The 72,089-nt window shown below is 33.4% G+C and overlaps 4 protein-coding genes across 4 annotated transcripts; 2 read left to right on the forward strand and 2 right to left on the reverse strand.

The window, feature by feature from the left end:
• Positions 1–7,026: 7,026 nt before the first annotated feature.
• LOC133194055 (matrilin-2-like) lies at positions 7,027–17,574 on the forward strand. The gene is made up of 11 exons (XM_061329990.1): positions 7,027–7,275; positions 7,397–7,676; positions 7,825–8,042; positions 9,145–9,236; positions 9,362–9,448; positions 11,557–11,717; positions 12,052–12,173; positions 14,233–14,464; positions 14,697–15,374; positions 16,563–16,658; positions 16,771–17,574. The coding sequence occupies exons 1-11, from the start codon at positions 7,027–7,029 to the stop codon at positions 17,385–17,387; spliced, it is 2,832 nt and encodes a 943-aa protein (XP_061185974.1). The 3' UTR covers positions 17,388–17,574.
• Positions 17,575–28,645: 11,071 nt separating this feature from the next.
• On the reverse strand, positions 28,646–35,136 carry LOC133193648 (ASNSD1 upstream open reading frame protein-like). Its single transcript, XM_061329602.1, has 4 exons — positions 34,881–35,136; positions 32,032–32,085; positions 30,333–30,408; positions 28,646–29,653 (listed from the first exon to the last, which is right to left on the reverse strand). Exons 1-4 carry the CDS (start codon positions 34,899–34,901, stop codon positions 29,529–29,531), a joined length of 276 nt encoding a protein of 91 aa, XP_061185586.1. The 5' UTR covers positions 34,902–35,136; the 3' UTR covers positions 28,646–29,528.
• Positions 35,137–35,435: 299 nt separating this feature from the next.
• On the forward strand, positions 35,436–41,114 carry LOC133194051 (ORM1-like protein 1). The gene is made up of 4 exons (XM_061329980.1): positions 35,436–35,496; positions 36,735–36,916; positions 39,884–40,035; positions 40,238–41,114. The coding sequence occupies exons 2-4, from the start codon at positions 36,743–36,745 to the stop codon at positions 40,371–40,373; spliced, it is 462 nt and encodes a 153-aa protein (XP_061185964.1). The 5' UTR covers positions 35,436–35,496; positions 36,735–36,742; the 3' UTR covers positions 40,374–41,114.
• A 5,434-nt stretch (positions 41,115–46,548) lies between these two features.
• Positions 46,549–55,214, reverse strand: LOC133194050 (ciliogenesis-associated TTC17-interacting protein-like). Its single transcript, XM_061329979.1, has 10 exons — positions 55,098–55,214; positions 54,072–54,184; positions 53,091–53,335; positions 52,799–52,885; positions 52,549–52,609; positions 52,301–52,404; positions 49,168–49,292; positions 48,655–48,731; positions 48,215–48,303; positions 46,549–47,684 (listed from the first exon to the last, which is right to left on the reverse strand). The coding sequence occupies exons 1-10, from the start codon at positions 55,121–55,123 to the stop codon at positions 47,433–47,435; spliced, it is 1,179 nt and encodes a 392-aa protein (XP_061185963.1). The 5' UTR covers positions 55,124–55,214; the 3' UTR covers positions 46,549–47,432.
• Positions 55,215–72,089: the final 16,875 nt, after the last annotated feature.

Raw genomic sequence — 72,089 nt, forward strand, 5'->3', positions numbered from 1 at the left:
ACAAGGGGATGCATAAAATCTCCGGCACGTGATTCCACAACTGAGTTTTAAGGGGTCCATGTTTGCCCTCTCTCTATTTGTATTGCTTGATTTGACTATTGATCATGATAACTGTTAATAATCTTTCACGTATAAGTGTTTAGTCGTTAAACATAATAGTGCACACGTTTAAGAATCCTCTCTACACTACACACTAAAGAGTTCTGATTCTGTGGTATTTTTCTGCAGTTAGAGTGATCTGCTCTTAGATCTGAATTCAAATAAATTGAAATCTTCTATGTATTACTCAATCTGTGATTAAATCAAGCATTCTGAACATTTTAAAAGGCTACGATAAATTAACTGGACACTTTATTTGCATGTATTTTATCCACTAAAGTAAACAACAGTGATTTCTGTTCATTGAAACTTTGCTGTCTTTGAACATTTTTCCTGCGGGTAAATGCCACGTACCATATATTGAAAATTCAATAGATAAGCTTAATATTTACACATGTACATGTATACAGTATAATTTTCCCTGTGTCCAAAAAACATTTTGCACTGGTGTAGAGAGGGTCCTTAAACCAAATAAGTTATTGAAGCGTTTATTTTCTAAACACAAATTGTAAATTGACAAAGTTTCTATATAAAGAAAATCGTCCAACTTTTAGATAAAATGGCCAATATAACTATGTTTTATTCACAATTTAATTTCAAAAAGAAATCTTAAGTTTGTCTCTGTCGTCATACATTAGGAATGATATTTGCTGAACGTTTCCTAATTAAATGTGTTCTAGATAAATAGCCCAGCATTCAAAGCGTACGACCAAATGCCAATTGTCTACCTGTCTACCAGACCTTCATGTAGACATTAACATAATCAAACACACAGATTCACTGATATAACAGAATCTGAATAGCATGTGTTGAATACTAACTTTAAATATCTCAGCTAAATCATCATATACATGTAAACTGTGGAAAGTAACACAATCGAATTTAATTCAGATGAAGGGATTCTTGTATAAAAGGTTATTTCCCTTTATCACAATTTCGTCCCGTTTTAAATTCATGTTAAAAGGGAAAAAAATCTGTTACTTTAATGCTCCCGTATAGAATTCGCCGACTAAATATGGTAGGAGAACGACAGGGTCGAAAATTAATGACAGAAAGGAAAAAAAAATATTTCTAGTAAATATCAATGTCTTTTTTAAAAACTTTTCCTTTGAATCGACATTTTTCATCTTCAATACATACAGTGGATGAAATGAAGAAAAAATATATTAATTGTTCTTAGCCTTTGCAAAAGCTCGGGACATTAAATCCCATTCGTCCGTCTGTCTTTCACAGAAACTTTAACCTTGGTCAAAACTTTTAAATAAGAGGAGATAGTGCTTTCATACTTACCAGGTCCATTACCTGTGTCAAGATCTTTCAAAATGTATAATGATTTTTGACCTTTTGATTCTGACCTTGGAGTTTGGTCTACTTTTCAAAAAAGTTTAACTTTTTGAATAAGAGAAGACAGGTTTTTTTATATTTCACAACTTTCACTGTGCATTACTTGGGACAAGACTTTTCAAATATACTTTGGGTTTTGATCTACTGACCTTGAACTTTGGCTACTTTTCAAACCTTTTAACCTAGTAATGACTTCTGAATGAAAGAAGATAGGACTTTCACATATCAACATGTGTATTACCTATAAAAAGATTTTTGTGAATAAATTGTGATTTTTGGCCTCATGACCTTGAATTTAACATACATATATACGACTTTCTTTTCAAAGATTTAATCTTTAGTATTTTTTTGAACTTTTGAATGAAGAAAGATGTGGCTTTCATTTTTTCTTGTGTGCGATACCTGTGATAAGACCTATATACTAATTTTTTACCTAACCTAGAAGTTTGAACTACTTTTAAATACTTAAACCTTTGCCGTTGCTTATGTACCTGAAAAGACAGGGCTTTCATATTTTAGATACATATTTCTTGTGTCAATATCTTTTCAAATCTACTATGAATTTTTTCGTTTACTTCCTGACCTTGAAGTGTGACTTTCTTTTTAAAAAAAAGAATTTGACTGCAACTTCTGCACCAGAACATATTACTGCTGAATCGTCATTGTTCGAGGGGAACCAATGTTCGTGGATTTCGGGGTCACCCTTACCAACGAATATACATCCCCACGAAGGTTTATTTTGTTAACATTTTTGATTCATGAACCACCGTATAAAGGAGTGATCCACGAAATTACGTCCCCACGAACAAGTAAAATTTTGCTTGCCCACGAACACTGACCCCCGCGAATTAAAATGATTCCACAGTATTTCAAAATTATAAATTTCTTTTAAGAATGATGGACATATAAGATATGACAGACAAGATGTGTGACAAGATGTCAATGGGTTTATTGTACCCCAAGCAATATAACCCCAAAAGAGGGGGGCCATAATTCTTTGAATTTGCTTAACTTTTCTGTAAAATCATGCAGAACCAATTAGCTTGATACTTTCTTAAGTTGTATCGAGTTTTATTCAAAAACTATAGGAACACTATCAGAATTTCAATTGTAAAAGAGGTGACTGCACTTAATGACATACGAATTTTTTTGACAAAATCAACTTTCAAAAAGATCTCTTTTTTAAAACAAGAATGGTCATCATCTAACTGCAACTGTAATTACAATAAGTAACAATTGTATTACAAAGAGCGAATCCGTTTTAATAGGCAGAAGTCACAACGATAATGGGGACTCCCTCCTTTTTTACTGACTAAATGGCATAGACAGCGCATGTCTGTCTTTTGTTCTCCATTTGATGGTATTTGAATACTAGTATATCTAAATTTGTTTTAAAAAGAAATTCATATAAAAGAAAATAGAATGCACTCGGTTAAAAAAAAATGTTTCTTGTTTGGTTATTTCAAGCATTGTGACCTAAAACATATTATAATTAAACACATGATTTCTTACCTCAGGACACTTTATGAAAACTAAATTCTGTCACGTCGTGTAAGGTAGTGTACCCGGTTCTTCACTGAGCTACTCGGGAATATTGTTCGAACATAAAATTATCAGACATTGATTTACGATCATCTGTACCTATAGCTATTTGTAAGTCACAATACTTTCAATTTCATTTTGAAACCTTTGTGAATACCTGTGCCATATGGAAAGGCGGGAAAGAGAGAGATATCACTCATTGTTCTATACAGGCATGACATTTTTCACTCTTCCTGCAGAGAAGGAAAAATCTCGAGTTCTGCAGCACTTCTGATATTCTTTTACACTGTGACAAAATCCCAGGTTTTTCAATACACGAATTACAGTATTTCACTACTGTGAAATCTTTAATTTTCGTGTGTGTGTGTGTGTGTGTGGGAGGGGTGTGTGTTAATTTTTGTGTTTTTGTAGATGTTATAATACCCACGAATTTACGACCCCCTCGAAATGTAAAATTTCCTATGCATAACTATTCAACACTTCATCATCCACGAAATCAAATCTCCATGAATTGAAAATTTTCCCTCAATCCACAAAAATTTGAACCCACGAAAATATTTGAATTTGAAGTAAACATGCATCGTTTCATTTTCCTAAAATCTGAGTTCAACTGAAATCAAATCAAGGTTTTGGAGAATTATCTATTATTTAGAAAGTACTTAACTGATTATTAGTATTCTATTTTAAAAAAAAACAAAAAAACAAAAAAAAAAACATGATCCATGATGGTAACATCGTTTAACAAAATTGAAGACACTTATTGAGATCAAATATCTATACTCAGAAATTTGTACTTAGCCTACTTGTTTACATTACAAAGATTTTCTTAAAACCAAACCAAAACATAAGGAGAAGTAGCATTTTAAAAGAAGTTTAGAAAAATTCGATTAACATTTTTTAATGATCACGGGAATACTGTTTATCGAAATGGAGAAAAAAATAAACAAATGTGTTTCTTAGTATACTAGAAAAAGCATTTAAAAATTCTACATGCCGAGAGAGAGAGAGAGAGAGAGAGAGAGAGAGAGCGCTTTGCGGACGACGGGAACTTTGAAAGAGAATAAGTTTTTTTTCTTGAAAGTTGTTATGAGGCAAATGCGTGAATTGAATTTTTGTAGAAGGAAATCAAAAGCAGATATGAAACGATTTTATTGTAAAAATATCATGTCTGACAAATGCATAACATTTTACTGTAAACTACATTATTTGTATTTGACAAGATATGATCAGATCAAAGAGTGTTAAAAGTAGCAAATTGAGTCGATGCCTTCTTTTTAAATGCAAATTTTCAGTTTATTATTTGTTTAAGCTTACTTGAGAATATTACCCAAATTTTCTGGTCAAGATTTTTCGTCCTCGTTCGTTAACATTTTTTAGAATATCCACTTCTCTCAAGTACCACATTATCATTTACATGTAACTTAAAGATTGGCAAAAAGGGTTTTGTTGGAGGCATATTATTGGGTCAAAATCTCGCAAAGCAATGAAAGGATGTATTCTTACGATATTATTTTCAAAAGCAGTATTACAGACAATTTTATATACAAGCAATCCCTCAGAGTAAAGTTATAAAAATTATGTCTTCATGGCTGCTGTTCATGTATGTGATATATTCGATATTATTTAGAAAAACAAGAGGCCCATGGACCACATTGCTCACCTGAGCACATTGGCTAGGCAAAAGCACAAATCAGTTCAGTATTGAAACGATTACCCGGGGGGGGGGGGGGGGGCTTGAATTTTAAACTACCTGATGATGCTTCCATGTCAATATAACAAATGGCTTTGTTGTACTTGAGAAGATTTTTAAAAAAAATTCCCATATATTCCTTTGTAAAAATTTGATCCCCCATTGTGGCTCCTCCCTATCCAAGGGGTCATCATTTGAACAAACTTGAATCTACACTACCTGAGGATAATTCCATATCAATATGACTAAACATAGCTTTTCTGTTCTTGAGAAGAAATATTTTTTCTATATATTCTTATGTAAAACTTTTGATCCCCCATTGGGCCCCACCCCCACCCCCCAGGGGTCATGATTTGATCAAACTTGAATCTACACTATCTGAGGATGCTTCCATATATATGACTCATCATGGCTTTGCTGTTCTTGAGAAGAAGATTTTTAAAGGTTTTTCCTATATATTTCTATGTAAAACTTTGATCCTCCATTGTGGCCCCGCCCTACCCCTGAGGGTCATGATTGGAACAAAATTGAATCTACACTACCTGAGGATGCTTCCAAATAAATATGACTCATCATGGCTTTGCTGTTCTTGAGAAGAAGATTTTTAAAGGTTTTTCCTAGTATATATTTCTATGTAAAACTTTGATCCTCCATTGTGGCCCCGCCCTACCCCTGAGGGTCATGATTGGAACAAAATTGAATCTACACTACCTGAGGATGCTTCCAAATAAATATGACTCATCATGGCTTTGCTGTTCTTGAGAAGAAGATTTTTAAAGGTTTTTCCTAGTATATATTTCTATGTAAAACTTTGATCCTCCATTGTGGCCCCGCTCTACCCCCGGGGGTCATGATTTGAACAAACTTGAATCTAAACTACCTGAGGATGCTTCCATAAAAATATGACTCATCATGACTTTGCTGTTCTTGAGAAGAAGATTTTTAAAGGTTTTTCCTATATATTTCTATGTAAAACTTTGATCCTCCATTGTGGCGGCCCCGCCCTACCCCAGGGGGTCATGATTTGAACAAACTTGAATCTACACTACCTGAGGATGCTTCCATATAAATATGACTCATCATGGCTTTGCTGTTCTTGAGAAGAAGATTTTTAAAGGTTTTTCCTATATATTTCTATGTAAAACTTTGATCCTCCATTGTGGCCCCGCCCTATCCCCGGGGGTCATGATTTGAACAAACTTGAATTTACACTACCTGAGGATGCTTCCACATGAGTTTCATCTTTCCTGGCCCTGTGGTTCTTGAGAAGAAGATTTTTAAAAGATGCTATTAATTTTTCATCTAAAACGCGGCAAGACTTTAATTACAGGAGAGAGACATGTAAATATGTAGACTTTTTACAATGAATTGCAGTTAGGATTTAGGTAGGATATTTTTTATATAACATATGCTTAAGTATGGGCATTACTGATTTTTTCATTAGATAGAAGGGCAGCTTATAAGTCAAACAAGTTTAGTGGTATTACAACCACCATTTTACTTTTAAAAAAATGTTTGTTTCCTTCAAAAGTCATAGGTAGTTTTTGTAGTATTATTTCAAAACATTTATCAACACAAAACATTGAAAATGATGGAGTAAAATTTCAAAGTATATTCATTAAAATTTTTGGAAAACTAGCATATTTTCTTGGTTCATTAAAAGTAATGTGCTTTCTTTCTTGGCTCATTATAAAGTAATGCGCGTGCTTTTTCATAAGCAACATCAAAGATTTATAATCCATTATGAATTCAAATACATACCCTAGAATGCACTGTTTTGACTGACCGAATTTTTTCTCTCAACCATATGAGGGTTGGCATTTCTAGAATAATAGGGTACAAAACAAAGACCTTAATCTGATTCATTAGAATGGCCAGATTGACCTGTATGTCAAGTCAGTTTATCAGAATAGGTGTAATAAATTAAATTTACAATGTCCTGTATTACAGACCTGTGCGTAATTATAATAGTAAGCATATCGCAATTGACGCCTTTGAACGCCAACAATAAGAATATAATTCAAATATAGAACTTGACGAATACACACAAATGATGGACATCTATACCAGGAACTCGGTACCTTGTTAAAATGTCTTTAAATATTTAAACAAAAGGTAGAACTAAGCTGGGATTTACGTTGATGTGAGAGAAGATATGGACATCCTGCGCAACCCTCTTAGATTTAAATGGACAATTGTTTGATTATGTTAATTGTTTAAATCACAATACTGCATAACAAATTACGCTCGTATCTGTGAAAAATATTTATTCATCACCGTCATAAATACTTCGGTTATTTAAGACGGTTGCTCGTGTAAATGACTCCTGAAAGATTCTGATCCACAGCAGGATGGAACGTTATGGAGTATACTCCATCTTCTTAACACTGCTTCTTCTGTCTGTTGTATGTGCGGTAGACAAAACAAGAGAAGATGGCGCTCGAGGATCTGGTGTCGTGGAGGCGGTGGTTGATTTACTTAGAGAGCGATGTACCATCTCCGATGATAATTTCTACTTGAGAAGAATGGCGTATGCTGCCAGTAGAGACGGGGAGAAAAGCGACACCTATCGGCAGGGATTTCATGGTGGTATCTGGCAGGTAATATATTGAAAAATTAAATTACACATGTATTTAGTTGAGTTATTCTCGGGCCATTGTTTCCTGTGTGAAACAATTCATCCGAATAATTAATTGTTGCTAATTGTACCAAACTTTGTAGATCAATCAACAGAAGTTTCGTCTTACCCAAACTACTTACTATCTAAGAAAACATCGTATTGGAATACAAGGGAACTTCAGCATAAATTGGTCCCGTGTCACATGGTTCGACCTTCGGAAACCTTTGTACTCCGGCATTGCAGCCGCACTGTACGTGCAGTATGTTCAGGAAAGGTACCGAACTACCATACCCTCAACCGTTAATGCTCAAGCGCTCTTCTGGGCCAAACAATTTGGTGGACAAAGGAATGATTTTCTTGCAGTAAATAGCCTTCGTCAAGGTATGTTAATATATCGGTTTACTGTAATTATTGCAAATGCAAGATTTCTCATAAATTTATTCGTTTTAATGTAGGCATTTCAATAGAAAACAAAATGTTCTAAACTCAATGAACTACTTCAGCTATAGATTAGTTTGATCTGTTACAGTATCTTGTGACATGAAGCCAGTAGATCTCGTGTTTGTGGTAGATGAATCCGGAAGTATCGGTAGCTCAAATTTTAGAAAAATGAAAAACTTTCTGGTCAACCTTGTGGACCAAGTAACCATTTCGAACACTGCATTTCGTGTGGGGCTCGTCAAGTTCCACAAGTCTGCAACTACAGTGTTTGATCTAAACAGATACAGTCAGAAATCATCTATAAAGGTACGTAAGATTCTACTTTCCATAAAAACTGACTTGTGGATGAATTTATTTTCGTGTGCAACACTCTAAGTTTGAATTTGTGGAAACGATGAAGAACTTGGATATAAACTTCAAAACAAAGTATATTAGATGATTCTTGTTACTAAAGGGCGTATTCAGCCAGGCTGTTTTCAAAATTATGATTTATATCGAATATAACAAAGTTTAAAATTACAAAAGAAAAGCACCACTCTTTCCATGCATGCAAAATACAAAGGTTATATAGAACTCGCTGTCAATATCTACCTTGCTAGTCTGTCTTCCTACATGATAATATATGTAAAAATCATTGAAGATAACGAACATTGATCTAATAAAACAATACAAAATTGAGAGCAGAGCAAAGGATGGTCAGAAACACCAGAGGTTGGGACAGGTGCCAAAGATTAATAAGCATCCCTTGATAACCGATCACACCTGCAGAGAGTTCTGTCTTGCTTAGGTAAAAACAGAGCAATCTGTACACAGAATCAGTATGAAAACAATGACCTTACAATCTGTATGAAAACGTCGGGAGGAAAAAAACCGACAGGTTGGTTTTGCAAACAATGTCAAATATTCACTTTAAAGGAGATCGCTGATAAATTTGAAGAATATATGCACTGAGGTCAAATTTGAGTCAACATAGATCTTAATTCTATGGTCAGCCAATACTATACAGTATGACAATATTCTTTGGCAATTACATAAACGGTCCATTTCTTGCTGTAACCATCGTAGTGTTTTACTAGTAGCTATGTATTGAGCAGTTCCGTTGCATACTTAAAATCTCTTTTATGATTTAAATATTATGAACATAGACTAAGAACAAAGACAACGCAAGACAATTAATGTAATACTGTATTCCTGGTAAATTTGATATTCATTATCATCTAAATGTGAAGATATTCGTCAATATCAATGAATTGAAAATATATACAAATATGTTTTATGAATAAGTAGATTTGCAGTACTATTTGAAAAGAGCAGAAATAAAACACAGAATAAAAAAAAATGTTTAAAATGTCACATAAAGCAAATTGTTAAAATCAGAAATATAGTAATTACATTCAACTGTTTACAGAGGGCGATTCAGTATATGAGCTATGCAAGAGGAAGTACGCGTATCGGGAAAGGAATAAACGGGGCTCGTTCTGTATTCAACCGATCATCCAGGTAAGTAATAAGGATAGATAAAAATATACTTTTTTTATGCCACAACAAGAATTAAAGAATCCGCAACAGTAGTGAATTAGAGTTTTAATTCGTACAATGAATCCGTTTCTTTCCAATATTCTTAGGAAAGATGCCACAAAAGTAATGATCCTTCTCACAGATGGGAAATCCTCAGATAAAACTGTGACAGCCCAGGAAGCCAGCAGAGCAAAGTAAGGATCGACTAGTTAATTCGAAAAATAACAGCTAAACATACTGTTAATCAACTTTTATTCGCATGTGAGAAATACCCGCGAGTTTCGCGACATACTTTAACTCGCGAATATTTATTGCCACGAACCATTTATTTTGCTTTGTATTTGTAGAGAATGTTTCCTTAGTCTCGAAAAATAATCGTTGCAGATTGATTTAAAACTGACGAATCGTAAATAAAAGATGACGCGAATAATAGTTGGTTTACAGTATTGAACTAAAGGACCAAATTGTTTTTGATTCCTTGGTGGACAATGCATATTAGAAACTTTAGGAAGAGAAACTGCACAGCTATCCCATCCCTTTTTCATTTGTAAATTCTTATTTTATAAGACCTTGTCTGGAATAAATTAAAATTTTTAGCACCTGGAGAAACTGTCCTTTTATATTAATGAAACAAGACAGTAAATTTTGAATGCTCTAAAAAACAACAATTGTTATAATAATGAATTATTGTTAACTATTTAGTATATTCTTGGATTGGAAACTTTTAAAAGCTAACAAGATTTAAGTTTGTTTTGTTTGTTGTCTTTTGAAAATCTTATGTATTTGATATATTTTAAAACTTTAGTTCATAATTATTAATTTCATTTACTTCAGAAAATTCGTAAAGCCTTTGATTGTTTAAGAATACTAACTAAATTCCTTATTCTTTAGTAATTTTGTGAAGCAGAAAAGGGGGTATTTTCATATAAAGCCTTTCCGCGAAAAATATAGTACCTGCTAGATTTCAAACTCAGTTTACCATTTCACTTTAAATTTTACAGTAAAAAAGAGAAAAGAAAAATATGATCTTTTAAATCCCTAACATATAGATATAAAAGACTATAGGCAAATAAACTTTCAATATTTCAATTATTTAGAAACCAGACAAGAATTACTCCATAACTCAAAAGCGCTTTACATGTATGTACACGAAAAATATGCATTTGTTAGTTCAACTCCACATACAGATATCGACAATGTTTTATCAATTGACAATAGTCACTTTCCTTCATTTGTCGACTCCATACATCCCAGAGAACTCGATATAAAAGACATCACAGGGTCTGTCACATCTGTCATATTTGGATGTTTAACTGACTATCGACAAAAAGGGCCAACTAACAACTAAATTGTATGACAAACGAGATGATTTCAGCTTTTCCATCGTCAACTTTCCTTGTTTGTGTAGTAATAATCCGCTATCCCCTGCAAATGGGGTTTCTCCCAATTTATTCGATACACAAGCGCATGCTCTGAGTACGATCAATTTCTAAACCGAGGCAGGCCACTGACAGATAAGTTGATGTTACAGGGATTTCAGCAACCTCGTTTAAAGTCAGCGTTTCATAATTTCTACAGTCCTTATCATAGAGATTTTTCTCGTAAATAAGCCTGGAATATTTTAAAATGTTTGAAAATGTTGTTTATCAAAATAAAATTACTTGAATAAGCGTCACTGTCGTCATAATCGGATGAATTCTTGTATTCGATCTCATAGGTAGTAATTAATGAGATTATAAACTATAAAAGTATTTCAAAAGACACTTAAAGGAGAGTGTGCTCTTCAATAAATATTCAATATAAATTACAGTTTTATCAATGCAAGCAATAAGCGAAATACATCAATCATAATGGATATGAAGGTATTAGATAATTAAGGTGCATTTGATATTAAGTCTTTATTCCACTTTCTTTTAATTTCACATGATACAATCTATCACTAAGTCGAATGTTGAATCGTCTATGTATTTTTCCGTTTTCCCGATCATGACAAGGAGCATACTGCGGGTCTACAGGGGATGCTTATTCCTCCATGACACTTGATCCCACCTCTGATGTTTTAGAGGTCCGTGTTTGCTCTGCTCCCGATTGATTTTGTTTCAATGGACTTTTGAGCTTGATTACTGTTCGTTATCTTCATATTTCATTAAATAAGGCAATTTATGAGCTTATTAATTTTTTTTTTTGGAAAGACACGGTATCAGAAAACGTTGGGAAACAAAGATTCAATATTTACCGCTCATGTTTTCTTACAACAATTTTTTTTTAAACTTTACGAGAGTGTATACATACTTTCTTACAGGTCTGAGGGCGTGTCTATTTTTGTGATCGGGATTGGTAATGTAGATAGGGGAGAAATAACTTCTGCAGCCTCGGAGCCGACATGTGTTCACGTGTTTATGCTGCAGGGGTTTTCTGGAATTAACAATATTCTCTATGAAGTCAGGAGACGATCGTGTAAAGGTGAAATATGTCTACGTCGATTACATACAGCTTTGTGAAAATATAAATCAAACATATTGTAAAATATTCAATCAATATCCAGAAAATTAAAATGCACAGCTTATTCATTCAATACTTTGATATCATCAAAATATACTAAATGTGCACTTAAGTAAAAAAAGAAACAGTTTAAATGAAGTTTAAGAACCATTAGATACAAGATTTATCATGGTTTATTTAAAAGTTTTCAAATGAACACTTGAATTTCAAAGAAAGTCTGGTAATGTGTTTTGGAGGTCACTATTTGTGTAAAACCGAGTTCAGTTCTAGCAATATAAGCATATTCTCTTCATAGCACCAAAGAAAGTGGAAGTCATTGGTAAGAATGAAACAAAAGTGGAAGGAGGTCTTAAACCAGACCGAGTGGTGGAAGACACCGTGGAGATCGACACGAAGGCTCAAGTCACAGGAATTACCGTACGTCATCTCTCTCTCTCTCTCTCTCTCTCTCAAATAAAAATATCTTTAATTCCAGAGAAAATGAATATTTTCTTTCTTTTTTCAATGCCAAAGAATAGCAGAATGGACAACATAAAATGATTAAGATTTATCAAGAAATGGTTTTCTTTTCCTTGGGGGCGGAGGCATAATCTTACTATACAAACGGTTATGTTCAAAATTTTACGAGACCTAATAATTGATTTTAGACATCTGTTACATTCTAAGAGCAATCGTTATGTGATAAAATATTCCCATTTGGTAAACCACGTAAAAAAAGTTAGATTTTGAAAAAAAAAACATGCGAATTCAAACTATTTACCATAATCCAACTTTTACTCGCTTAAGAGAAATATCCATGAGTTTTGCGACCTTCTTTTCCTCGCGAATAAGATAAAGCCATGTATACTAATTTTTTGCCACCCTCTAACTTAAGCATTTCAAGCGATGCATGGCCTTACCAAAAATCAATGTTGTTAATACTTAAATCACAATTATTGTCCTAGAAAATGAATTGGGCTCGGGTTATCCCTAAAATCGCTAAGAATTAATTAAGTTAAAAATGAATATTATACACTTCAAGGATAAAATCACCACATTTGCCGATCGTTAAAATAACATACAGCAGTTGGTTGGAAGCCGAATGCGCCTCTTCAATCTCGGCTTCATGAAGTTAAAATTGTACATAAATTGACTTTTTGATATCAATAATCTACCAAAGGGTTAAAAAATATTTATTAATGATAACAAAGATGTATTTGTTAAAACACTGCTGCCCCCGTGTGGCAACTAATAGCGAAGGTTAAACTTTCTCAAATGCAAATCAAATATGTTGGTACCCAAGGTAAGGTCTTCATTCGAGGAATATACCTGTGAAATATTAAAGCCCTAAAAGCAACCATTGAAAAAATATGGAAAAGGTTAAAAAAAAAATCAAAATTAAGTCAAATGTCAAGGTCAAAAAGGACTCTAATTGGCGACTAAATTTAGTCGCCATGGCACCTAAAAATTTTGATTGACGCCTAAAATTTCTTTTTAAGTCGCTAAATTAGCGAGCATTTTAAGCTGAATTTGCAATCGTCAAATTACTGAACAATAAACATTTTAACATCTTTTTCATGAAGAGCAGAAAAGAAATTTAAAAGTTAGCAATGGACATGCCTCCGTATATTGACTAAAATATAAGTTTTTAAGTTGGTGCATAAAAATTGCCTGGCGACTACAATTTACATTGACGACTAAATTTTTTTAATTAGGATTCAGCTGGCGCCTAAATTTTAGAGGTCACTTAGAGGCTTGTCAAATGGTTAAAATTAATTGTGCCCAAGGAAAGGGCTTCTCACAAGAAATACACAATGAAATATGAAAGCCCTAGCACCAACTCTTCGAAAGTTATGGCCAAGGTTAATGTCTTCCAAAAGTAGGTCAAACTCCAAGGTCAAAGGGTGAAAGCTCTTGGTATCCAAAAGAAGGTCTTGCCACAAGGATTACATATGTGAAGTATGAAAGTCCTAGCATCAACCCTAAAAAGTTATTGCCAAGGTTAATGTTTTTTCAAAAGTTCAAGGTCAAAGGGTCAAAGTTGTTGGTATTCAAAGGAGGGTCTTGTCACAAGAATTACACATGTGAAGTATGAAAGCCCTAGCATCAACTGTTCAAAAGTTATGGCCAAAGTTAAGGTTGGGTAAAATTTTTGAAATCTGGGTTAAACTCCAAGGTCAAATATGATGGTACCCAAAGAAAGGTCTTATCACAAGAAATACACATGTGAAATATGAAATCCGCACCAACTGTTCAAAAGTTATGGCCAAGGTTAAAGTGTTTGCGGACAAACAAACAGCTAGACAGACAGCTAGACAGATGGACAGCTAGACAGACGGACGGACAGGGCAAAAACTATATGCCCCCTAAATCTTCGATTACGGGGGCATAAAAACTTATTAGATCTTGGTCCGAAGATGACTTCATAATACGACATGTTAGGATGTTATTCTTAATAGGATTATAGGATAAGCCGTGTATTGGAATTGTTTTCTAGACGAATGTGACCTGTGGAGAGGTCGAACTGTTTGCCTCAGCTCAAACATCCACCCCAAACGAGGCTTTCTATGACGTGAAAGGATTAGCAAGAGACAACCAACCATCTGCATTTTCAATTAAAAACCGTGGTCGAACTGTATTTGTTCATTACAAAGGAAAGGTCATTACAACGATGGAATATTGTAAAACAATGAACAAGACGTTCAGTATTACATTCAACCAAGCAATAGGTGGGCAAATGATGAAGATCTGCTTACTTATTTGAAAGATGAAATGATAAATACATAATTTATTTCATTTGTACGATAATAAAGTTTGTAGTTTTTAGTTTGAGTTTGCAGATTCACTCTTCACTGAAGAGTTTGGTATGGTTTGTTAATTTTATATAAGATTTCTATATGCAAATCTATGTAGAAATCAATATTTATTTCCATTTATAGTAAAATTCAATTTGAATTTCAGATGAATGTGAAAATAATCCATGTAAAAATGGTGCCACATGTGTAGACCTTCCAAATGGCTTTACTTGTCAATGTGCTGCTGGCTACTCGGGGGAAACGTGTCGGCAGAACATTGACGAATGCGCAAATAATCCATGTGTAAATGGTGGACAATGTATAGATATTGTTAATGGCTATAAATGCGCTTGCCTTGATGGTTATACCGGGACTTCATGTGAAAAAGTAGTAAATAAGTGCGAAAGCTCACCATGTCTAAACGGGGGAACCTGTTCCAGGAATGGTAGTGATTTTCACTGTGTTTGTGCATCTGGTTTCACTGGAAAGACTTGTAGTATAGATATAAACGAATGTCAGTCATCACCATGCAAAAATGGTGGAGTCTGTACAAACCAAAGGAACGATTACAGTTGTCAATGCTCGTCTGGTTTTACGGGAAAGAATTGTGACGTAAATATTGATGATTGCACACCAAATCCATGCAGTAATGGTGGATCATGCTCGGATCTTGTGAACGATTTCCGTTGTTCGTGCTCGAATGGTTATACAGGAAAAGCATGCGATGTCGTAGTAAACCACTGTCAATCTACATCTTGTGAAAATGGAGGTAGCTGCATAAACTCTCCCAGTGGCTTTTCCTGCAATTGTCAAACTGGATACACTGGCTCGACCTGTGAGAATGGTAATCAGATATAAAATACTTACAATGCCCCCAATCCATTTCAAACAAGTAGGTCCTATTGTTCTGCACGACGTTATCGGATAGATAACTATTTAATAACCACTTGCTTGACAATAATTCCACTTATTTCCTAAGATAAATAATTCAAAATAAAACAGAGTTTTTGGTCCACCCAATACAAAAGTCATGGTTTATCTATATATATATATATTATTTATATAGGGATTAGCTATAACAAGTAGATAATATTTCTTTAAAAGATGGGAAGGGATTAAGGGCTCTCTGTTCTGAAAATATTTCTTGTTATTTTCTATGCTGAAATTTGGAATCCGTATAGTTGTTTTTGTTTTTTTTTTATGCCAAAGTTATTCAACTGGGAACACCAATTTTTTTGTTTGAAAGCCTTTTTTCTGTATTTCTTAAGTGTAAGGACGGGTTGTAACAAAGCATACTAGTATATGGAAGTATTTTTCTTTAAAGGGGCTGGGACACAGACTTGAAGCTCATATTTACTAAAATTTTCTAAATAATATCATGACTTGTGTTGCTAGAGCATTTCACACCGAAATGTATTAAAGAGTGTTAAGAAAATTCTTTTATCTAGAAATTATTAAAACTACGATTTTCGGGACGTGTTTGATTAACACATATCCTTTCCTGTCACAAAGTAAACTTTATTCTTAATACTTAGGCAAAGTAGAAATTTTGTTGTGTATTAATGAAAACTATTATCCAGAAAGTTCAGAGAAGAAACATGCTCAGTGATGTGTGCAGACTAAACAAAATTGAACCCACCCAGTAAAACGTAAGCACTAACATTAACAGAGCTCGTGCACTGTTTACAAACACAGGTGTTTGACGTGATGTTGTGAAGAATGTCTTTGTCAATGAATTCTTAGAATATACATGTTAGTTCAAGTCATGAAACTGAAATTATTTCTTGAATGAAAATAGACATTTCAAACTGTAAACAATGCATCTGTGCCCAGACCCCTCTAAAGTAAAAACTGTTTTGTAGAACTTTAAAATGAATATTTATATGTATTTAAAATACGTTCCTTAGTCGATTAATTCGATGTATTACCATTTTGACAAGCGATAAAAATTGGCTTACAATTGTCTACTATAGCTTTTTCCATCCATGAATATATAAAGAAAAAAAATGTGATTATTTTTTCTACAATGCAGAAGCTGTTGTCGTTACTTGTCAGATTGGATCGAAAATAAAGGAGTGTTCGATAGAGGACTTGAAAAAGTCAAGCCTTGCTGACAAAATCTGTACCGGTAATATTATATTCGTCTTGACAATCAATGTCTACATCTATTGCAAATACCTAATTACTGTTACAACTATAACGGTTCTAATTAAGATACATACTAGTATTCTTTTATATAGGTACAACTCAACAGAATTCTGGCGAAGCACTCTTCTCAACTCCAACACCCCAGACACAGAGTAGCGAGTCGAACTCCACATCCAAGTGTATACCTAAGGGTTACATTTATCACATACCATATCCAAAGGACAAGACAAAGTTCATTCAATGTGATGCATTTGGGGGATCTACTGTTATGCCTTGTGGTCCTGGAACTCAGTTCAACAAAGATCAACAAATATGCACGGCCACAACCACCGTGGTTTGCCCGAGTACAGGATTTGATAAATTAGCCGACCCAAATGACCCTGGTAAATATTATGACTGTGTTTATGGTGTACCACATCTAAGATCATGTCCTGCTGGCCTCGTTTTCATCGAGAATCAAAAGTTTTGTAGCTGGTCCACTAGCAGACGACAGCTAACAGAGGACGGCGACCTCACTGATAGCGATAACGAAGGAGATGATGTCGAAGACGACGAGGATGATAACGATGATGATAATGATGACGTAATGGAATCTGAGCTCAATGAAGTGGAAGAAAGAAAAATAACCGACACTGATGACAAGCAAAGTGGGGGCAATCTAGAAAAATTGAAAGAGGTTCTTAGAAACCTTCTTGATGACAAAGAATAAATTCCTTTACGTTTTAGAGTGAGGTTTCGAAGAAATGTATCAGTTCTAAGATTAATCTTCTGGATAAATATATATGTATACATGTGTACGTTTGAGTATAAATGGAAGACGGTGAAAGTGAAAATATACTAATAAAGTTCTTTTTTTAATTTTTCATGCTTACCCATATGTGAAAACACGCAATCCATGTTTTAGTTGAAGAAAATAATATGAAAGTGTTTTTCTGTAATTTTTTAAATAAAAGAAATTGATTCTCTTTAGTTTGATATATTTTCTTGTATATTTGATTTAAAAAAAATAAAATTATAACACTGATAAAAACCAGAAATTCAATAAAGAATACGACTCATAAACAGGCAAAAAACTCGGATCCCATGAAAATTCCATAGGTTGAATCAGGAAGCTACGATTCCCCTATCAACTGGTCACACCCTCTGGTAGCCCACTGTATTGATTAGGTAAACGGAGTACTGGGTAATCCTTAGTCAAAATGGTATAAAAACAATGACCTACCAAGTGATGGGAAACATGTCAGTCAAAATACAACCCAACGGTATGTTGTTTTTGCAAACAAGGTCAGTAAACGACAATAGATTTTCAGAAATGCTGACGTTAAACGAGATATTTGAAAACCCTGTAACATCAACGTAATTGTCAGTTGCCTGTCTTGGTTTTAAAAATTGATCGTACTCAGAACATGCACTTGAGTATCGATTCAGTTTGGAGACATAAACACCAATTGCATATGATTGTGGGATACAAGGGGTGTTCAAATTGCAATTGATATTGCAAAAGGTCATTAAAAAAAATAAGAGAAGAGCAGCTTCTTTATATCTTGAATCCCTCAAACTATTCCCTGTTAGCTTTAACACATGTCTTAAGTTTCTGTACCCATGACCAGAACAGATCACCATACTCTTCTTTGAGTGACTCAAAAGACAGCACTGAGGGATAGCACTCCCAAGGACAGATCCAAAATTGAAGCGTCTTCCTTTAGTGGTTTCTTAAGTTTTTGGAATAAAGATATCTCACAATGACTGAGATCTAGAGAATCAAGATTTGGTTAAGCTCTGCAAACGTTCTTTTTTTCAAAATTCCTTTTACATCTCAGAGTCTATGAGTATTGACCTGCTTAACTTTCATGAAGAGTAAGGAGTTGATCCTTACGTCGCGGGTTCAAATCCCTCTGTGGGACGTGGTGACCAGTCCTTCGGATGAGACCGTATAAACCGAGGTCCCGTGTTGCAGTAGGTGCTGGCTCGAAAAAGATCCCTCACTGCTCAATGGCCCTGAGTGCCGAGCCTAGGTCAAAATTTGCAGCTCTCCACCGCCAAGTTGTTGCGTCTCCATATGAGTGAAAAATTCTCGAGAGGGACGTTAAACAACAAACAACAACAATTTTCATGAATACAATTTTTTACATCAAAACTACCATTGACCTTCCTTTTTGTGTTGGTACATGTATTAGTGTATAAAACTGTATATTAAAGACCTGTATGGAGCTCTATCTTCTCTTTGTAGGAATAGGACGATAGCTTCCTCTCCGATTCTACATTTTATTATTGATCTTCCTTCTGGGCTCTTGAACATGCAACCATGTTTTGTCATCCATGACCCAAGTTTATGATATATTTTTTGTTTTATTTTTTAATAGTTCCTTGGCAATTTTAACGCTTTTTCCCCTATGCATCTGTTAGGCAGTATTCACAGTATCCAAATTGTTGATGTTACTACAAATTTAAATCGACTAGTTTGACCTGCAATATTTTACTTTTCCACTTTTGAATTTCTTAATCCATCTGAATACCGTACTGCCTGAAAGACTAGTCTTTCCATTCATCAAAACCATAATTATCTTCAAATGTGTTCTTCACCGATTTTTGTAATGAAGCGCAGTTTCCACAGAATGGCCTTATTTTCATATTGTCAAAGACCATCTTTAAATATTACACTTTCATGTAAATTAGCTGAATCTGATTCGTCGAGAACCATTTGTAAAAAAAAAAAAAAACAAGATGTGTTTGTGAAATACTGATGCCCCCGTATGGCAGCTTATGACGAAGGTTAAAGTTTCTCAAATGCAAGTCAAAATCCAGGCCAAAAGATAAAAAATGTTGATACCCAAAGAAAGATCTTGTCTCGAGGAATACACCTGTGAAATTTGAAAGAGCTAGATACAACTGTTCAAAAGTTATGGCGAAGGTTAAAGTTTTTTAAATAAAAGTCAAACGTCAAGGTCAAAGTGGTTGGTATCCAAAGGAAGATCTTGTCACAAGGATTACATATGTAAAGTATGAAAGCCCTAGCACCAACCATTCAAAAGTTATAGCCAAGGTTAAAGTTTTTCAAAAGTAGGTCAAATTCCTAGGTCAAGGTCAAAGGGTCAAAGTGGTTGGTATCCAAAGGAAGATCTTGTCACAAGGATTACATATGTGAAGTATGAAAGCCCTAGCATCAACCATTCAAAAGTTATAGCTAAGGTTAAAGTTTTTCCAAAGTAGGTCAAACTCCTAGGTCAAGGTCAAAGGGTCAAAGCGGTTGATATCCAGAGAAAGGTCTTGTCACAAGGAATACACATGTGAAGTTTGAAACCCTAAGCACCAACTGTTCAAAAATTATGGCCAAGGTTAAAGTTTTTCAAAAGTAGGTCAAAGTCCAAGGTCAAGGCCAAAAGGTCAAAGTTGTTGGTATCCAAAGGAAGGCCTTGTCACAAAGAATACACATGTGAAGTTTGAATCCCCAAGCACCAACTGTTCAGAAGTTATGGCCAAGGTTAAAGTCTAATAAAATTTTGCAAAAGTGGGTCAAACTCCAAGGTCAAGGTCAAAAGGTCAAATATGATGGTACCCAAAGAAAGGTCTTGTCACACGGAATACACATGTGAAATATGAAAGTCATAGCTCCAACCAATCAAAAGTTATGGGCAAGGATAAAGTTGACAACAGACAGACAGACAAACAGACAAACGGACAAACAGACAAACAGATAAACAGACAAACAGACAGACAGGACAAAAACAATATACCCCCGGGATCTTTCGATCAGGGGGCATTAAAAAAAAAAAAAAAAAAAAAAAAAAAAAAAAAACACTATTTCCTGCTGAATGATGAAACCACGCACTCCAGCAGTCAACATTGCTTGACGACGGGTGATATTCCAAAAAATAGTGTTTGTTTAATTAAGATGAGAAATAACTGGACCTTTTTTATAGCAGTCTAAAGTTCAAATGAGGAATTTCATTGGACTCTCATGCATGTCTGAAAATGTATTTAACTGGTAAAACACATAATTGAAACATATTTGGTGTGCGTTGCAATGATTTCAAAGACTGAATAAGAAAAAAAAAATGTTTTCCTCAAACAATTACTGCTAATTCCTGCTTACGTGTCCTAGGCACGTAATCCCACCTCTGAAATTTCCGGGTTGTCCGTGTTTTATGTCCTGTTCACAGATTTGTATTGTTTGAAGGTTTTTTTTTTTTTTTTTTTTTTAGATCAATCACTGTTCGTTATATTCACCTTTTTTCATTGTTTCCCATTTCATGTTTGAAATTCAGTTAAAATGTAAATTTCAGTTTAATATTGGAAAAATGAATGTATAATACTAGATATTACATGAACAATAACTCAGAAGAGTGCCCAAGAATTTAGAAGTTATGAACAATACGAACAGTGATCAATCTTAAAATTGCAGTAAAAAAAAACAAATCTTTAACAGGGCAAAAACACGGATCGACCATTGGAAATACCAGAGATGGGATCAGGTGCCTAAGAAAAGTAAGCATCCTCTGTCGACCGGTCACACCCGCCGTGAGCTCTTTGTATGTCAAAAAAGTGCGTATTCATATTTTGTAATAATTTCAATTGAAAATGTAATAAACATAAAATGCAATGATCCCAATTTACCTCCCTTTGCGGTATAATTACATTTTGCATTCTAACATAGCTTCAAAGTTAAAATTTCCATCATTAAATTTTTCGTAACAAATTGATTACCTGTCATTTTTTATTCTTTGGCTTGCAATTTAGAACCAAACTTAAAAAAAAAAAACCCTTAAAGAAACAAACAACTCCAGATTGTCATTTTTTTTTATATTTGTTTGACAAAGTCAGCTTTAGAATGTAAATGCATGTTCTATTTAAATTGTTTGCATTTGTATCATTATTCTTTTTAACCATGAATAGTTTTCTGTAGTATGTTGTGACCTTCTGATACCGGTATAAGATGTTATTTGTCGCCTGTTGGCTCCACTCGGATGTGCTTTTCTTATTTTTGCATAGTAAGTTGCGTGACTTATTTAAAAAGCTGCATAATACTTCAGCTCCTCTACATAGAACTATTTATCCATGGCCAAGGAATCCGTTTTATCACTTGAAGTACATATGTGTTTTTATCTATTGACTAAGTCTTTATTGTTTCATAGGTCTTGGACCAAGAGTCATTTTGGTTTACCCATGTATTAAAGAAACTTCAACAGAGTAATAGATCTAAACAAGATAAATACCGTTTGTTGCTATTGAAAAATATCAATTTGACACAAACATGACAAATATACATGTTTAGAATGTTTTACAATATCCCATACCAATATAATTATGCAATTTTCCAAACTAGTTCCCATTTTGCTTGCTCTTGCTATAAATACTAGTACTACATAACAAATATAAGGTTATGGTGAACATTATGTTTTACAGTAAAAAATTGATACAGAGGCAGTGGGGTTGAGCGACAGACGTTCCATATCATCAGCGTACATGAATGTCAGCATGCTGAGAAAGCCATGCAATAACTTAGTGTGTCATTCACATCTTGAATTATTTTGATTGTGACGTTTTACTTATATCGAGATAAAATCATGGTATCTTAGGACTCATTTCAATAACCTGATTCTTTTCGCTCTTCATTGAATTAAACATTCCCATCAGCGTTAAGCAATGTTCTCGCTTAAAGGCCAACCTTTCCATAGCTGCTTGGTTGGTGGGCGGAGTCAACTCAAAGAAGCACAGAAACACACACACACACACACAAAAACCCCGTATAATTATAATAGATTTTAATTTGTACTATTTCTTAAAAAAAAAAACAACTTCTTATCTGCAGACATAAGGGACCTATATACCATTATAAACCTGAGGGTTTACATTAATAACTGAAATTAAAAGGCTTAATGTATACCTCTTTTTGGTTGAGGCGTGTAGTTTCAATAAAATCTATAATTGCTTTAGAGAGTTGCAATTCCTTGCAAGGGGTTATAGATAAACGGTGTGAAGTGCAGTTATTAGTTCCGCCTACTGTAATTTAATTGGATGGAGGTTTGTCAATCCTGCCGTAATACCTAGTTACCCGTTGTCATGTACATGTTGTTTGTTTTCAACCAACCAGCAGCCAAGAAGATGGCCAATGAACAAAAATAATAGAATAGAGCGGCGGATAGCTCAGAATCTTTTGCAGTTCGAAAAGAAACAAAGAAATTTAATTTCTTTTCGTTAGCATAAGTGAGCTATTTTATGTGTAGAGTGTTCGATATGTTTTCTCTTAAGCGTATGAATTAAATATGCTTTTTGATATATGAGTAAAATGGCTGAGGTATTTAAACAGTTGTTTGCTTGTTCTATTCATTCGAGTTCATACTCAGCTTCAAAATACAATGTTAGAAGAAAATCAGCACGTGCAAATTGAATTTTTTAACTGTTATTTTTATATCGTTATAGAGTGTTAAGTTTTTACGAAGATGATAAGTGCTGTCCTTGATCTACGGTTTATATTTTCAAAGGATGATTTTAATTTCAGCATTGTATATTATAAGTAAAAATGATGGATATCTAAGAATTGTACATTAAATCTTAAGTATAGATAAAGATTTCTCCTTCGGAATCTGCTCCGGAGTTTTTATACATGTGTATAAAATCTAAAATTGTACATTATAGAATGGAGAAAAACAGAGAGATATTTTGTGTAGAGCTGAGTATATAACTCATAACTAATAAGTGTTTTGTTTATTTTGAATTTAGTATTTTTCAATTATGATTCAGATAAGAAATGTTTTATTTTTGAAGAACAGAGTGAAGGAGAAAATAATGCATAATATCTTTCAGTTGTGCTCTGGACAGTTTACGTGCAAAGGTTATGTTGCTAAGCTTTGAAGAAATGCATTTCAAAAAGCTGCTTCTTTTCGCATCGCGTCAGGTTCTAAGCCATATTTCGCTCTAGTTTATCACTTCGTTGATTGACTGTCCCCGTGGCAGCTGATTAATGTTAAAAAAAAAAAAACAAGACCAAAAACATGACATCAAGCTTCTATTAATTAGTCAAATCTGACAAATCGCCATCCAATTAAATTGCAGAAGGCGGAGCTAATAATTGCACTTTATGCTCCTTTAATAACGCTTCCCTGATCTTCCCATCGTCTCTCTATATCAATTTACCAAAGATTTAAATATACGTTTCCAGCTCTTGTTAAAATATAACTGTTAATGCAGAGCAGTTGTAGAAGTGTGAATTATTCTCAAGCACTTATATTATATGCATGCAATAGGAGAGAAGGTCTCCTGTATCAAGTCCGCGTCCTTTAACTAGTCTCCTTTTAAACAAGAACAAAAACTTAAGATAAAATATCATATATGCACTGCATGGAAAACCCGAGATGCAAGGTGTACTTGGTTTAGGACACAGTAAAGTGCAGTAGTTCTTACAAATTACTGTTCATAATACATTTCTTTTGTTTGAACTTGCTTTTGGAGAAGTACACATACATTCTATACGTATAGAACATAAGTTGACCTTATGACCATTAAACACAAAAATGAACAAAAATAAAAATTTGAAGACAGGTGTAAGGTGGGGTTAGAACACTTAAAATAACTGGTAATATCAAAATGAGTCACCGATTCTAGTTTAGGTGCAATCTAGAAAAAATAAATGTCAGGCACATATATAGGATTGATTTTGAAAAGGAGCATTTTAAGGGGAAAAAATGGCAACTTACCTGAAAAAATCTTTGACTAGCTTCCCCCCCCCCTCCCAAAATGAAAAGAATTCTCCCGACTCAAAATTTTATTTGGTGGTATGTAAAGTCCATAAACGAGGGGAGGAGGGCTTTCATTGAAAATTTTTATCCTTAAAATTTACATTAAAACTTTACATTTCTCAAAAGGTTGGGAGAGAGGCAGACCTCCTGCAACCTCCATCCCACCTATCACCCAAACATTATGTGCGTTAATGATATGTTCACATGAATGGAAGTCAGGTGCGTGTGAAATAACTTTCCAAAACTATTTGCATCAATTTGGAATTTCCCAATCTATTTTAGTCTAATATGGAGAAAATAAATCCATATTTCACGTACAGGTGAATATAACGTATTATTTTTTTTTTTCTACATTGTTGGTTCCTGCCAATCAGAGAGAAAGGAATTATTCAATTATAAAATAATATTCATTATCTAATGAAAGAATTAAGTTCCGGCAAAGAGATATATTGTGGCGCAAGTAATGAAAGAGAGGAATATTAAACTATTGTGACTTTTTTCGTTGGATATAAATTTCTTTACATTTGTGCAAAGAACACCAATCAGGATATGATAATTGAACCTTTGAATGTGAAAGAAATAGTGTATTTTTAATGGCGCAACACATCAAGAATTTGTCACCATCTCCTGACGTATGTATGGTGTAAAGACAATTTCAAAAATAAGACAGGCTATTGACAAATAAGTTATTGATACAAGGATATCAACAATCTCGTTTAAAGTAAATATTTCGGAAATATTGACATCTGTCTTCCATACAAATTGTTAGACCATTATTTTCACACCAAATTGACTACGGATTTTTCGTTTACCCCACCATGACAAGGAGCACATGGCTGTGACTGGTTGGTAGGGGATCACCCCCTCCCCAACAAAGATTCTGAATTTTTTTAGGCATGATAACTTATCAAAAAAAACTAAATTCCTAGGAAATGCCTACATTCTGATACCAGAATGAAGTCATTTCCCATTTTTGTTATAAACAATAAAAAATACTATAAATACTTTTTATTTTGTGCTATATGGAGTTGAAGTCTCCCATTTGATTTGATACTCAAGAATCAAACGATTTCAAAATCAAGGCGGGCTATTGACAAATAAATTGATGATACAAGACAGGCTTGGGGTAATGCTAAATGTAATGGTAATGCATTGCAATGCATTACTTGAACTCAAAGTAATACTAGTAATGTGTAGTGCCAAAAAAAATGCATTACATGTAATGGTAATGTAATGCATTACTTTCTCAAATCCAGGGTAATGCTGGCATTACATAACATTACATAGCATTATTTTGTATATATCTATTTTTGAAAAATTGAAAATCGATATGGAAATCAATGTTTAGATTTTAAAATATTTTTTAAAAATAAATTTCTATTTAAATAATAGGAATGAATGAAAAGTTAACCTTTTTAAATAAACTCTCTGTATCTATTTAAATACATTTTTTTATTCTGTTGACAGTACAATTACCACACATATAAATTTTCATACTTATTTTAGATCAGATTTAATTTCAAAGAATATTTTAAAGAGTTTATTTAAAAAAATATCTTTTAAAAATAATTCCGGTATGAGGCACACTAGTTAATGTACACCTTTTGAATAGAGCGTCATCAAAACGTATAATGCCTCTCAGGTTATGTAACAATCAAAAACAATGTTTTGTTTTGTGAAGTACTCCAAAAACCAGCCCCTCTCTTCTGACTGTGTTTATGAAACAATAATTGAGCTTGTCCAGCTTGAGCTTACCATGACAAATCCATTGCACCAAAAGGAATAGAAGACTGGTATTCTACTTTTAGAAGAGCAAAATGTTCAAACTATCCAACCCCTTTTTACAAGTTTGAAGTAATGGTAATTTAATGTAATGCATTACTTTACAATGCAATTCACCCCAAGCCTGATACAAGGATATCAACCATTTCGGAAATTCTTTGGTCAATACAATGACCTTGTTTGCAAGTACAATCTATCATGAGGTCAAATGTTGACCTATGTCTTTCATACAAATTGTTAGGCCATTATTTTCACACCATACTGGCTACAGATTTTTCGTTTACCCAATCATGACAAGGAGCACATAGCGGTTGTGACTGGTTAGCAGGGGATGCTTTCTCCTCCATGAGACCTGATCCCACATCTGTTTTCAGGGGGCAGTTTTGGATCTTGCTCACAATTTGTATTGTTTAATTGACAATTTTGAGAATATTCACTGTTCATTATCTTCACATTTCAATTTTACATTTAAGATAATCATAATTTACATTTCTACCTCATTATATTTCATTTTGTTTTTTTTATCTTACTTATTTGTACTTTACATGCTAAAGTGCTCTGAGAAAAAGGTCATTTCAATTTCATTCAGACCACATGCATTTCCTACCATGAAAAATTCTCAACAAAGAATAAAATTTTCACAAGCTGCAGGATTGATACCTCAGTATATATTGACATACCTGCAATTTATCAACATTAATTAATTCAGAATAATTAATACTGAGTATTAAATATTAACTTCATATTTGGAGACCTTATAAATAGGTATCCACTGTGTTGTGGTTTGAGCAATAGGGACTGTGGATATTGTCCTGGGAATCTCAGTAGTTAGAATAATTGACTAGTAATGCTGAGGGTCCTGGTCCAGTCATGAATTTTCTTTCTTTCCTGTCATAACTGCAAATATACCCAGTAAGAGAGGCAAACTAATGTGTTGTATTCTAAATACATGTATTAAAATTTTATAGCCCTGTTACAATGCGAATGTAATAATAACGCAAAATGTAATAAACTGGGATTATTACATTTTGTGTCATTACATTTTGCATCGAAATCAATGCAGAATGTAATAACGCAAAATGTAATAACACAAGTTTTGGATTATTGCAATTTGCGTTGGTATTAACGCAAAATGTAATTATGCACTTTTTGGTCGTTACATTTTGCGTTACTTAATTTTTGCGTTGAGGACAACGCAAAATGTAATAAAACAAAATATAATTTTTTTTTGTATTGTGTTCAATGCCAAACATCACAAAATTGATTTAAACATATAACAATGGGGAAACTCGCTTTACTAAATAGGCAGACACACCTATGACTATGAGACATACGTTACGGCTTTTACAGACATTACTAAATCTAATTGTATAATTTTTTTAACTTTGTTTCTAACATTTTTATTGAATACTTATACAACATTAACTTAACTTTGATTGACATCTCTATTTATAAATACGTCTGTATTATATATCCATCACTGACATTCTTAATTACCAAAGATTGACCATAGGTCCATTAAAAGCTCTTGATATGCATGCACGACGTGCATGTGTGCATTGGTTAGCAAATTAGAAGTGCATGTGTGTGTGTCTGACGAGGAAAAGCGGGGGTAGGGTTACTTCGTATATGTAAGTTGATCATTGTATTTTTATGCGCATGCAGCAACTATCCATTTTTATTGAAGAGAGAGTGAGAGAGAGAGGGTGAGAGAGAATTTTGTTTCTGCTGGTCTGCAATGCACATGATATGTAAAACGGTATGGAATCTTTTAAAATTGTCACGAAACTCCCTTTCCGCTATATTTACACCTGCCAGTAAAAATAAATAGATTTCTTTTCTAAATTCCATGCATCTGCCTATCAAAAAGCAAAAGCAAACTGATACACTGATCACAAAATCCCCCCCCCCCCCCCTCACACACTCGTGCTCACGCACGTTTCTAATTTGCAACACCTATGATTTGAATATCAACGGACTTTAAATGGCTAATGAAATCATATGATGAAATCAGATTAAATGCAAGAATTAGCATAAGTTTATTTTACCTTTTGTTTTATTTTTTCCGTTTATTTTCTTCATCCACTACTCAATTGAAATTTAGTCTCAACATGACTGGCCTAAAAGTGTGTTATTACATTTTGCGTTGTTGCATTTTGCTTAATCTCGACGCAAAATGTAATAATCCAAAAATCTTATTATTACATTTTGCGTTGATCTCGACGCAAATGTAATAACGCAAAATGTAATAATCCTTAAAAGTCTGTTTTTTTACATTTTGCGTTATTAAATTCTGCGTTGATATCAACGCAAAATGTAATAACGCAAAATGCAATAATTCCGGTTTAATACATTTTGCGTTGTAACATAGCCCTGAACTAAAAAGGATGAGGTGTGGATTGTGCCAAAGTTGGCCCCTCATCTAACATAAAAAAAAACAAAAACACAGTTAAAAATGTCACAGCTTGTAATTTTCAAAATGATTCCTTGATAAAAATTAATATTGAAACTGATTTACAGAACGGAGATCAAGAGAGGATAATATTTTTATTTTTTTGACTTTCATGAAGTTGTACATATTTTTTTGCTGCAGTGGGTCTATCACACTTTTTCACAAAGATATATCTGACACTGAAACATAAAATACATGTACATTAATCTAGCAGATACATGTACATGCGTTCCTTGTGTTCTTTTTCTTTTTTTTTCCATTTTTTTTTTTACAACCAAGTGCACCTAAGAGAATTTAGACATTAAACAAAACTGTACAAGTACATGTAACTCTCACTTGACTTTATGCACATAAATTACATGTATAAATTAAAATAAATATCCATTTAAAAGCATCTATGATTTTGTTGTGCACTATTACAATATTTTGACAATTGTTCAACATGGGTCTAAACCTACCAGTACCTTGTTCTATCTACGACAAAAAAAAAACTGCATTTACAAAAATGTTCTTAATAATAAGAAGGAAGATAATAAATTGTCAACCATATTTAAAAGTTACTTATTATGGTTTCAAGGGTTAACTTGAAATTTGTACAAACTGCAATGCAACAAATTAGGATCTTTGATAATGTCAATTAAAAAACAACAACCAAATGTATATTTCTGAGAAAACCTCATAAAACGAGGCATTTCATCTACAAAATGATATAAATTTTAGGATTCATTCAATAAAACAATGCTTTATACACAGTTCAAAATATAATATAATTATTAATTTTAAAAATGTCAAAGTTTGAATCAATGTCCAAAATGACCATAAAGGCAAACTTTTCTGCTTCCTTGATGATAGTTTAATTTCCTACTTCCCTGATTGTAGATTAACTTCCTGTTTCCATCTTTGGTTCCATATCTGTTGTGTCATTTTCGGTGTCATTTTCAGTGTCATTTTCACACTCTGGCTTCTCTAAAGACTTGTATTCTTTAACAAGACCTTCTAAAGTTTCTGCATAAAATATATTTTTAATTATTCAGCTGAACTTTGGTGTCTCAAACATTAAAATCTGGTATACTATGTGTGTTGGAAGTTCCAACCACTTTTTATTTATGTAAATAACTTTGGTATCTTGAAATCTCAACTATCTCGTATAGTTTTCCCCATCGAGTTAGGGATAATGAGGTTTGAAAGCATTAAAATCTTAAAAATGCATTCTTTTAGGTAGTACTTACTTGCATTTTTCCATTATCTGTTATATTACAAACAAGATCTGAACTCTTCTCCATACATAACATTAAAATTGCTTTGTTCCTCATTGTAAGATTTTAATATAGTAAATACAACCTATCATTTGGTCATATTTTGACTGTCATATTCCATACCAATTGTTAGGCCTTTGTTTTTATACTGAATTTGATTATGCATTATTCTATCTATCTGATAAATACTTTGGGCTCATGGTGGGTGTAAATGGTCAACAGGGGATATTTACTCCTCCTGGGCACCTGATCCTACCTCTGGAATTTCTAGGGCTCAGTTTTTTATGCCCTATTCACAGATTTGTATTGTTTATAGGTTTTTTTGAGATTATCACTGTTCGTTATCTTCACCTATTTCACTGTTCTTAAAAATTTTTTTGTAGCATCTTTTTGATGTACATGTATTGGAAACAGAATGCTACACTTACGCTTGCATTCCTTCATAACATCTTCTGTCTTTGTTTGGAAGAAGATATTGCTATTTTGCTGCTGCTTGTACACTTTCTTGAAAGATAAAATGAAATCAATGCAATCACATATACAAAATAATATGTACTGGTACAACATAGTTATTCAACACACCAAGTTTATTATCATCATTGCTACCACCTACATGTACATGAATAATTCAGATATATATCATTCAGTGTCAGCAATTATTATATGAAAAGAAGAGGCCAATGGATCTTGACAGTCACCTGAGTATCAAGAGAATTAAGATTCCCAGGAATGAGAACTGGTCAGGACAAATATTTAACAGTTTGGTGAGGACTCAATATAATCATTATCATGTAAAGCTTGTCTCTTAGAAATTCAGGAGTAAAACAGATAAATTTCAACATATGATTAACCTTGCCCCAACCCTGGGGCTTGATCCCTGTCCAGGGATACATCAATTTATTTTGTAGAGGGCTAAATGTGTATTTAAAGAATCTGCTTCCTACATGTTCATGAGAAAAAAAGAGATCAAAATGTTACTTTTTTCAATATATGACCCAATAAGTTCCAGACTAAGGTCTTCACCATGGCCAGGGAAGTATAAACTATGGATTTTATCTTCATAATGTCCATAAGTAAATAAAATTTGCAAAGGTGTCATGTATTTCAATATATGACCAACTCAGGTCCTGCTCTGGGGCTTCAATGCTGGACCCAAGAGGCATCAATTTCATAATTTAGGTAAAGGGTTAGTAGTAGTATTAATTTTATTGTAATCATGCAACTGTTTTTTGATACATTTCCATAATTAAAGTTTTTTTTTTTTAAGTTGTAATATATTTCTTTCAATGTATCATGACCAACTTAGCTGCACTCCTTGGGCATGAATTTCAAAATTATGGTAATTTAAAGGATTAAGTGTGTTCATTATAATCAAGAAAACAATTTATCTTCAGGAATTCCATGAAAAAGTTCTTTGTTATGTATGTCAAATGTTTTGTGTATTTTAAATATATTTCTGTACTAACTTAGCCCAACCCTGAGACTGAACAGTGGACCCAGGTGATGAGTCTTTTAGGATTTTGGTAAAGGTTTTGCAATCATAAAAATAAAAGACTCAAGTGACCTAAAAAGAGTAATCATGGCCCAGCTGATTTTGAGAAGATTAAAAAAAAATTAATTCCCATGTAAAATATTTATTTTCTATTGTAGCACCACTCAAACCTGGGAGCCATGATTATCACTTGAACAAGACTATGTAAGGAAGCTAAAATATTCACACAAGTTTCATCTTTTCTGCCCAGTGGTTCTAGGTTTAATTGAGAAGAAGATTTCTTTATTACCCCACAAAATCTCCACTGTTAATTTTATCCCCTTGAAAGAGGGTGTGATTCTTCATTTGAACAAAATTCCCCATCCTCTAAGGATGCTTTTATAGTAAGTTTAGTTGAATTTGGCCAAGTGGTTGTAAAGGTTGAAAATGTGAAAAATTTATACACAACACACAGTGGCCAACCAAAACAGATGTAACAATAGATCACCTGATTGACTCAGGTGACCTAAAAATAATTTCTTCTATTGTGATAGTCCTAAGATATTTATGTCTCGAAGAAATATAACATTGTGTTCACCTTGATCCAATAAACTAATTCATAGTAATATTTATAAAAAAAAAAAATCAGTACATACTGCTCCTTTCTTCAAGCTGGCTAACTCTGTCTCTAAGACCTTCTGCTCTTGAAACTGAAAAAAAAAGAGAAAAGAATATTACTGGGTATTTACTAAAAGTTCACTGCGCTATAGTCATAAAAGAGAGTACCGGCCGGTACTCATCGTATATCAGGATATCTTGCAACACTGGCAACTTGTCATTTGTATTGTGTCAGATCATGATTACAGATACTTTTTCATGTTTTATACTAAGATTGTACCTACTACTATAATGATTAATGATATGTTTTGGGCCACTATTTTAATAAGTTGTTTTTCAAGACTTTTTTCCAAAATATCAGGTCGGTATGTTAATAAAAAAATTAATTCAAAACAAAAGTTCATAATTAAACTTCCTTCTCACTCCCCTAAAGATTAAAAATTGCATATCAGTTACTGGTATATTTTGTTAACCAAAGTTCTTTAAACATCCAATTATAGGAGATATCAAAAGCTTATAATCCTAAAATTATATGCTTTAAACTCTTTTTAAAATTCAAAAAATTCAGTAAATGCCAACTACAAAAGTTTCCTGATAACTAATTTTAAAACTTGTTTTGTTTTATCTGGTTTTTAACCATGTTAACTATACCTTTAAACTTGAAAATATGAAGCTTTTAGTTGTGTTTGATGTGCTCTTATTAACACCCTGTTACTAGCAGGTCCAGTCCAAAGACTATTTCTACCTATGAAGCTAGTTATAGTAAATATAAGACATCTTGTGAATTGGTATAAATTTTAAAACTTACCTTCATGCATTCTTAGATAAAAGGTTTTTGGGACAAGTTTTCATGGATTTCCTATCCATCCTCCACCCTCGTAAAGTTTACAAATTTATACTCCGCATTTTGCTGTGCAAGTGCACAACATGATAAGCAACAAGTCTGCCTTGTTTTATAGATGCGCCTTAATTATTATTTATTTCTATTTTTAAAAACAGGTTAAAATAGGTAGAAGTAGCTACTTTAAGTAGATTTAAATACCTAGGTAGCTTTTCATAGAGAGCACAGTGAGCTCAATAGTCTAACATGTAAGAACAGAGAAAATTTGAATTAAAATCTGTATATTCTTCAAGCAAATTTTTCTCTGAAACCTTCCTAGAATTCTTTTGCTATCAGAATTTCATGTGATAATGGCAAATAAACCCTGCAGTTATCATGTATCAAGATTTTATACTTGCAAAGAGCCTAAACAAAGCAAAATATAATTGCATCTTTTCTACAATGCCTTTTGTTAAAAAATTGCAAAAGGCCTACTTAGACTCAGCTACGGAATTTTAATTTACAATCTAGACTGTCTCATGCAGTTTGAAGTTTGAAAAGGTGATCAAAGATTAAAGTGTAAGCTATGTAAAGTTTTTTTTCTAGCTAGATAATACAATCAAACCGAATGTCAGACACCTCGGCCCAACAACATTTCGGCCCATTGACACCTCGGCCCAGACGGGTCGGCCCAAGATTTTAGACACCTCGGCTCGCATTAAAGACACCTCGGCACAAACAAAAATGTATTATTTAAAATATTTATTTAATATATTTTGAAGTATTTTATTATCATAGGGACTATATGCGACGGATTATATTATTATACATCCATGAAATGAAAAAGAAAATAAATGAATAATCTTCCGAGAGTAAATTGACGGTAATTAAAAAAAAGACTGTCCATCACAAAGTGCTAGTCGTTAAACAAACAAGAAGACGCGGCGCATCCTTTGGAGTCTCAAGCACGTGTCATATCATAGGGACTTGAGACAATCTTAGCAAAATTGGGTATATAGTATACTTATATACCCGATTTTGCTACGATTGTCTCAAGTCCCTGTGTGTCATATGGGGTGGTGACAATGAGGAGTTAATTACGAACAGGCTAAATTAATCCAATATTGCTGGGTACAAACCACATATCTACCTTGGTTGGTTTAAGGAAATATATCCATTATGCTCTAATATTACGTAACAAGGACCTATCAGGTTAACCTAATTTCTATCTGTGTAAGGTTGAGTTTATAAATTTAAGCAGTAATATATATAGCAAAAACAAAAAAAAAAAAAAAGAATTAAGATATCTTATTGATCAGGACAGAATACCTCAGGACAAATGCTTATGTGCATGCACTGGTTTATACATATATTTCTATATAATACGCCCCTACTAAAAAGTGATTTTTAAGTAAAAGAATTCTTAACATCATATGAAATGAATAAAGTTGCATTTTCATAAGCAACAAAATAAATAAATAGACCTCCTATCATCCCACTCAATAGATACAGCAGCTGACATCTATGCTGTCGTTCGTTCAAAAATTCTGGAAATTTTATCTGCACCTGTTTATTGTATACACTGTACATATCGTCATTATACATACATACATTTATATTACCATAGTGAATACAGTAAATAATTCTGAAAATTAAAAAAATTTCTTGGGCTGAGGTGTCTTCAATATGGGCCGAGATGTCAATGATTTTGGGCCGACCTGTCAGGGCTGAGGTGTCAAACGTGACGGGCCGAGGTGTCATTGGGCCGAGGTGTCTGTCTATCATCAAACCTCGTTATCTTGAACTTGATAGGACCAAGAAAATACTTCAAGATATCCAAGCAATCAAGATATCCAGGGTAAAATACTTAATAAGTGTTTGGGACTTTCGAATCACTTCGACATATCCATGGTCGAGATGTCAGTGTTCAAGATACCAAAGTTCAACTGTAATAGGTAGAAATAGTCTTTGGACTGGATCTGACCAAGGGCAGCACTCACCAGAAAGACGAGATGGCAGATCAAGTAATTGTTGTATAATTAACAGAACCGGCTATTTTCTTCTTACCTTTGGGTTCTGGTTCTCCATTTTCCTTTAATTCAAGTGTTGTTTTACTCTTGTTTCTAACACCGTAAACCTCATATAATTTGTAAAATGTGTAAAGTAAATATGGGAAAGAAACAAAAATTAAAGTTTTTCTAAGATACCGATCAAAAGCCTTAGGTTTTGGCTTTTGCATGGCAACTATTTGCCATGGATAGACAAAAGCTAAATACAAACAGAAAACAACCGCATAGAGTTTGTATCTAAAGCTAAGGTCATCAAAGAAAAATTTGTTATTTGGCAATGTGACGAAAACCGGATATCCTTTATGCAACCTAAACACAAAGTTTAAATGGCAATTGAGAAATCCCGAAATAAGTTTTATTTCATTGAGTGAGATAATTAAAGGTGTGTACATGGATATGTATTTTTTTTATGCATCCCAATTTCTAGCAGGTATCCTAAAAATATTTCTGCACGGATTAAATCATAACATCTCTTCACCTATTGCGGAATGGTAAAAATTGCAAGTGGTGGGACCCTATCCGGAAGTTGATTTTGGAGGCCATTATCATTGATTACGAATTTCCGTTTTATTATATATCACGTATTGGTCTTTTGTTTTGCACGTTTTATTTTGGTATGAACATTACATTTGTTATTCATTGAGTCATTTTATATGAACTAGATGTCAAATATGTGTAGTTTTAGAATAATTATTTGAGGGAATTTAAGAATATGGTACCAAATTACTGGTTCTGTGTCATACTCTCTTGCTCGCATTTCTGTCATATTTTATTTAGCAGCAGTTACATATAGTCCTACATAGCAAAGTGTAACATTTTCAAGACGTTCAATTCTCTAGCATACAATCATAGAACGACTTTTCTTTATCTCCCGAAATGCCTCTACTACAGCAGTTAAGCCCCATTAGCTACAGACCAGAGGAGTTTATGTGGTGGTAAAGTGTATGTCGTGTTTCCATCTGTATGTAAGCAAGTTCCTAATGCTACTTAGTCTTTAGTTTTAGTAATCATTCAAGTAAACATAATAATCAAGTAGACTAGTTTAGGATGCATAATTATGTGCATCATCAGATTTCTATGAACAGTGTTGCCATAGTTACTAAAACGTGATTAATCTGTAAAATTCTTTGAAAACCCCACATCCTCCAACCTCTAATTTCAAGTAATACTCAACACAAGTAGTCACTGTTCTTCTAGTTCCAGTGAGGAGTTCATTCATGATGTTGAGGGTTATGTTCCACTTGTAGTCTAAATCAAGATGCATAAACCTACAGTCAAACCTCATTATCTTGGACTTGACAGGACCAATATAAAAATTCGAGATATCCAAGGATTCAGGATAATGAGGTTAAAACGTAAAGAAAAAATTGGTTGGAAATTCCAAATCACTTCAACATATCCCTTGTGTTCGAGATAACTAAAGTTCAGCTGTATATACATGCATGTACTCATTTTTTGTTCCAGTGAAAGTGATTGTAAAATTTGTCAAAAAAACTTCTCTTTCAAGAGATTAGGTCTGATTGCAATCAAATTTGTTACACAAATAGAGGCATTGTTACACAATTAGACAAATATAGGTTCAGTCTCAGAGTAAAGACTTAAATATTTAGAATCAAAATGAAAGATTCATATGTTTATATTTCAGATATTTTTTTTTCCAATTCAAGCACAAGTTCCAGAATTATCTTTGTTATCTTTTTGTGTATTACACTGCATTCTGACAGTTGTATTATACTGCATTCTGACAGTTATAAATATTTACATTTCAAAATGTTGATTAAATATTTGCTGTTTACTGAGTTTTGTACTGTTATATTCATGCATAATTAATTATTTTAAATTTTATTTTTAGCGCCAAGGATGAATATAGGTACAGCAACAAGCGAAGAGAACCCGACCCATTCATACTTGGGCTCACGAGGAATTTGGATAACTTATGTTTTGATCGTGTTGATCACACACTTCATGCTTCTCACAATTCCATTCTTCTCGGTGGCCGTGGCCTGGACTCTCACAAATGTCATTCACTGTATAGTAAGTAACCAATATTTAATCATATAACCAGTGTGTTTCCAATTCAAGATAAGAAGTTTTATTCAGTTTTTTTTCTTTCCCTAGAAAAGGTGCAACAATGTACCAAAAAGCATTGAGAATTGCAATTCAGACTATATAGATTCATACTAGGAATAGCTGAGCAGACTATGGGAATTGCTAAATTGGAACATTTTTACTTTAGGCTTACATGTCCATTTATGCATCTTTTAACTTTCAAACATTGATATGTTGGGTACTAGTCAAAGAGAGTCTATTTTCCTTACCTTATTAGATATTCAAATGTCAGGTTGGATATCTCGAAGTTCTTGCATGAGACATATTTACTGTATTTCTTATCTGAATTGGAATTAGATACAGAATTAGATTTAGACAGATGCAGGTAAACCATCATCTATTAAACTCTCATTATAATTATCAAGAAGTGTTATTTTAAAAGTTGACGAAATATCAACGTTGTATAAAACACCAAAACATACTGTACTTGTAAAACTTACTATATTAGTTTTTAGCTCACCTCGACGAAGTCGAGATGAGCTTATGCTATACCCCCGGCGTCGGCGTCGGCGTCGGTGTCGGCGTCGGCGTTAGCGTCGGCGTCCCAGGTTAAAGTTTTAGGAGCAAGTCCCATTCCCAAGTAACTATAAGCCCTACCTGGACCAAACTTGCATGGATGATGCATCTAGGGATGGACACTACCAAACTTGCTTCGGATGCTGGATCTGACCTAGATTTTCCAGATGAGTGACCAGGTTAAAGTTTTAGGAGCAGGTCCATTCCCAAGTAACTATAAGCCCTACCTGGATCAAACTTGCATTGATGATGCATCTAGGGATGGACACTACCACACTTGCTTCGGATGCTGGATCTGACCTAGATTTTCCAGATGAGTGACCAGGTTAAAGTTTTAGGAGCAGGTCCATTCCCAAGTAACTATAAGCCCTACCTTGACCAAACTTGCATGGATGATGCATCTAGGGATGGACACTACTAAACTTGCTTCGGATGCTGGATCTGACCTAGATTTTCCAGATGAGCAGGGCTCGACATTAACGCTTGTCCGCTTGCCTGGTACCAGTGAAAAAAAATTGCGGACAAGTGAATATTGCTGAGCACTTGTCCGATTGGACAAGTGTATTTTAATGTAAAGGAGTCTCTAAATAATAATAAGAACGACTGTGAAAGATAATCGGTAGTCTCAAGACGGAAGCTGTACATAAAAACCGGACTTCAATCCCGATAGGGATCGCTACTAATTGAGTTCACATTGATTCGGGATCGAAGTTCACTAATTGCATACTACTGAAAAGGCATGGAACTTACGAACTTAACGAAGTTTGCTTCACTTGTGGACATTTATGTTGTTGTCAGGACAGAAAGCCTAGATAAAATTTCGTTTTATGTGTTTGTTGTAAATATCAATGACATCACGAATCAATCAAGCACATGTCATGTGTAATGGACTTTATTTCAGTTTTCAAGTTAACAGTATTAGATCTTTATTGAAAAATTTTTGGACAAGTGAAGTTGAAGTTCGGACAAGTAAATGTCTTGGATACTTGTCCGAATGGACAAGTAGGAAAAAAAGTTAATGTCGAGCCCTGATGAGTGACCAGGTTAAAGTTTTAGGAGCAGGTCCATTCCCAAGTAACTATAAGCCCTACCTTGACCAAACTTGCATGGATGATGCATCTAGGGATGGACATGGCCACACTTACTTCGGATGCTGGATCTGACCTAGATTTTCCGGATGAGTGACCAGGTGAAAGTTTTAGGAGCAGGTCGATTCCCAAGTATCTATAAGCCCTACCTTGACCAAACTTGCATGGATGATGCATCTAGGGATGGACACTACCAAACTTGCTTCGGATGCTGGATCTGACCTAGATTTTCCAGATGAGTGACCAGGTTAAAGTTTTAGGAGCAGGTCCATTCCCAAGTAACTATAAGCCCTACCTTGACCAAACTTGCATGGATGATGCATGTAGGGATGGACATGGCCACACTTACTTCGGATGCTGGATCTGACCTAGATTTTCCAGATGAGTGACCAGGTTAAAGTTTTAGGAGCAGGTCCATTCCCAAGTAACTATAAGCCCTACCTTGACCAAACTTGCATGGATGATGCATCTAGGGATGGACACTACCAAACTTGCTTCGGATGCTGGATCTGACCTAGATTTTCCAGATGAGTGACCAGGTTAAAGTTTTAGGAGCAGGTCCATTCCCAAGTTACTATAAACCCTACCCGGACCAAACTTGCATGGATGATGCATCTAGGGATGGACACTACCACACTTGTTCAGATGCTGGATCTGATCTAGATTTTCCACATGTGAGACCAGGTTTAGATTTAGGAGTAGTCTCATTCCCAAGTAACTATAAGCCCTACCTGGACCAAACTTTCATGGATGATGCATCTAGGGATGTACACTAACCAACCTGCTTCGAATGCTGGATCTGACCTAGATTTTCCACATGAGTGAATTTTAGCCATATTTTAACCAAATTAGCATGGATGATGTATCTAGGGATGGACACTTCCAGACTTGCCTTGGATTCTGAATCTGATGTACATTTTCCAGAAGAGTGACCAGGGTAATTTTTTTGGAGTAGCTATATAATATTATGGCCTGTTATGATTAAACTTGCATAGATGGTGCATCTAAGGATGAAAACTTCCAGACTTGCTTTGGATGTTGGAACTGACCAAAATTTTCTTGATTACTAAACAGGTCAAAAGTTTTTTGAGCAGGTCTATAATTAAATCAAACTTGCATGGATATTGATCTTGGGATGTACCCTAACTAGAAAAAAAATATGATGTGAAATTTGCCTTACATGTAGATAACATTCGTCGAGGTGAGCTTCGTAATCTTTGATTACCTATGTTTATACAAAAGTGATGTCAACATCTGGCTTGTACTTGCTAACTTTTTTTTGTTACAGATAACATACTTCATGTTGCATGTCACTAAAGGCACCCCATGGGGAACCCCAGAACAAGGGAAAGCTAGGACCCAAACACAATGGGAACAAATAGACTTTGGACAACAGTTCACTCCTACAAAAAAATTCCTGACAATAGTCCCAATTGTAATGTAAGTCTTTAATCCTGCTCATCTTTTATTTAAAAAATACGACATTCTATTTCATTCTGTACCACTAACTCAGTAACTGCATTAGTCATCATGTAATCATCTGTTTTAATTTAAAGAAATTTTGACAGTTTCTTAATTGGATTATAGTGATTGAAAGACATTTATATACAACTGTCCTTTCTAAAATTATATATTTTGACAGATTTTTCTTGGCCAGTTTTTACACAAAATATGACTCTACACATTTCTGTATAAACTTGGCTGCCTTAGGCTTCAGTGTAATTCCAAAGCTGCCCCAGCTTCACGGCGTGCGAATCTTCAACATCAACAAGTGGTGATTCACTTCCTGACTACACACTCTGGTTTCAGACAGGATGTCTGAATAACAAAAAAAATAACTAAAAAAGTTATTTTCCAAGGGAGATAACTAATTCTGACGGTGATTGGTTTTCCAAAGGGAGACAATCTCTATCCAAAAGACTATAATTTTAATAGGAACCTGTGTGACTTTTACATGGGACTGATGATTTCCCCTTTGATTTGTGATAGTGCTGCATAATTTGCTGTCTAGTATAGAAGGAGAACAGTTTATGTGTGCATTTGAGATTGACATGAAAGCTTCTTAGTGAGAGAGATCAAACCTACATATCCATGGTCACTTGTGTGTTTGTAAGAATCTTTGTCTCACCCTGTACTTTGTGATCTATTTTAATGTCTAGTAAATTAACATGTACAAAAGATGTGTAAATGCTTTTTAAAAAATTCTTAATGACCAATGCATATAATCTTCATATATATGTAAATATATTGTTTTCAGAAAGCACATCTGTGAACTCTTCAATTCCATCCATACACTTTTTTTTCGGTCCATCCTTCACTAGAACGTACACTGTATGCTGTACCTCAACAATCTTGTAAAAAAAATTTACATATTTCTTTTAAGTATATTTTGAAATAAAGCAGATAAAATCTATTTGAAATATGTCAGATATGTATTGTTTAATTCTTCCATTAAGTTCCAATGACAATTATAATGTGTTTCTATTTTATAGGACTATTAAAAAATGTTTTATTTTAAATTACTGTCCAGAATTTTCCTCTTTAGAACATTGTCATATTTATACTGTTATACTGTTTATAAACTGTAAATGAGCAGATTTATATGGCAGTTAAGCAGAATTTTAGCATTCAGTTGAGCTGTCAATTAAGTAATAATTGAGCAGCCACATAAGCAACTATTGAGCTGTCAGTTAAACAATAATTGAGCTGTCAGTTAAGCAACAATTGAGCAGTCAGTAAAGCAACAATTGAACTGCCAGTTAAGCAACATTTGAGCTGTCAGTTAAGCAATAATTGAGTTGTCAGCTAAGCAACAGTTGAGCAGTCAGTTATGCAACAATTGAGCAGATAGTTGAGAAGCAATTGAGTAGTCGGTTGAGCTGTGATTGATGTCCTGTTGATAAATACATGTAATATTTATTATTATTGGTGATGGTAACAGAAATGCAAATGGGAAATAAAATAAATTGTACTTTTTAAAGATTTAAATCCAAATGTAGATGTATGAATCTTTGATTTCACATGGATATTTTTCATGTGCTGTTTTCACTTCATTTAATTAGGTATTCTTTTTTCCCTCCGAATGAATTTCTTTAACCATTTTCAATATAGCAGGCTAATACATGTATTTGTTAATGTTTTCTCTCCAAAATGATTAACTGCTAGACAGAATTGCATATTGAAACATTATTGTAAACTGAAACTGCCAAATATATTTGATGGAGGAGTAGGTCTAATAATGTTGCATGTTTGTTGTGAAGATTTAAATTTCGAAAAATGCACTTCATATTTAAGCTCTGATATCAAGATTGAAAATTTTGTTTGTAACAAAATATTTTGTCTTGTAAATATTCATCCAGTGTGAAAGGTGTATTGCATAACTGATGTACATGACTTCATCATCATTATATTGTAATAACACAATGTACATGTACAAAATAATTTTGAAATTGCCTAAAGGTATTGTAATACGTAGGTACGCTTGTACCCAGTCATATTAGTGCATGAATTAAAAAAGAGAAGGATATTATACAAAGCTATTTTCAGTTTTGTTGATTCATCTTCAGAAAGTGGGGGTAACCAAAATGATTGATTAGTGCCCTGCTTTATGCAATGCAAAATTTCATCTTTTTTATTGCATTGAAGGAAAAATACCAGAGGATAATTTTTTGCAATACACAATATTTCTATCTTGTGTATTTAATGGGTATTGTAAGAGGCTTTAGATGAACTACCTGTTTCTTTTCATCCTGACTTGGTCTACTCTCTCACAAGATTCTACATTTAACTGCACAAGTTAAGGTAGTTTTTGTAACATTAGCCAAAGTTACTTTCCTAATTGAAGTATAGCAATTGTTCACTTTTTAGCTAACCTGATACAAATCATGGGCCCAATTTCTAAAGTGGTGCCCAAATAGGGGCACATGTAATATACATGTATGTATACATAGGAAATGTCTGTGAGAAGTTTCTTCTCAATACAGCATGTTTACTAACATCTTTTTATGCAAACATCCAAGTGTTGTATAGATGCAATTTTTGACCCCCATACTAGAGTGGGGCCACAGTTGAGGAACAAAGTTACTTTATCTATACTTATCTACATGTATGTAGGGAAATCTTTTTTTCTCAATGACAACAGGTCCAAAATTGATAGTATATATACAAGCATCTTCTTGTGGTGTATAATCAATTTTGTTGAAACGTTGTTTGGACTCGGGTTGGGCCAGAATAGGAGGTCAAAGTTTTATATAAATATAGGGAAAAAAACCATAAAAATCTCTCCAAGAAGAGAAGCCCATTGAGCAAGGAAATGGCTACAACAGCAGGACCATAGTCAAATAGCTAAGCATCCCCATTTAGTGTATATTATGCATATTTGTTTAATTCTTGGGTCCTTGGGGATAGGATTGGGTCACATAAGAGTTCAAGTATTACTTTGGAATATGTAAGAAATTCTTTTAATAACAAAGATCAGATTTACAAATTCAACCCCCATGTAATGTAGATTTAGATTTTTTTAACTCACCTCGACGAAGTTGAGATGAGCTTATGCTATACCATCGGTGTTAGCGTTGGCGTCCCGGTTAAAGTTTTAGGAGCAAGTCCATTCCCAAGTAACTATAAGCCCTAGCTGGACCAGACTTGCATGGATGATGCATTTAGGGATGTACACTAAACAACCTGCTTCAGATGCTGGAACTGACCTAGATTTTCCAAATGAGTGAATTTTAGCCATATTTTAACCAAATTAGCATGGATGATGTGTTTCGGGATGGACACTTCCAGACTTGCTTTGGATTCTGAATCTGACCTACGTTTTCCAGATAAGTGACCAGGGTAATGGTTTTGGAGTAGCTATGTAATATTATGGCCTGTTATGATTAAACTTGCATAGATGGTGCATCTAAGGATGAAAACTTCCAGACTTGCTTTGGATGTTGGAACTGAACAAGGTTTTCTTGATTAGTAAACAGGTTAAAAGTTTTTAGAAGAGGTCTATTTCCAACTATAGGTCCTACTAAAATCAAACTTGCATGGATATTGATCTTGGGATGTACACTAAGTAGAAAAAAAATATGATGTTAGATTTGCATTACTGTCTTATAGATAACATTCATCGAGGTGAGCTTCGTAATCTCTGATTACCTATGTTTTTTCCAAAGCATGGCCACAGGGACTAGATTAGGGCAACATTTTTGGAAAAAAAAATTATAAAGAAAAGATGTGTTTGTGAAACACTGATGCCCCCATATGGCAACTTATAGTGAAGGTTAAACTTTCTCAAATACAAATCAAATATGTTGGTACCCAAAGTAAGGTCTTGTCTCTAGGAATAAACATGTGAAATATGAAAGGCGTAGCAGCAACCATTGAATGAATATGGAAAAGGTTAAAGTTTTTTCAAAAGTATGTCAAACATCAAGGTCAAATGGTCAAAATTAATGGTGCTGAAGGAAAGGCCTTCTCCCAAGAAGTACATAGCTGAAATTTGAAAGCCGAAGCACCAATCGTTCAAAAGTTGTGACCAAGTTTAAAGTTTTCCAAAAGTAGGTCAAACTCCAAGGTCAAGGTCAAAGAGTCAAAGTTGTTGGTATCCAGAGGAAGGTCTTGTCACAAGGATGACAAATGTGAAGTATGAAACCCCTAGCACCAATTGTTCAAAAGATATGGCCAAAGTTAAAGTTTTCCAAAAGTAGATCAAACTCCAAGGTCAAAGTTAATGATATCTAAAGAAAGGTCTTGTCACAAGGATTACATATGTGAAGTATGAAAGCCCTAGCACTAATTGTTTAAAAATTATGGCCAAGGTTAAAGTTTTCCAAAAGTAGGTCAAAAGCTCAAAGTTGTTGGTATCCAAAGAAAGGTCTTGTCACAAGGATTACATATGTGAAGTATGAAAGCCCTAGCGCTAACCATTCAAAAGTTATGGCCAAGGTTAACGTTTTCCAAAAGTTAGGTCAAACTCCTAGGTCAAGGTCAAAGGGTCAAAGTTGTTAGTATCCAAAGAAAGGTCTTGTCACAAGGATTACACACATGTGAAGTATGAAAGCCCTAGCACCAACTGTTTAAAAGTTATGGCCAAGGTTAAAGTTTGGTAAAATTTTGCAAAACTGGGTCCAACTCCAAGGTCAAGGTCAAATATTATGGTACCCAAAAGAATTCACATGTGAAATATAAAAGCCATAGCTCCAACCAATCAAAAGTTAATGGACAAGGTTAAAGTTTTTGCAGACAAGCAGACAGACGGACGGACAGGGTAAAAACTATATACCCCCGAATCTGCGATACGGGGGCATAATAAAAAGGCTACATATTGTGAATTTGATGTTAGACCTCAGTCTACTGTAAAATTAAACTGAAAACTTGGGGACATTATTTGGAAAAGACAAGAAGAGGTACTGTAATCCTCTTCTGTCAGGAAGAGAAAGGTGTCTCAGCTGAGCGATGTGATCTATGGGCCTCTTGTTATTACTTTCAATTTAGATTTCTTTCCTGGAGGCACAAAAGTAATTTTACTTTAAGCTTTGTTCAAAGCATTTGAAATTTCTTCAATTTTTTCCAATGAGACACTTTTCCAAGGGGAAATAAGTAAATTTATTGCAAAACTTTGTGGGTCATTTACAAGTCTCCCATAACTTACAATGGCAGAAAGGATTAAAATTGCCTTTAAATATTTGAAAATCACATTTAAATATATGAAATAAATACAGAGTACCAGTAGATACATATTATCATTTATGGTCTGCAGATTTTACCAAGTGCGAATAGTTTAGATATTATAATCATACATTAACTTCTTCAGCACAGCTAGCACAATTAGGTTACTATTAAGGTGGAACAGATGTAGGGGCAATTTTAGGAAATTCAATGATTTACCCAGGCAATTTCTTTTCATCAGTTTTGTAGTGGCCAGACAGTGTTATTTGCTGGTCTGGTTAAAAAAGCTCAGTTTGTAGAACACCTCTTGTGAGCTCAAGGGTCCTGGTGCACATGGTCTGAAGAATTATCTCCCTTCCTGTTACAGTACATCTTTGCTAGTCAAGGGTTTTTGATCCACTGTGGATCAGAAACCCTTGGCTAATGAAGATGGTTACAGTATTGTACATTTAATGATCCCAAGAGTCGTAGTCAGACCACATTAGAATTTTGTAGGATGTGCAGACATCCTCTTTTGTTGTCAAGATTCAAGTTTGTGCTCCTGCTGTCAAGTGTTATCAAAACATTCAATTTCTAAATAAAATACTTCAATCCAAGGTATATCTTGTTAAGCTGATATGCCAGCATCATTATATACTGTATGCATGTGTACTTAAAATAGCGAGCTTCATATATTTTAGCGGCTTTTTAGCGCCAACAACAATGCGCTAATTCATGATGACCATTAATAAATCAATAAATACAGTACATGGTGCAAATGTGTATAGTACTAATTCACTATTACACTAACCACTCAATACCAAGTGATTGCACTAAATTTTGAATATGTCAATTTATGTATATGTATACTGGATTAAAATTCTTGAAAGCTTGGAGTTCTTGCTTAGATTTGGAAGTAATTTTTTTTTTTCACCTATACAGTGAGGACTGCATTTTCAGCTTGTTTTATAAAATAAGGCATTCTTTCAAGCAAGGACTTTGTTTTTCAGGAAGCTCACATATTCCTGTGTACCATAAATCTTTTATCCCCCTATTTAGTTCCCCTGCTGACTCGTGAACAAAGCATGAAGAATGACAGCTGTAGTAAAAATGTGAAGATGCATTAGGTTTATAAGTAGAAATTTTGCTTATAAATGTGTCAATTAAGATGCTGAAATGCCTCCTTTTTAAAGGTTCTCAACTACAGAGTCAGTTCTTTGTTCATTTTACAGAAGGTTTTAATAGCATGTACATGTATGACTATGTCCATGATTAAGTATGCCATCAACTTCAGATATCGAGAACAAATATTCCTTTTCATTCAAAGTAAAAATTTACTGTAATAACAATTTCAACAAAATTAATGATAAAACATTTCTTGAAGTGCTGAATGGTGGCAAAAATAGACACATTCACAAATACAAGTTAAATGTACAGTATGGTATTTTAGTGTCGGTAGAAACAGATCGATCAATTTTTAAGTACACCAATATATAATGTACCTCAATTAAACACTCAATTAAATATCAGATCCACATATTTAAAGATGTAACAGATCTTTAAATTTTCTAAACTGATAGAAATCAAACATAAACATGAAAAAAATCTGTAAATCTTACATACATGTAGATAATCAGTGTAAATATTGTCATATGGACTCAGATTTTCAACCATTCATGTATAAGCCTAACCACTATACACTATACAACTATATATGGTGCTGTAAGCAACCAATTATATACAATGTACTTATATCACAGATCAGTTGGTTTCCTGTACATTTCTGAAGACTAACAGAGCATGCAATTTTATAATTGCTATACAGGTATACATATATATAAAACATCAGAATGTCTTCTTCTAAGTTGTTCATTTACAATTGATTTCTTGGATACACTGTAGGTAAAAATGACTGATATTAATAACTCCTGCAGTTTAACAAGTCAATAAAGAGCTGACATAAAGGTTCAAAATTAAAAAATGTTATAATACCACAGATGTGATGGCATTTCCATCAATATTTCAAGCATACTTCACCCCGTACACAAACCTTGATGTATTTTTCAATTTATTCTATACTAGTCTTATAAAATTAATGTAAAAAATGATTGCTTGTGGTATACAGATTGTATCGGAACTTATTTCCAAATCTTTCATACACACTATGAGTTATCTAGAATTCAATAATGTCTTCTTTTTTATCTGGTTGGAGCTCTCAGCTGGTCAATTTTGGTATTTGTTCGACTCGCGGGAAATGGCGTTGGTGCATTAGATGCCAAGTAAGGTGTCAAAGATGGCATGGAGGCAGAAAAGGATGAGAAATACTCTGCAGCAAACTGAACAACATCATCAGGTTTCCTGAGCAACAGGAATTGGAGGAAGTCGGCCAGTAGGTTTTTGAGCTCTGGGTGTGAGCGCATGTATGTGGTATGGTCTCCTTTTAATTCCTCCTAAAAAAGCATATTATCATGAAAAGTTAAATATTAATCATTATTTACATTCTTCAGTTATTTTTCTTAACATCCACTTCAGTCAAAACTGGATATCTCAAAAATGGCTGGACCGCCTGATAACTTTTGATGTTAAAGATATTTAAATTCATATTCATAATATAATACATGTAGATACATATTGACCCTTCAACTGTACTTGCATTTATATGTCTAGTTCAAATGAAATAGTACAATGAAAAACTTCGCAAAAATATATGTAATGTGTACTGGTACTGTACTTTAAAATATCATTGAATATTTTTAAATATCGTTATTTAAAGAATTTAAATATAAATATTGAAAGATTATTTTTTACACAGTGCAATACATCACACAACTGCGCATGAAATTTTCATCACACCACTATTCAGTTTGCAAATAAAGCTTTGTGATTCACAGCACCATGGAGGGCATAAATAATTTCTCACACCTTGTAAGGTAACTGGCTTTTTAGTCAAAATTATATTTTGAATTTTCATTAAGGTTACCTTTCTGTCCAGAAACTTTGAGTATAACTGCATGTCATCTTCCCAATTTAGCTCTTTCTTCTCGAACACTGGCTTAGGGGGCTCCTCATCTGCACCAACACATGATATATTAATAATGAAATTCTGGCAGTTTTATTATTAAGTTTGTGAATGTTTGTACTTGGGTAAATTTTTGTTTTTTTTTTACATTTAATGCAAATTTATATTTGACACAATTTGCTAAAAGAATTTTATTCTTTCAATTTTCTCCCCCTATACATTGCTAAACTTATCTAAAATTTAAAAAGACTTGACAATTTTCCATAAAATTTAAAATCTGGTTTGTCTAAAAATTTCCCTTTTTTCTTCACCATCTATATGTATATCTCTCTGTAGTGTTAAGACTCAAATATTACTTTTGTATGGATACTAAACCCATCTCATTAGTACATGTACGTTACCTCTTTCAATAAGATGTGGAACAGATGTCAACTTCATGGTCACAGGTGAACCCACTTGAACCCTGTTTGTCATGTGACTGTAAAAACAAAAAATAATTCATACATTAAAACATACAAAACACAACTATTCAACAGTGATTGTTAACAGTCTAAATATAACAGGAATGAATGCAAAATTAGACAATTTTTTAAAATATAATTTATAGTAATTCAATAATTATTCTATCATTTCCCAGATAGACTAAATTTATTTTGAGACCTATTATACTCATGATCTGGGTGACTTTAACTGGATTTTTTTTTTAAAATAATGATTGAAAAAAAAAAAAATATATATATAGATATATATATATATATATATATGCTGGAGCTGTTCTATATATACACATCAAAGAATGTCTCGAGGTCCACATTTGACAGAATGTTTTCTGTTATAAGAATATATTAAAGACTTAGAAATAAAACATTATATAACTGTATGCTTTGCTAAAATAAAAAGTAATATTCTCCTACCAGTCCTGCATGAAATAGGACTGCCATGTTGTTGGGAGATCAGCGAAGGAGTTGATTGTCCGCTCGACCCCAAACACTCGGATTTCTGTTGTACCAACTGTCTGTGTGCGGTCCTCTAATGGCCTCTACACATAAAGAACTACATATTGATTTTCAAATTCTATGTAGTGAATTACCAGAACTGCCTTTTTATTTTAATTTTGTCACTTTACACATGCTCGACCATAGTCATCTGACCCCGTATGAAATTTAGAGGCGTATTACGCCTGGACTTTTTGCAAATCCTGGCGTACAAGAGACGTATTCTTAAAAATACGGTTCATTTTCAGGCGTACACGTATTTTTGCCAGAAATACGTCTCCTTTTCTCCTGGCGTAAATTCTTAATCCAGGCGTATTTTTTTTCTTAGTCTCTTTCGCATAGGGAAATAAAAACTTAGAAAATTTCAAAAGGCGTATTTTTGGAAATCCTGGTGGATTTTCTGACTTAGTCCTTATTATTAAGAGAGCTAGATAAAAATTTTACTTAGACAACTTCAATCTCCTTTATGTAACTATTGAGTTGCTTTTGTGATACATGTATTAAAATTAACCCCCCAAAAAGTATTTACTCCACATGTAAACATTGATTACATTACAATATTGCCTTTGTTGTATTCATTGTATTTATTAAAGCAATTAATTTTAGTAAATTATACTATTCAATCTTAGATTACTGTGCCATTGATTCCCAAATAAAAAAAATGTTTAATATTATTTCTCTTAACTAAGATGATTTTATTTCTAACAAACTTAGTATATTCTTTCATTAATGTTTTAGTGGCTTAATATAAAATAGCATTTAATTAAATGAATATTTAAGTCCTTAGTTTTAACAAAGCACTATAGCTGATGCTAAAAATAATTTTTCAATCAGTAATTGCATGATCAATGTCTCTATAATAAAACAAAATATAGATGGTATATTCAGATAATATTACATTACCATCTACTTTCTCTTCCCTAGTCTAACCAGTTGGGATTAGGCTAATTACTTACAGATGTGTTGAGCATGTTTAGGAACGACTTATCTGTAATGTTGTAAACCTTTCTAAGAACGGCTTATCAGTTTATATCCGGTTTCTCTAGAGCAGTTCTATTATCCACCCTAATCTTTAAAATAAAAGTATAATTCATATAGAAAAAACATCTTGTGTAAACATAAATGAATTTTTGTTATTGTATTCTTTAACAATACAGAATTCTTTTTTCATCAAATTTACATAATGTACTGATCTCTCAGAAATGATAAAACCGTTTAGGTAACAAGGGGGTTATAAACAACAGCATTATTTACATCCAAGTATTTGCGCCAATTTTAAACCACCAGGAAGGTCATGCCAGGAACAAAGAGATTGGAGAAAGTGGCAACGAAGCACAGATGGTGAAGAGGTGATTATTTTGAAATACATTGCATAACATTAGATTTTTTTACCTAAAAAAATAAGACAGATGCATTTGCTTGATTTGCAGAGCCAGATGTTCATGATTGAAATGGGTCAGTATGACATTGAGTATGTTCTTATGTTTTTCTTTTTCCAGATCATAATCCATAGGATAAATCAGTTGGGCGATCAATTGAATGATGAAATAGTCCATAAATACTTGAATTTAAGTGAAGAAAAGATCTTGCGAGAGTCAAATGACCAGAATTGCAGCATTTTCCATAGATGCATGCCAATGAACTGCAGCTGTTGAGTGTAGCATCAGGAATGAAGTGTATTTTGAATGCCAGGAGTTATAAAACATGAAAAACATCTTTTTGTGAATATTTCTATGAAAATGTGATTGGAGAATATAATAAGAAATGTGAATGACAAAACTGCTTGTGAATTGCATCTTTTGTGCCAAATAAGGAGTACAGAGAATGGCAGGATTAATCGGCATGATTCTCAATAAAGTGATTTCACTGTGATTATTGGAATGTTGCAACTGCTGACTAAACTAATATGTCAATCTTGTAGGTTAAAATACTTTGAAACAGGAAAAGTTAATGTAAATCTAACATGTGATGTGACTGTGATTTGAAACAGTAAATGTTTGATTCTGATTTTTAATCATTTCTCATTCACATTTAAGCATACTGAAAAGTATTAATAAAATAAAAATTGTGTATGATTGTAAGCTTAATTTGTCTGATCTTTTTTGTATGTATTTATATGCACTTAGACTCCTAGTAATCTATGTACTAAAGTACATTGTACTTTTATATTTATGTTGGTTGTAGTCCCCATAGCTGTGATAATATTTAATTTGAAATGAATATTTAAGGCAGGCGTATTTTTTATACGGGCGTATTCATTTTACGGGTGTATTTATTTTACGGGCGTATTTTTTTTTTTACGGGTATGCTTGATATCTAGGTGTAATTCTATTTTTAAAATTTCCAGGCGTATTTTGAATTTCCAGGCGTACTCATTTACATATTTCGGCTAAAAATACGGTAGGATTACGCCTCTTGTACGCCTGTATTTCACTTTATACGCCTGCTTTTATGTATTCATTTTAATGGAGAATCCACCAGGATTTTAGGAATATAATACGCCTGGATATTTTTTGAAAATACGTGACTAAAATTTCGTACGGGACATTACTGATATAAATTTAATCAAAAGTTTTATTCTTTATTAAGATGGACACTTGTAATAAAGCTTCACTATTCACTTTCTTAAAAGAGACATTTCATCTGTCTTCAACAGAAAAACAAAATTTCAAGACAAATAAAAGATTTCAAATTGTCTGAAAATGGTCTGTTTCAAGACATTTCTTGAAATGGACCAATTCTGGACAATACATGTACATGACAGTACATCAACCCTAATACTTTGTAAACAGACATCAATGCTAGTGAAAATACAACATGTATGTAGAGAATTTCAAGATTATTTTCTATAGATATAATGCAAAATCTATAGACTGTTTATATTTCTGCAAAACAAAATTTCCTGATGAAGAATTATCTAAGAAAAATGAAAGGATATTAATTTGGATACTAATTTGCTCATACAGAAATATGGATATTAGGTCATACAGAAATACTGCAAAAAAAAAGAATTCAAAATATATACACAGATTAATGATTGTATAAAGCTTACATATATCACAGAACACAAATTGGTATCCGAGTCAAAAGACAGGAACTGCATATTGTCAGGAATTCCCTTTTCTATTAATAGTCGGTGTAGAAGTAAGTTAGATCCTGAAACAGAAATCAAATTCATTTTAATATTTATCTTTCATAATGCAGTGTGTCTGTATCTGAAGTATTATCAAGTAAATCCAATAAAACAGTATTTTTAACAAAAGTAAGATTTTTAATACACTGCCTTTCTCTATAACTTACCCTCAGAAATAAAGCCCTTCATCTGATTGTGGTCAAATGTTTTTGACGATCTCTGTACATCCTGTGATCAAAAAATAAATAAATAAATAAAATATATATTTTGATTTTAAATAAAGGACAAAATGACACATTCTTTCTCCATTAAAAAAATCATTTTCACAAGATGTTGTAAAAATGGATTTCATTTTTATATTTCTTTGCCAAACATGTATTTTAGAATTTCAAATGGTGGTAATTAAAACTAATTTACCTCTCCTTGTGTAATCACTCTGTTTACAATGTAGTTGTCTGGTTGCTTCACTATAAATGTTTTTCTATCTAAAGGACAATTTTCAAGCTAAAACGAAATAAAATCATATAGTTATCAACAATTCATGTTTAAAAGCCTATCCAATTCAAGTAAACAAAATATTCCAAAAGAGTGAAAAAAGGTTTAAGTCAAAATACATGTAGTTAGTTTAACTATGTACAATTCAAAAACTTAATTACTTTTACAAACCAGAGACTTTCAAAAATAACCTTGACCTACTTATACAACTGACCTTGACATATTCATGGTGCTGCTGTTCTATGGTCTCCAGGTTCTGACCTACATACGCAGTTATGGAAGTTCCACATGGGACGCCGTCAATTGAGCCGTGACTGTTGGCATGGATAAGGAAACAGTCTGTCTGTTTGTATCGTGTGGGTTCTACAGAAATACTGAACTCCCCAAGCTCTTTGCCTGTGTCTGACACTGTGACCAGGTGGTCATCAAACATCAAGTATTTATAGTCATCCTCTGGAACTAAAATAAATTAAAAATACTGAAAGAAATAAAAGGAAGTTTCTGCAGATCTTATTCAACTCACTTTATGTATTAGTAAAAGAGGAATAACAAATCATAAGACTTCTTCCAAGAGTTACAGAGTATTGTAACTTTATTTCTGGCATTTCATGTATAAAAAGTAGTAATATCAGGGTTGTCCCTAAGACCTGTGGAATTTGCCCGCCCATTATCCCAAAGTTATTCTTGTTATCCCCCCCCCCCCCAAACCTGTTAGGGGGAACCCCAGATCTCCTTCTACTTATTAAATGTCCCCTGCAATGTCAATTCCTGAACATATGCACACATTGTGTGGCATATATAAAACAGTGCAATGATGAATATGTTTTTATATGCTTTATGCTTTAACTTAATTTTACATTTTACTCCTGACCATTTGATATTTAAAATCTGTGGAATATGTACTTACTATACTTCATGTACATAAAAAATGTTAAGATTTAAATTTAAAAGGTGTGCATTTAACTGAATATCAGGAAAACTTTCGTAAGTCTTTGTTCTGCATGTTTTACATATATGACCAACTACAGAATGTCTAACTATATTTTGTAAATTATTTTTATTTGAAAAGAGACATCTATAATATATGTTTGCTTTACAAACTTGTGTGTTTTATATTTCATCACATTCAATATCTATACACTCACAGTGAAACCTTATAGTCTAAGAATATAACTACAAGAACATTGATACAAACCTATGCTTTGCACAAACTTGACAGCTTCCTCGCTGACTGTGGGAATTTCCTCTGGAACTTGCTCTGGTGGCTGACGACCAGTTATCACAGATCCTGGGTCTGAAGTACTCACACTGAATAGTAAATATGGAGAAATTTATTTCTGGAAATTATTCATCTTTAATTATAAGTTAGAAATATTTTGGACACTGAGTAAGGCCATAGAAGCCCTGTGCAAATAGCCAAATAGGGCTGTATAAAATCCTGACTACATGTTGAATTCAGCACTTATACATGTAGCATGAAAAAGTTCCAAAACACAAAATTACATGAATATGAATATGTTTGTTTGTTGTTTAACGTCCCTCTCGAGAATTTTTCACTCATATGGAGACGCCACCACTTGCCATTGCACAGCTGCAAATTTTGACCTATACTTGGCACTTAGGGCCCTTGAGCAGTGAGGGATCTTTTTTGTGCCAGCACCTACTGCGGCATGGGACCTCGGTTTATATGGTCTCATCCAAAGGACCCGTCTCCAAGTCCCACACTGGGATTCGAACCCGTGACATAAGGATCAACTCCTTACTCTGCGACTCTAGAGCAGACGCTCTAACCACTTCGCCACACAGGTGACAATATAAATATGTACATTAAGGTGTTCTGTAACATCAATCTAACCCCCTTAAATGATACGTAATTCACATCCAGTCTAAAATGGGTTCATGGATCAATACCACATGTACATGCTGCTTGTATACGTTGAGTGCCTGCATACTGTTTTGCATTTTATAAAAATGGGGTTGGGGTGGGGTGGAGGTTCAGTCAGGTCTTTTCTCGCCATCAAATTTAAGTATTAATTCATATACTACAGTAATAGTTTAATCTATCACTGAATTTCAAAAATACAACATATATATAATATTATCTGATATAGAAATATATATATAAATTCAATATAGGCCTATACTATTGAATAAATTTATCAATTTATATTTAAAAGAACCGGTTGTATGTTTTGCTCTCTGCGCAAATAAACACCCCTACCTCGTTGCCGTGGTAACGGCACTCATGACTGCACAACTTGAACAAGTTCCTTTACCGAATTTTACGATATTTTACCATCAAACTAAACTTCGAAGCACTTGTCAAAAATCACTATGGCGATGACTTCCTGTTTAGTGAATCTAAAACTCAAATGAAACTGTTATCGATTCCGGAATGTTTTCACACGGTCCGTTCCCAATTCCCCATCTGATAAAACACATTTGGCCCAAGGATGCCAGTCTGTCACTCTCTACCTGCTAAAAAAAATTTAAGATCATGTTACATTTATAACAATGTCAACTGAATGATTGTCAAGCTTCTCAGTACGTATAACTTCATTTTTATCAACAACATGCCAAGAAAAGGTACGCATTCTAGTTTTAGAGCGAACTCAATAAAAGCGGAATTAGCGTTAATCTGTGATTTTTCCCCAGGGAGATGTGTGCGAGGCAATTAATGTCAGCAGTTTTGAGGGAAGGATCTTAAGTTTTACTGGTTTGAAATTAAAGCTGGAATACTTACTATTTAGAGGCCTTTGCACCTTTTTTCCTGTTGTTTTTTTTTAAAGGGGGGGGGGGGATTTTCCATGCAAATCATATGCAGTTTAAAAAGTAAAAAAAAAAGAAGAAGAAGAAGAAAAAGAAAGTGAAATAAATTGTACTGAACTAATTAATTGTTCAGTAAAAATTAGACGCCTTTCAAATTTTTCAGTGTTTATATATCAAAATATTTTTTTCCTAGTATAAATTAACATCGGGCACGATGAACTTGGTTGTTGTGGAAGTCTCGCGCCTTATTAAGGTATCATACCGCTAATTGACCAATGAAAATGAACTTAGTCAATTGTAGTTCCATACATATAAAATTATTATTTTTTCCTTTTGAATTTTTTTTTTATTAAATTTCCTTCCAGTCTATTTTTACAATTTTGGTACCTGTGTCTAGTGCATTTTACATATTTTGTAAATAAATAAAGGTTTCTGACAGGAACTATTTTTTTTCAGGGCATAGGAGGCTACTTCCTGGGGTAGAAGTTTATTTTTCTTTGACTAAGAAAACGGAAAACTTAGGATCCACCCCCTCAGATCTGCTGCCGTTAATGGTCTCGCCAGCGTTAGGGGAATATGGGTGATTTGCATCAATTACACTTTTATTGACTCTATCGCTGTGGAAAAATGGACGGGATTTCTTGGCATGACTAGCGTGCTAGAGAGAGAGAGAGAGAGAATTCAATTGGCCTCAAAAATTCACAATAGACATAAACTTCCATTTTATTATTCTGTCGATTTTGATGCCATTTATGTCTGAAAATAATATTTCTGACTAAGTGTAACGTAAAGTGTATTATGAAATTTATTTTGTTTACCTTTCCTGGCAATATACTACGTGCATTTGTAAAATCTGAAATGCATTAACACTAAATCTTTGTAACATTTAACGAATTCGAGCTTGTTTTGAAGGGCTTAATATCGTGCTTGTTTAGAAGGGCTTAATATCAGGGAAATTTTGTAGTCTTTGAACAGTACTTTGTGTGTTTTTCAAGATGAACGTTAACTCTCGCCATCTCGTCACCGACTCTTTGCATTTACATTAGCTTTATTCCAATGAACGTTGTACTTATGTCCTTCAAAGGGAGATCATTTGAGTACATCCAGAGTTACCTTATGCAAATTTCACAAGATAACTGCTAAGCATTTGAGAGACAAGTATAAATTGGAGATTTCTGGAGGGTGGTGGTGGGCTAATATTTCTGCTTGTTTCAGGCAATAAAGACACGTGAGCAAACCTGCTTCATGTATCTGCACATGCATGTACATGCATTGTACTGCATATGCAACCTGTCAACCTTATGCTTGCTCCAATAAATCGCTCGTATTCTAAGGGAACTATATTGATATAGTGTTCTTTTTAAAATAAATTTTTACCTCAGATTTTTGAATCTTAATATATTTTCTGTTCTGGAAACTAATGTATTGTCTGCGTAAATCAGAGTTGTGATCGTGTTAATTTTGTAGGATCAAAATAGTAAGAAAACTTATTCTTTACACTGATTAAGAATGCATTTTTCGTACGAATTAAGATATAACAATTACAAGGATGTGACTAAAAAAGGCACATGCTCATTGTTGAATTAAAAACGACACAAAACTTTTCTTTCTGTTGTGAAGAATATAATACAAAGTCATTGTTACAGTCTTTGAATAGTAACTGTTTTGTGAATTGAACTCTAGTCATCACGTGACCAGAAACCGTTCTCGCTGTCAATCGAAAGCGTGAAAACTCTAGCAGGCTTTGCGAACTTATGTAGATAAGTATTTTTCATGAAAACTGTCATAAAATTGCATTTTTGCATTCATCTTAGATACATTACTTCGCATTGCCGTTACAAAATCAATAAAGAACCCCCGATTACTTTTTGAATAATAAAATTTATGAAATTTATCAACGATGTATCAGACTGCGTGAAATTCGTAATCTTGACAAAAAGCTCATGCGTAAATAATTTTGAGGCCTAAATAATTGTGAAATCCAGATATTATTTTAACCACATAAGACACAAACCAAAAATTTCAAATCCCAAGACACCACTGCTGCAAAATACTTGTTCAACATACCAATGAAGATTACTTGATATTTTTAATGTTCATTCAAGGGCAATTGATTTTCAATTGTGTGCATTTATACTTTAATTCCTTTAGTGCAAAGCAAAATTTCAAGCATGAAATCAGAGAGAGAGAGAGAGAGAGAGAGAGAGAATTCAATTGGCCTCAAAAATTCACAATAGACATAAACTTCCATTTTATTATTCTGTCGATTTTGATGCCATTTATGTCTGAAAATAATATTTCTGACTAAGTGTAACGTAAAGTGTATTATGAAATTTATTTTGTTTACCTTTCCTGGCAATATACTACGTGCATTTGTAAAATCTGAAATGCATTAACACTAAATCTTTGTAACATTTAACGAATTCGAGCTTGTTTTGAAGGGCTTAATATCGTGCTTGTTTAGAAGGGCTTAATATCAGGGAAATTTTGTAGTCTTTGAACAGTACTTTGTGTGTTTTTCAAGATGAACGTTAACTCTCGCCATCTCGTCACCGACTCTTTGCATTTACATTAGCTTTATTCCAATGAACGTTGTACTTATGTCCTTCAAAGGGAGATCATTTGAGTACATCCAGAGTTACCTTATGCAAATTTCACAAGATAACTGCTAAGCATTTGAGAGACAAGTATAAATTGGAGATTTCTGGAGGGTGGTGGTGGGCTAATATTTCTGCTTGTTTCAGGCAATAAAGACACGTGAGCAAACCTGCTTCATGTATCTGCACATGCATGTACATGCATTGTACTGCATATGCAACCTGTCAACCTTATGCTTGCTCCAATAAATCGCTCGTATTCTAAGGGAACTATATTGATATAGTGTTCTTTTTAAAATAAATTTTTACCTCAGATTTTTGAATCTTAATATATTTTCTGTTCTGGAAACTAATGTATTGTCTGCGTAAATCAGAGTTGTGATCGTGTTAATTTTGTAGGATCAAAATAGTAAGAAAACTTATTCTTTACACTGATTAAGAATGCATTTTTCGTACGAATTAAGATATAACAATTACAAGGATGTGACTAAAAAAGGCACATGCTCATTGTTGAATTAAAAACGACACAAAACTTTTCTTTCTGTTGTGAAGAATATAATACAAAGTCATTGTTACAGTCTTTGAATAGTAACTGTTTTGTGAATTGAACTCTAGTCATCACGTGACCAGAAACCGTTCTCGCTGTCAATCGAAAGCGTGAAAACTCTAGCAGGCTTTGCGAACTTATGTAGATAAGTATTTTTCATGAAAACTGTCATAAAATTGCATTTTTGCATTCATCTTAGATACATTACTTCGCATTGCCGTTACAAAATCAATAAAGAACCCCCGATTACTTTTTGAATAATAAAATTTATGAAATTTATCAACGATGTATCAGACTGCGTGAAATTCGTAATCTTGACAAAAAGCTCATGCGTAAATAATTTTGAGGCCTAAATAATTGTGAAATCCAGATATTATTTTAACCACATAAGACACAAACCAAAAATTTCAAATCCCAAGACACCACTGCTGCAAAATACTTGTTCAACATACCAATGAAGATTACTTGATATTTTTAATGTTCATTCAAGGGCAATTGATTTTCAATTGTGTGCATTTATACTTTAATTCCTTTAGTGCAAAGCAAAATTTCAAGCATGAAATCAGAGAGAGAGAGAGAGAGAGAGAGAGAGAATTCAATTGGCCTCAAAAATTCACAATAGACATAAACTTCCATTTTATTATTCTGTCGATTTTGATGCCATTTATGTCTGAAAATAATATTTCTGACTAAGTGTAACGTAAAGTGTATTATGAAATTTATTTTGTTTACCTTTCCTGGCAATATACTACGTGCATTTGTAAAATCTGAAATGCATTAACACTAAATCTTTGTAACATTTAACGAATTCGAGCTTGTTTTGAAGGGCTTAATATCGTGCTTGTTTAGAAGGGCTTAATATCAGGGAAATTTTGTAGTCTTTGAACAGTACTTTGTGTGTTTTTCAAGATGAACGTTAACTCTCGCCATCTCGTCACCGACTCTTTGCATTTACATTAGCTTTATTCCAATGAACGTTGTACTTATGTCCTTCAAAGGGAGATCATTTGAGTACATCCAGAGTTACCTTATGCAAATTTCACAAGATAACTGCTAAGCATTTGAGAGACAAGTATAAATTGGAGATTTCTGGAGGGTGGTGGTGGGCTAATATTTCTGCTTGTTTCAGGCAATAAAGACACGTGAGCAAACCTGCTTCATGTATCTGCACATGCATGTACATGCATTGTACTGCATATGCAACCTGTCAACCTTATGCTTGCTCCAATAAATCGCTCGTATTCTAAGGGAACTATATTGATATAGTGTTCTTTTTAAAATAAATTTTTACCTCAGATTTTTGAATCTTAATATATTTTCTGTTCTGGAAACTAATGTATTGTCTGCGTAAATCAGAGTTGTGATCGTGTTAATTTTGTAGGATCAAAATAGTAAGAAAACTTATTCTTTACACTGATTAAGAATGCATTTTTCGTACGAATTAAGATATAACAATTACAAGGATGTGACTAAAAAAGGCACATGCTCATTGTTGAATTAAAAACGACACAAAACTTTTCTTTCTGTTGTGAAGAATATAATACAAAGTCATTGTTACAGTCTTTGAATAGTAACTGTTTTGTGAATTGAACTCTAGTCATCACGTGACCAGAAACCGTTCTCGCTGTCAATCGAAAGCGTGAAAACTCTAGCAGGCTTTGCGAACTTATGTAGATAAGTATTTTTCATGAAAACTGTCATAAAATTGCATTTTTGCATTCATCTTAGATACATTACTTCGCATTGCCGTTACAAAATCAATAAAGAACCCCCGATTACTTTTTGAATAATAAAATTTATGAAATTTATCAACGATGTATCAGACTGCGTGAAATTCGTAATCTTGACAAAAAGCTCATGCGTAAATAATTTTGAGGCCTAAATAATTGTGAAATCCAGATATTATTTTAACCACATAAGACACAAACCAAAAATTTCAAATCCCAAGACACCACTGCTGCAAAATACTTGTTCAACATACCAATGAAGATTACTTGATATTTTTAATGTTCATTCAAGGGCAATTGATTTTCAATTGTGTGCATTTATACTTTAATTCCTTTAGTGCAAAGCAAAATTTCAAGCATGAAATCAGAGAGAGAGAGAGAGAGAGAGAGAGAGAATTCAATTGGCCTCAAAAATTCACAATAGACATAAACTTCCATTTTATTATTCTGTCGATTTTGATGCCATTTATGTCTGAAAATAATATTTCTGACTAAGTGTAACGTAAAGTGTATTATGAAATTTATTTTGTTTACCTTTCCTGGCAATATACTACGTGCATTTGTAAAATCTGAAATGCATTAACACTAAATCTTTGTAACATTTAACGAATTCGAGCTTGTTTTGAAGGGCTTAATATCGTGCTTGTTTAGAAGGGCTTAATATCAGGGAAATTTTGTAGTCTTTGAACAGTACTTTGTGTGTTTTTCAAGATGAACGTTAACTCTCGCCATCTCGTCACCGACTCTTTGCATTTACATTAGCTTTATTCCAATGAACGTTGTACTTATGTCCTTCAAAGGGAGATCATTTGAGTACATCCAGAGTTACCTTATGCAAATTTCACAAGATAACTGCTAAGCATTTGAGAGACAAGTATAAATTGGAGATTTCTGGAGGGTGGTGGTGGGCTAATATTTCTGCTTGTTTCAGGCAATAAAGACACGTGAGCAAACCTGCTTCATGTATCTGCACATGCATGTACATGCATTGTACTGCATATGCAACCTGTCAACCTTATGCTTGCTCCAATAAATCGCTCGTATTCTAAGGGAACTATATTGATATAGTGTTCTTTTTAAAATAAATTTTTACCTCAGATTTTTGAATCTTAATATATTTTCTGTTCTGGAAACTAATGTATTGTCTGCGTAAATCAGAGTTGTGATCGTGTTAATTTTGTAGGATCAAAATAGTAAGAAAACTTATTCTTTACACTGATTAAGAATGCATTTTTCGTACGAATTAAGATATAACAATTACAAGGATGTGACTAAAAAAGGCACATGCTCATTGTTGAATTAAAAACGACACAAAACTTTTCTTTCTGTTGTGAAGAATATAATACAAAGTCATTGTTACAGTCTTTGAATAGTAACTGTTTTGTGAATTGAACTCTAGTCATCACGTGACCAGAAACCGTTCTCGCTGTCAATCGAAAGCGTGAAAACTCTAGCAGGCTTTGCGAACTTATGTAGATAAGTATTTTTCATGAAAACTGTCATAAAATTGCATTTTTGCATTCATCTTAGATACATTACTTCGCATTGCCGTTACAAAATCAATAAAGAACCCCCGATTACTTTTTGAATAATAAAATTTATGAAATTTATCAACGATGTATCAGACTGCGTGAAATTCGTAATCTTGACAAAAAGCTCATGCGTAAATAATTTTGAGGCCTAAATAATTGTGAAATCCAGATATTATTTTAACCACATAAGACACAAACCAAAAATTTCAAATCCCAAGACACCACTGCTGCAAAATACTTGTTCAACATACCAATGAAGATTACTTGATATTTTTAATGTTCATTCAAGGGCAATTGATTTTCAATTGTGTGCATTTATACTTTAATTCCTTTAGTGCAAAGCAAAATTTCAAGCATGAAATCAGAGAGAGAGAGAGAGAGAGAGAGAGAGAATTCAATTGGCCTCAAAAATTCACAATAGACATAAACTTCCATTTTATTATTCTGTCGATTTTGATGCCATTTATGTCTGAAAATAATATTTCTGACTAAGTGTAACGTAAAGACGTAAAGTGTATTATGAAATTTATTTTGTTTACCTTTCCTGGCAATATACTACGTGCATTTGTAAAATCTGAAATGCATTAACACTAAATCTTTGTAACATTTAACGAATTCGAGCTTGTTTTGAAGGGCTTAATATCGTGCTTGTTTAGAAGGGCTTAATATCAGGGAAATTTTGTAGTCTTTGAACAGTACTTTGTGTGTTTTTCAAGATGAACGTTAACTCTCGCCATCTCGTCACCGACTCTTTGCATTTACATTAGCTTTATTCCAATGAACGTTGTACTTATGTCCTTCAAAGGGAGATCATTTGAGTACATCCAGAGTTACCTTATGCAAATTTCACAAGATAACTGCTAAGCATTTGAGAGACAAGTATAAATTGGAGATTTCTGGAGGGTGGTGGTGGGCTAATATTTCTGCTTGTTTCAGGCAATAAAGACACGTGAGCAAACCTGCTTCATGTATCTGCACATGCATGTACATGCATTGTACTGCATATGCAACCTGTCAACCTTATGCTTGCTCCAATAAATCGCTCGTATTCTAAGGGAACTATATTGATATAGTGTTCTTTTTAAAATAAATTTTTACCTCAGATTTTTGAATCTTAATATATTTTCTGTTCTGGAAACTAATGTATTGTCTGCGTAAATCAGAGTTGTGATCGTGTTAATTTTGTAGGATCAAAATAGTAAGAAAACTTATTCTTTACACTGATTAAGAATGCATTTTTCGTACGAATTAAGATATAACAATTACAAGGATGTGACTAAAAAAGGCACATGCTCATTGTTGAATTAAAAACGACACAAAACTTTTCTTTCTGTTGTGAAGAATATAATACAAAGTCATTGTTACAGTCTTTGAATAGTAACTGTTTTGTGAATTGAACTCTAGTCATCACGTGACCAGAAACCGTTCTCGCTGTCAATCGAAAGCGTGAAAACTCTAGCAGGCTTTGCGAACTTATGTAGATAAGTATTTTTCATGAAAACTGTCATAAAATTGCATTTTTGCATTCATCTTAGATACATTACTTCGCATTGCCGTTACAAAATCAATAAAGAACCCCCGATTACTTTTTGAATAATAAAATTTATGAAATTTATCAACGATGTATCAGACTGCGTGAAATTCGTAATCTTGACAAAAAGCTCATGCGTAAATAATTTTGAGGCCTAAATAATTGTGAAATCCAGATATTATTTTAACCACATAAGACACAAACCAAAAATTTCAAATCCCAAGACACCACTGCTGCAAAATACTTGTTCAACATACCAATGAAGATTACTTGATATTTTTAATGTTCATTCAAGGGCAATTGATTTTCAATTGTGTGCATTTATACTTTAATTCCTTTAGTGCAAAGCAAAATTTCAAGCATGAAATCAGAGAGAGAGAGAGAGAGAGAGAGAGAGAGAGAGAATTCAATTGGCCTCAAAAATTCACAATAGACATAAACTTCCATTTTATTATTCTGTCGATTTTGATGCCATTTATGTCTGAAAATAATATTTCTGACTAAGTGTAACGTAAAGTGTATTATGAAATTTATTTTGTTTACCTTTCCTGGCAATATACTACGTGCATTTGTAAAATCTGAAATGCATTAACACTAAATCTTTGTAACATTTAACGAATTCGAGCTTGTTTTGAAGGGCTTAATATCGTGCTTGTTTAGAAGGGCTTAATATCAGGGAAATTTTGTAGTCTTTGAACAGTACTTTGTGTGTTTTTCAAGATGAACGTTAACTCTCGCCATCTCGTCACCGACTCTTTGCATTTACATTAGCTTTATTCCAATGAACGTTGTACTTATGTCCTTCAAAGGGAGATCATTTGAGTACATCCAGAGTTACCTTATGCAAATTTCACAAGATAACTGCTAAGCATTTGAGAGACAAGTATAAATTGGAGATTTCTGGAGGGTGGTGGTGGGCTAATATTTCTGCTTGTTTCAGGCAATAAAGACACGTGAGCAAACCTGCTTCATGTATCTGCACATGCATGTACATGCATTGTACTGCATATGCAACCTGTCAACCTTATGCTTGCTCCAATAAATCGCTCGTATTCTAAGGGAACTATATTGATATAGTGTTCTTTTTAAAATAAATTTTTACCTCAGATTTTTGAATCTTAATATATTTTCTGTTCTGGAAACTAATGTATTGTCTGCGTAAATCAGAGTTGTGATCGTGTTAATTTTGTAGGATCAAAATAGTAAGAAAACTTATTCTTTACACTGATTAAGAATGCATTTTTCGTACGAATTAAGATATAACAATTACAAGGATGTGACTAAAAAAGGCACATGCTCATTGTTGAATTAAAAACGACACAAAACTTTTCTTTCTGTTGTGAAGAATATAATACAAAGTCATTGTTACAGTCTTTGAATAGTAACTGTTTTGTGAATTGAACTCTAGTCATCACGTGACCAGAAACCGTTCTCGCTGTCAATCGAAAGCGTGAAAACTCTAGCAGGCTTTGCGAACTTATGTAGATAAGTATTTTTCATGAAAACTGTCATAAAATTGCATTTTTGCATTCATCTTAGATACATTACTTCGCATTGCCGTTACAAAATCAATAAAGAACCCCCGATTACTTTTTGAATAATAAAATTTATGAAATTTATCAACGATGTATCAGACTGCGTGAAATTCGTAATCTTGACAAAAAGCTCATGCGTAAATAATTTTGAGGCCTAAATAATTGTGAAATCCAGATATTATTTTAACCACATAAGACACAAACCAAAAATTTCAAATCCCAAGACACCACTGCTGCAAAATACTTGTTCAACATACCAATGAAGATTACTTGATATTTTTAATGTTCATTCAAGGGCAATTGATTTTCAATTGTGTGCATTTATACTTTAATTCCTTTAGTGCAAAGCAAAATTTCAAGCATGAAATCAGAGAGAGAGAGAGAGAGAGAGAGAGAGAATTCAATTGGCCTCAAAAATTCACAATAGACATAAACTTCCATTTTATTATTCTGTCGATTTTGATGCCATTTATGTCTGAAAATAATATTTCTGACTAAGTGTAACGTAAAGACGTAAAGTGTATTATGAAATTTATTTTGTTTACCTTTCCTGGCAATATACTACGTGCATTTGTAAAATCTGAAATGCATTAACACTAAATCTTTGTAACATTTAACGAATTCGAGCTTGTTTTGAAGGGCTTAATATCGTGCTTGTTTAGAAGGGCTTAATATCAGGGAAATTTTGTAGTCTTTGAACAGTACTTTGTGTGTTTTTCAAGATGAACGTTAACTCTCGCCATCTCGTCACCGACTCTTTGCATTTACATTAGCTTTATTCCAATGAACGTTGTACTTATGTCCTTCAAAGGGAGATCATTTGAGTACATCCAGAGTTACCTTATGCAAATTTCACAAGATAACTGCTAAGCATTTGAGAGACAAGTATAAATTGGAGATTTCTGGAGGGTGGTGGTGGGCTAATATTTCTGCTTGTTTCAGGCAATAAAGACACGTGAGCAAACCTGCTTCATGTATCTGCACATGCATGTACATGCATTGTACTGCATATGCAACCTGTCAACCTTATGCTTGCTCCAATAAATCGCTCGTATTCTAAGGGAACTATATTGATATAGTGTTCTTTTTAAAATAAATTTTTACCTCAGATTTTTGAATCTTAATATATTTTCTGTTCTGGAAACTAATGTATTGTCTGCGTAAATCAGAGTTGTGATCGTGTTAATTTTGTAGGATCAAAATAGTAAGAAAACTTATTCTTTACACTGATTAAGAATGCATTTTTCGTACGAATTAAGATATAACAATTACAAGGATGTGACTAAAAAAGGCACATGCTCATTGTTGAATTAAAAACGACACAAAACTTTTCTTTCTGTTGTGAAGAATATAATACAAAGTCATTGTTACAGTCTTTGAATAGTAACTGTTTTGTGAATTGAACTCTAGTCATCACGTGACCAGAAACCGTTCTCGCTGTCAATCGAAAGCGTGAAAACTCTAGCAGGCTTTGCGAACTTATGTAGATAAGTATTTTTCATGAAAACTGTCATAAAATTACATTTTTGCATTCATCTTAGATACATTACTTCGCATTGCCGTTACAAAATCAATAAAGAACCCCCGATTACTTTTTGAATAATAAAATTTATGAAATTTATCAACGATGTATCAGACTGCGTGAAATTCGTAATCTTGACAAAAAGCTCATGCGTAAATAATTTTGAGGCCTAAATAATTGTGAAATCCAGATATTATTTTAACCACATAAGACACAAACCAAAAATTTCAAATCCCAAGACACCACTGCTGCAAAATACTTGTTCAACATACCAATGAAGATTACTTGATATTTTTAATGTTCATTCAAGGGCAATTGATTTTCAATTGTGTGCATTTATACTTTAATTCCTTTAGTGCAAAGCAAAATTTCAAGCATGAAATCAGAGAGAGAGAGAGAGAGAGAGAGAGAGAGAATTCAATTGGCCTCAAAAATTCACAATAGACATAAACTTCCATTTTATTATTCTGTCGATTTTGATGCCATTTATGTCTGAAAATAATATTTCTGACTAAGTGTAACGTAAAGTGTATTATGAAATTTATTTTGTTTACCTTTCCTGGCAATATACTACGTGCATTTGTAAAATCTGAAATGCATTAACACTAAATCTTTGTAACATTTAACGAATTCGAGCTTGTTTTGAAGGGCTTAATATCGTGCTTGTTTAGAAGGGCTTAATATCAGGGAAATTTTGTAGTCTTTGAACAGTACTTTGTGTGTTTTTCAAGATGAACGTTAACTCTCGCCATCTCGTCACCGACTCTTTGCATTTACATTAGCTTTATTCCAATGAACGTTGTACTTATGTCCTTCAAAGGGAGATCATTTGAGTACATCCAGAGTTACCTTATGCAAATTTCACAAGATAACTGCTAAGCATTTGAGAGACAAGTATAAATTGGAGATTTCTGGAGGGTGGTGGTGGGCTAATATTTCTGCTTGTTTCAGGCAATAAAGACACGTGAGCAAACCTGCTTCATGTATCTGCACATGCATGTACATGCATTGTACTGCATATGCAACCTGTCAACCTTATGCTTGCTCCAATAAATCGCTCGTATTCTAAGGGAACTATATTGATATAGTGTTCTTTTTAAAATAAATTTTTACCTCAGATTTTTGAATCTTAATATATTTTCTGTTCTGGAAACTAATGTATTGTCTGCGTAAATCAGAGTTGTGATCGTGTTAATTTTGTAGGATCAAAATAGTAAGAAAACTTATTCTTTACACTGATTAAGAATGCATTTTTCGTACGAATTAAGATATAACAATTACAAGGATGTGACTAAAAAAGGCACATGCTCATTGTTGAATTAAAAACGACACAAAACTTTTCTTTCTGTTGTGAAGAATATAATACAAAGTCATTGTTACAGTCTTTGAATAGTAACTGTTTTGTGAATTGAACTCTAGTCATCACGTGACCAGAAACCGTTCTCGCTGTCAATCGAAAGCGTGAAAACTCTAGCAGGCTTTGCGAACTTATGTAGATAAGTATTTTTCATGAAAACTGTCATAAAATTGCATTTTTGCATTCATCTTAGATACATTACTTCGCATTGCCGTTACAAAATCAATAAAGAACCCCCGATTACTTTTTGAATAATAAAATTTATGAAATTTATCAACGATGTATCAGACTGCGTGAAATTCGTAATCTTGACAAAAAGCTCATGCGTAAATAATTTTGAGGCCTAAATAATTGTGAAATCCAGATATTATTTTAACCACATAAGACACAAACCAAAAATTTCAAATCCCAAGACACCACTGCTGCAAAATACTTGTTCAACATACCAATGAAGATTACTTGATATTTTTAATGTTCATTCAAGGGCAATTGATTTTCAATTGTGTGCATTTATACTTTAATTCCTTTAGTGCAAAGCAAAATTTCAAGCATGAAATCAGAGAGAGAGAGAGAGAGAGAGAGAGAGAGAATTCAATTGGCCTCAAAAATTCACAATAGACATAAACTTCCATTTTATTATTCTGTCGATTTTGATGCCATTTATGTCTGAAAATAATATTTCTGACTAAGTGTAACGTAAAGTGTATTATGAAATTTATTTTGTTTACCTTTCCTGGCAATATACTACGTGCATTTGTAAAATCTGAAATGCATTAACACTAAATCTTTGTAACATTTAACGAATTCGAGCTTGTTTTGAAGGGCTTAATATCGTGCTTGTTTAGAAGGGCTTAATATCAGGGAAATTTTGTAGTCTTTGAACAGTACTTTGTGTGTTTTTCAAGATGAACGTTAACTCTCGCCATCTCGTCACCGACTCTTTGCATTTACATTAGCTTTATTCCAATGAACGTTGTACTTATGTCCTTCAAAGGGAGATCATTTGAGTACATCCAGAGTTACCTTATGCAAATTTCACAAGATAACTGCTAAGCATTTGAGAGACAAGTATAAATTGGAGATTTCTGGAGGGTGGTGGTGGGCTAATATTTCTGCTTGTTTCAGGCAATAAAGACACGTGAGCAAACCTGCTTCATGTATCTGCACATGCATGTACATGCATTGTACTGCATATGCAACCTGTCAACCTTATGCTTGCTCCAATAAATCGCTCGTATTCTAAGGGAACTATATTGATATAGTGTTCTTTTTAAAATAAATTTTTACCTCAGATTTTTGAATCTTAATATATTTTCTGTTCTGGAAACTAATGTATTGTCTGCGTAAATCAGAGTTGTGATCGTGTTAATTTTGTAGGATCAAAATAGTAAGAAAACTTATTCTTTACACTGATTAAGAATGCATTTTTCGTACGAATTAAGATATAACAATTACAAGGATGTGACTAAAAAAGGCACATGCTCATTGTTGAATTAAAAACGACACAAAACTTTTCTTTCTGTTGTGAAGAATATAATACAAAGTCATTGTTACAGTCTTTGAATAGTAACTGTTTTGTGAATTGAACTCTAGTCATCACGTGACCAGAAACCGTTCTCGCTGTCAATCGAAAGCGTGAAAACTCTAGCAGGCTTTGCGAACTTATGTAGATAAGTATTTTTCATGAAAACTGTCATAAAATTGCATTTTTGCATTCATCTTAGATACATTACTTCGCATTGCCGTTACAAAATCAATAAAGAACCCCCGATTACTTTTTGAATAATAAAATTTATGAAATTTATCAACGATGTATCAGACTGCGTGAAATTCGTAATCTTGACAAAAAGCTCATGCGTAAATAATTTTGAGGCCTAAATAATTGTGAAATCCAGATATTATTTTAACCACATAAGACACAAACCAAAAATTTCAAATCCCAAGACACCACTGCTGCAAAATACTTGTTCAACATACCAATGAAGATTACTTGATATTTTTAATGTTCATTCAAGGGCAATTGATTTTCAATTGTGTGCATTTATACTTTAATTCCTTTAGTGCAAAGCAAAATTTCAAGCATGAAATCAGAGAGAGAGAGAGAGAGAGAGAGAGAATTCAATTGGCCTCAAAAATTCACAATAGACATAAACTTCCATTTTATTATTCTGTCGATTTTGATGCCATTTATGTCTGAAAATAATATTTCTGACTAAGTGTAACGTAAAGTGTATTATGAAATTTATTTTGTTTACCTTTCCTGGCAATATACTACGTGCATTTGTAAAATCTGAAATGCATTAACACTAAATCTTTGTAACATTTAACGAATTCGAGCTTGTTTTGAAGGGCTTAATATCGTGCTTGTTTAGAAGGGCTTAATATCAGGGAAATTTTGTAGTCTTTGAACAGTACTTTGTGTGTTTTTCAAGATGAACGTTAACTCTCGCCATCTCGTCACCGACTCTTTGCATTTACATTAGCTTTATTCCAATGAACGTTGTACTTATGTCCTTCAAAGGGAGATCATTTGAGTACATCCAGAGTTACCTTATGCAAATTTCACAAGATAACTGCTAAGCATTTGAGAGACAAGTATAAATTGGAGATTTCTGGAGGGTGGTGGTGGGCTAATATTTCTGCTTGTTTCAGGCAATAAAGACACGTGAGCAAACCTGCTTCATGTATCTGCACATGCATGTACATGCATTGTACTGCATATGCAACCTGTCAACCTTATGCTTGCTCCAATAAATCGCTCGTATTCTAAGGGAACTATATTGATATAGTGTTCTTTTTAAAATAAATTTTTACCTCAGATTTTTGAATCTTAATATATTTTCTGTTCTGGAAACTAATGTATTGTCTGCGTAAATCAGAGTTGTGATCGTGTTAATTTTGTAGGATCAAAATAGTAAGAAAACTTATTCTTTACACTGATTAAGAATGCATTTTTCGTACGAATTAAGATATAACAATTACAAGGATGTGACTAAAAAAGGCACATGCTCATTGTTGAATTAAAAACGACACAAAACTTTTCTTTCTGTTGTGAAGAATATAATACAAAGTCATTGTTACAGTCTTTGAATAGTAACTGTTTTGTGAATTGAACTCTAGTCATCACGTGACCAGAAACCGTTCTCGCTGTCAATCGAAAGCGTGAAAACTCTAGCAGGCTTTGCGAACTTATGTAGATAAGTATTTTTCATGAAAACTGTCATAAAATTACATTTTTGCATTCATCTTAGATACATTACTTCGCATTGCCGTTACAAAATCAATAAAGAACCCCCGATTACTTTTTGAATAATAAAATTTATGAAATTTATCAACGATGTATCAGACTGCGTGAAATTCGTAATCTTGACAAAAAGCTCATGCGTAAATAATTTTGAGGCCTAAATAATTGTGAAATCCAGATATTATTTTAACCACATAAGACACAAACCAAAAATTTCAAATCCCAAGACACCACTGCTGCAAAATACTTGTTCAACATACCAATGAAGATTACTTGATATTTTTAATGTTCATTCAAGGGCAATTGATTTTCAATTGTGTGCATTTATACTTTAATTCCTTTAGTGCAAAGCAAAATTTCAAGCATGAAATCAGAGAGAGAGAGAGAGAGAGAGAGAGAGAGAGAATTCAATTGGCCTCAAAAATTCACAATAGACATAAACTTCCATTTTATTATTCTGTCGATTTTGATGCCATTTATGTCTGAAAATAATATTTCTGACTAAGTGTAACGTAAAGTGTATTATGAAATTTATTTTGTTTACCTTTCCTGGCAATATACTACGTGCATTTGTAAAATCTGAAATGCATTAACACTAAATCTTTGTAACATTTAACGAATTCGAGCTTGTTTTGAAGGGCTTAATATCGTGCTTGTTTAGAAGGGCTTAATATCAGGGAAATTTTGTAGTCTTTGAACAGTACTTTGTGTGTTTTTCAAGATGAACGTTAACTCTCGCCATCTCGTCACCGACTCTTTGCATTTACATTAGCTTTATTCCAATGAACGTTGTACTTATGTCCTTCAAAGGGAGATCATTTGAGTACATCCAGAGTTACCTTATGCAAATTT

This window comes from Saccostrea echinata, unplaced genomic scaffold (assembly GCF_033153115.1).
Source record: "Saccostrea echinata isolate AGI-Se365-2 ecotype Australia unplaced genomic scaffold, CSIRO_AGI_Sech_v1 ptg000028l, whole genome shotgun sequence".
NCBI classification, from domain to species: domain Eukaryota; kingdom Metazoa; phylum Mollusca; class Bivalvia; order Ostreida; family Ostreidae; genus Saccostrea; species Saccostrea echinata.

Bases quoted from the DNA above. Each gene is read 5' to 3' on its own strand.
- LOC133194055 (XM_061329990.1), top strand. From the start codon at position 7,027: ATGGAACGTTATGGAGTATACTCCATCTTCTTAACACTGCTTCTTCTG. The intron at 14,465-14,696 runs GTGGGCAAATGA...TTTGAATTTCAG, and splicing joins TACATTCAACCAAGCAATAG to ATGAATGTGAAAATAATCCA. The intron at 15,375-16,562 runs GTAATCAGATAT...TCTACAATGCAG, and splicing joins TGGCTCGACCTGTGAGAATG to AAGCTGTTGTCGTTACTTGT.
- LOC133193648 (XM_061329602.1), bottom strand. From the start codon at position 34,901: ATGGAGAACCAGAACCCAAAG. The intron at 30,409-32,031 runs GTATGTACTGAT...TTATCTTTCAAG, and splicing joins CCAGCTTGAAGAAAGGAGCA to AAAGTGTACAAGCAGCAGCA. The intron at 29,654-30,332 runs GTAAGTGTAGCA...TATTTTATGCAG, and splicing joins TGTTATGAAGGAATGCAAGC to AAACTTTAGAAGGTCTTGTT.
- LOC133194051 (XM_061329980.1), top strand. From the start codon at position 36,743: ATGAATATAGGTACAGCAACAAGCGAAGAGAACCCGACCCATTCATAC. The intron at 36,917-39,883 runs GTAAGTAACCAA...TTTTTGTTACAG, and splicing joins CAAATGTCATTCACTGTATA to ATAACATACTTCATGTTGCA. The intron at 40,036-40,237 runs GTAAGTCTTTAA...ATATTTTGACAG, and splicing joins ACAATAGTCCCAATTGTAAT to ATTTTTCTTGGCCAGTTTTT.
- LOC133194050 (XM_061329979.1), bottom strand. From the start codon at position 55,123: ATGAGTGCCGTTACCACGGCAACGAG. The intron at 54,185-55,097 runs GTAGGGGTGTTT...TTTACTATTCAG, and splicing joins GCCGTTACCACGGCAACGAG to TGTGAGTACTTCAGACCCAG. The intron at 52,405-52,548 runs GTAAGTTATAGA...TTTCTGTTTCAG, and splicing joins GAAGGGCTTTATTTCTGAGG to GATCTAACTTACTTCTACAC.